This window comes from Prunus persica, chromosome G3 (assembly GCF_000346465.2).
Source record: "Prunus persica cultivar Lovell chromosome G3, Prunus_persica_NCBIv2, whole genome shotgun sequence".
In the NCBI taxonomy this organism is placed as follows: Eukaryota; Viridiplantae; Streptophyta; class Magnoliopsida; order Rosales; family Rosaceae; genus Prunus; species Prunus persica.
In genome coordinates this window covers 24,214,434-24,286,246 of record NC_034011.1, presented here as the reverse complement: position 1 = coordinate 24,286,246, position 71,813 = coordinate 24,214,434, and the positions used below count along the sequence as shown (strand labels likewise).

The window sequence follows — 71,813 nt, the reverse complement described above, 5'->3', positions numbered from 1 at the left end:
CGTTGCATGATCTCTCTCTCTCTCTCTCTCTCTCTCTAAAATGTTCAACTTTTTTGTTTTAGTTAGGGTTTTGATGCAAATTACAGTAGAGTAGGGGTAGGGTTATTGGGTTATTTTGTAAATAATTTGGGGGATTTAAGAAGTCCAGTAGTCCAAGCAATTACTTTGCCCATGATTTTGACCTCTGCCCACAAAGATCTCATTGCTCAGGCTTACAATGGTCATTGATGAAGTTAGGGGTGAGGGAGGTCATGGGAGAGATGGAGAAGAAAGACTTTCATTTTTTATTTTTTTAAATTAAACAAGTAATTACAATATTTTATTCTAATAAAATGAAAAAAAAGTGGGTCTTTTTTACATGACACAACATCACTTGTGATAAAAAGACTAAAATAATCATGTTACGTTATGAAAACTGACAGAGTTATTAATGGAGATGACGATGGGGGGTAAAGTGGAACACAAAACTACTGTCAAGGGGGTTAAGTAAGCCACTTTGACTTTTTTTTTTTGAGTAAAATGAAATTTGACCGAAGTTTCAAGGAATACTACAGTAAATAAGTCAATAAAAAAATGAGAATTGGGAGAGAAAATAGAAAGAAGCCATTATGCCAAAGAGAAGAAAATTATCTGAAATTGTTCTTTGCTTTATATTTTGATTTTCCCTTCCTATTGTGATTTGTATGAGCTTAAGTTATTTGAGTATTTGGAAAATTGAGTGATAAATACTACTTGTATGTTATCATTGATTATAGTGGAATATTCCATATCAACTAGCACTTAGACGGACTCCATATCAACTAGCAGTGACAAAAGGATCACAACAACCTCAACTTTCTAACTTCCATCTTCAATTGGCAATGGCAAACCCAAGCTCAGTTAAAGTGGTTGAAGTTTGCAGGGTGGCACCTCCTCCTGCAAACTGCAACTACTTCTTGCTATTTTCTCTCCCAATTCTCCCTTTTTTATTTTGCTGGGCTGCCACTCCTTTCAAAACCAAAGGATCAGTGGCTCTTCAAAGAAGCCAACGGGTGGAGGCATCCAATCAAGTCAGAAGAACAGCCATCTTTGCCAGCCTTTGTACCACACGCGATGGTGCCAATTTCCCTTGCAATTTATCTGCCAATCAACCAAATATAAAGCTGCCGACAGCAAGGCAACTATGCATGGGGTGCATTATTGAGTCAAATAGTCAACAGAGAATATTTAAATCAAGATTGTTTAAATAGCATTAAAGAGCGGTCACGCAGGCCACATGCTGACAAACTCCTCCATTGAAAATTTTGCCCGTCTCATATGCTAAATAGTTTATTATTTATAGTTGGTGCTAATTGAATCTCTAGTGTTATCCAAAGTTTTCATGGCAGCCCATCTTTTCTCTCTCTTCCTTTTGTTCCGGCTTCTTCTCTATTTCTTCAATACTAGAAACAATTATCTCAAGGCATGAGAATCACAACTTCTTTTGTTCAAAATAATAAACCTGAACAATGCGTGCGACATTGGTTTGTAATAAAACTTGGCTCTTCCTTTTGTAGTTGTAATTTGGCCCAACAAAATGAGAGAAACAGACCATTGCAAACAAACATCCCGAAAGAAGAAAAAAATTGAACATCGATCAAATTATTCATCCCCCAAAAAACAAAGCGAAAACATTACACCAATTTCATGCGTGGATTCAAAGGTCTTGAAGCCCTTTAGCAAACACAGAAGCAATAGCTTGCATATGATTTTAACAAAGTGAACTCCGAAATTATTACTCCCCAAAATATAAAGTGGAGAAAGAAAATGCTGTTGAAACGAGGCTTCAAGCTTCAAGGGTTTTGAAGACCTTTAGCAAATAGAGAAGCAAAAACCTGCATGCTATGTTTGTCTAAGACCAACCCAACATCAACAACCCCAGCATCAGTCTTGGCATCTGAAAAGGAGATAGCTCTGGTTCTATCTATGGAAACAATCTCAACCTTCTTTGGTCTTCCCCATCCAAAATCAGTCTCATAAACACCAAACCGATGTGAACCGGCAAGCGTAAGCATTCTCTCACTAGTCACAGCAAACAACCTTGAAACCCAATTCTCTGCCCCATCCAACACCCCCTTCTCCAAACTCTTTATAGCTTCACTGATTGCGTTCACAGCCACAACCAACCCATCTTCTCCAAACAAGGCTTTTGTTTCGGCAACTGCTGTACGTCCCGCTATGCAGTTCCCAAAATAGTTTGGAGATATAGGAGGATCCAAGCGAGACCTGCAGTCCACGTTAAAAGCCAGACGTGTTTGGTCACTGTTTATTTCCTCTGCCTTGACTATGCAAACCCATGTATAGGCACAAGCTAGAGTGAAAGTTGACACATGAACTGAACGAATATCTTCTTGTTTCTGCTCTGCCAATTTAGCCTTTAACAATTGCCTCAGTGTTTCTATATCTGCTCTTGTGAATTCAAAGGTGCCTCGGATAGAGCCCGGCGGGGGTTTCCTCTCCCAAAACATTAAGCTTCTATTGTTGGGACCGTCCTTATTTCGATAGGAGTTCGAGTAGAGTACTCCGAGCTGAGCTGGATCTTGAATGACCCTTCTGTCATATAATTGTTTCAGCTGATCAGGTAGCACTGAATTAGATTGATCATCATGTTTGCAAATGTGAGCCCAAGATTTCACAAACAAAGTTGAAGTCTTGCCATCTAGAATTGCGTGGTGCATGGAAGTTCCAATGGAAAAGCCACAGTTGGGAAAGACAGTGATTTGCAATGCCACCACTGCAGCTTGTTCATGAGAAGCTCCCAACTCGGGTACAAGAGGATGGTACTCTGTGGCTTCAACTAAGTCACCACTTGAAAGATGGTAGAAGTCAGCATTAGACTCTGCTATCGTGAGTGAAATGGCGTCGCCTTGGACATAGCTAAGAACGGGCTTTTGGGAGTCTTGAGGCCAAGTGAGGTTTCCTGCTAGAGGTAGAAAGTGCTGGAGGGTGTTAGAGAGTGAGGTTTTGAGTCTGGGGATAAGTACGGAATCAAAGAAGAGTGGTGTTGCAGAGGAAGTAGGCATTTGGTAGAAATAAAGGCGCTGGACCGGCCCAAACCTTAACCAACGGATGTCGAAGAAGGTAAGGGGAAGGGAGCTCGGGGAAGCGAATGCCCCGGGTGAGGACGGAGGAGGAGGAGCCACCCTGCAAACTTCAACTACTTTAACTGAGCTTGGGTTTGCCATTGCCAATCGGAGATGGAAGTTAGAAGGTTGAGGCTGTTGTGATCCTTTTGTCACTGCTAGTTGATATGGAGTCTGTCCAAGTGCCTAGTTTTAAATCATTTTCATATTTCAAAAAGTGTGCGATCACCAAATCTTGCATCCTTTTCCATAAAAATTCATATGATTTCTTCTTGTAATTAAATGACATAAAATAAAAGCTTGCATGATATGCGCGGGAACATTATATATTTAGGATGAGAACATTCCACTATGCTACATGCAGTTTGAAAATGACGGAATACTTCACCATAACCAATGAGATACATACAAGTAGTATTTATCACTTAATTTTTTAAAGATTCAAGAATGTTAATAACCTTATTTCTAATCTTGTTTTTTTTTTGGACATTCTCCCTTCTCTTCATAATATGTGTCAATTTTCTTACACTTAAAATAATACCATTAATGCATCATAGAAGATATTTTTTTTCTTTCTTCCAAGTTTACCCTTACTAAACATATTAACTTTTTGGATAAACCGCCAAAAACCTTCTTGAATTATTTTAACCTTCAAACTTCACACCTTAAATAATTTATTCAGCCGATTTAGCCCTTGGACTAATTTAAATGGTCAATTTTGCACATATTGTTAAGTTTTTAGACTTTCATCCAATTTTCTGTTAATTATAAAGGTAAATTTGTCATTTTATAAGGACAATATCAAAAATATATATATATATATATAAGATCATGATTTCTTCTCTCTCTTTTCTTTATTCTTTTTCCTTTTCCTTCTTCTTCCTCTCTTTCTCTGTTCTTTCTTCTCTCCCTGTCTGCTTCATCTCTCCATATATATCTATCTCTCTCTCTCTCTCATATATTTCCCTCTTATTCTTCTCTCCCTCTCTCTTTCTTTCAAGAATCCGATTCAAAGTAGGCGTTGCCTTCTTCCCAAAGTGCACAATGCCTTCTCTGCAACACAGATGCACAGATATGAAAATCCATTCCAACACCGCCGCTCTCCCTTTCCTCGTCTGCTGGTAACAAAAATCAGCAAAAGAAATTGATAGCCAAACCAAATAAATGGACACTTAGCCAACACCAACGGTCAAATAAAAACAACCCAATCACCCATAAAAATCATCCAGTCTATGAATACCCAAACACTCTGAATGCAATCCCTAAATCCCATTAACCCAATCAAGAACAAGTAGGTGGCAATGAAGATGAAAACATATCTTGATTCTGATTATATGTTTATTTACAGAGACCAATCATTGGCATTCACTGGAAAATCCTGGTGGATGTGGGATTGCAGACAGAGAGTCTTAGGAGGAAGGAGCTGGGGAAGATGTTGATCGCCTTCCTCCCTTTTTTTTTCCCCCCAGTTTTGTAGTTTTAACAATTTAATTATTTTAAACTTTAATTTTTTTTTATAAGTTAAACAGTGAATTATGTGCTTAACATGAGACATTTAGACGAAAAATTGGATGAAAACTAACAAGGACTAGATTGACTGAAAAAATAATTAAGAGTTCTAAGTTCGACAGTTGAAACAGTTCAAAGAGAATATTCGACAATTTATCCTAATTTTTTTATTTTAATTTACAACAAGCTAGTCTTTTTATAATTTTTTTCTTTTACAACAACCTTGTTAAAAAATTAAATAAATAAAATACATCAGTTTTTTTGTTGTTGAAAGAAAACGTCTTTTTTTCTTCTCTAGACCAATGAAACTCCAATCTCTTTGTTTTTATTGGTCATTGATAATGGCTATGTAAACATCACATGTGCAGCTTCCGCCTTTAGACAAGTTTGACTTTTTTAGTGCAAAAGAATCATCCTTAACTATCGATTAATAATGGTCTAAATTCTTTTATGTTTAAAAAATAGACGTTCTCTCTTTGAAAAGGAAAACATATATTTTATATATATATAAAAACTGACGTTTGGTCTTATTTAATTTTTTAACATACATTTTTTATATATAAAAAAAGACCAGCCATCTTTACCAGCCTTTGACCCCACGTGACGGTGCCAATTTCCCTTGCACTTTATCTGGCAATCAACAAAATATAAAGCTGGCAAAAGTAACTTCGTATGTGCGTGCATTATTGAGTCAAATAGTCAACAGAGAATATTTAAATCAAGATTGTTTAAATAGCAATACAGAGCGGTCACGCACGCCACATGCTACCAACTCCACCATTGAAAATGGTTCCCGTCCTCATCTGCTAAATAGTTTATTATTTATAGTTGGTGCTAATTGAATCTCGTTATCCAAAAGTTTTCATGGCACCCCATCTTTTTTCTCTCATCCTTTTGTTCCAGTTCCCCCTCCATTTCTTCAATACTAGAAACAATTATCTCTAGGCATGAGAATCACAACGTCTTTGGCTCAAAATAATAAACCTGAACAATACGTGCAACTCGGATTCGCTCAACAAAATGAGAGACAGTTGTTCAAATTATTGATCAACAAAATGAGAGAGAAAAAATGAACATTGATCAAATTATTCATCCCCCAAAAACAAAGCGAAAACATTACACCAATTTCATGCGTGGATTCAAAGGTCTTGAAGCCCTTTAGCAAACACAGAAGCAAAAGCTTGCATATGATGTTTTTCCAAAACCAAACCAACCTCAACATCTCCAGCAATACCATCCCTAGACTCTGCCAGGGACATTGCTCCTGTCACTTCGATCGAAACCACCTCCACCTTGCTTGGCCTTCCCCATCCAAAATCTGTATCATAAATCCCAAACCTTGGTGAACCAGCAACACCCATAAATCTCTCTTCACTGCTCACAGCAGTGTAAAGTTTTGGAACCCAAGTCTCTGCCCCATTCAAAATCCCATCACTGTCCGCGCTTTTTATAGCTTCACTGATTTCGTTGACCGCCACAGTCAACCCATCTTCTCCTAGAACCCCTTTTCTATCTGCAACTACTGCACGGCCCGCTATGCAGTTCCCAAAGTAGTTTGCAGGTAGGGGAGGGTCAAAACGAGACCTGCAGTCCAGACTGAAGGCCATCAAAACTGGCTTATCGCTCTGCTTTTCCTCTGCCTTGGCTAAGCAAACCCATGTATAAGCACATGTTACCGAAAATGTTGACAAATGAGGATGATGATCAGATTGTTTTTCATTCTTGATCATCTCTGCCATTTTGGTCGAAGCCCATTGCTTCATTGCTTCTATTTCCGGTCGTGTGATTACAAAGATGCCACGAACCGCGTCTGCTGGTGGAGATTTAAACTGGGTAACCATCAAGCTCCTGTTGTTGGGTCCGTCCAGATTCTGAAGCTGGTTCAAGAAGATTGGTTCGAGCCCGGCCGGGTCTTGGACCACCCTTCTGTCAAAAAATGGTTTCAGCTGATCTGGTAGAGCTGTACCAGATGGATCAACACCAAGATGTCTGCAAATGTGAGCCCATGATTTCACAAACATGGTTGAAGACTTGCCGTCTAGGATGGCATGGTGCATGGATGTTCCAATGGAGAAGCCGTTGCCGTTGGGGAAGACGGTGACTTGGAACGCCACGGCTGCGGCCTTTTCGTGAGATATTGGCAATTGGGATACGAGAGGATGGTACTCTTTGGCCTCAACAAAGTTGCTACGATTTGAAAGGTGATGGAAATCAGCATGAGACTCGGCAATGGTGAGCGAAACGGCGTCCCCTTGGACATAAGTGAGAACTGGTTTTGGGGAGTGTTGGGGCCAAGTGATGTTTCCTGCTAGAGGTCGGAAGTGTTGGAGGGCGATGGAGAGCGAGGCTTTGAGTTTTGAAACTAGTGTGGTGGTTTCAAAGGAGTTTGAGATTTGATAGAAGAAAAGGCGTTGGACGGGTGCAAATCTGAGCCAGAGTAAATCAAACAAGGTTAGAGGAAGGGCGTCAGGTGTGACTGAGTAATCTTCTGGTGAGCTTGGCTGTGGAGCAACCTTGCAAACCTCAATCACTCTGACTGAGTTTAGGTCTGCCATTGGGGATGGATCATGGAAGCGAAGTAATATAATGGTTTTTTAGATCTATGTCCAAAACAATTCTAAAATGATTAGCTATTATTGTGTTGAGTCCGCATGTTTTTTATTTTTATTAAAATTTAAATTTAATACATTATTTTATTATGATTGAATTTCTTAATATAAATTTTGAATTTTTTTCTTCATAATATTTATCTAATATATAGATAAAATACAATTTAATCACTGAAAAGTAAAGACCCACATATTATATCAATCGACATATAAACAAGCACTCACATAAAATTATGTACCTGACATACAAATAAATAGTGTTATTATTAGCAACGGAAAAAACTAAGTGATAAATAATGTTACTTATAAGTTAGGAACCTAAACTAAAAGACTGCATATAAGTTAGGAACATAAATTAGAAGACTACCTATAAGTTAGATACAAAAATAGACAAATGAAAATTGTATGTTACCTATAAAAAAAAATATTGTCGAAAATATGAAAAAACATATATATACATATGCAACAGGCAATAGAACTATATACTTATACTATAGGATTTCTACTATATATACCTACAAGAGTATGTAATATACCTCTAACACAGGGTGAACAAAAATAAAAATTGTTACCTATAACTCATGTACTAAACGATGTGTGTTGCAAACTGATCTGGATTTTCCTTGCATGCTTCAAATGATTTGATTTTTCGTTGCATGTTGAAGTAGTCAAGGATTTCTGTTTGCAAACTGATCCAGTTTTTCCTTGGATGCTTCAATTGGAAACCGTAGAAATGCGTAGGTACTTGTTTTAGAGGGAAATGTCATTTTGGATCATTATTGATCCTTCTAGCTGCAAGTAGATCAAGTTCTCTCCCTCAAGTTGAACCTTTTGTGTCTTACATTATAAATTTAGCAAATGAATGTCATCATCCATCACTACCTCTCTTTGATCTGCTGTTGTGTGTGATGTATATAAAGGTACTGAAAGTTCCACAATCAAATGCTTTGGTCGACAATGTATAATAGTTTGTAACAACGTGATTTTTGGGATATGTTTGCCATTTTTTTCTTTTTCTATTCAATGACAAACATTATAAATGACTAATTATAAATGACAAACGTGATTTTTGGGATATGTTTGCTTTTCTGAATGGTGTACTTAAGGAAGAAGTATATGTGGACCAACCAGATGGTTTTGTGATTAAGAACTCTGAAGACAAAGTGTACAAACTAAAGAAAGCTTTGTATGGTCTAAAACAGGCGCGAAAAGCATGGTATGAGGAAATAAACTCGTATCTTATTGACTGCGGTTATACAAGGAGCTCTAGTGAAGCAACTCTCTACTGCAAGACCAAGGAAAACTCTGGAACATTCATTGTATCGATTTATGTTGATGATATAGTGTATACATGAAGCAGTGAAGAATTGATTGCAGAGTTTAAGTCTAAGATGATGAGAAGGTATGAAATGACTGACTGAGGTCTTTTGTACCATTTCCTTGGTATAGCTGTGATTCAAACTGAAAAGAGTATTTTCATAAGTCAAAAGAAATATGCTTTGACACTGTTAAGCAAGTTTGGCTTAAAGCAATGCAAGTCTATTAGCATTCCCTTGGTGGCAAGTGAAAAACTATGCAAAGATGATGGCAGTGAACCTACTGATGAGAATGAATACAAGCAGATTATGGGGAGCTTGCTGTACCTAACAGCCACAAGGCCAAATATAATGTTTGTAGCTAGCTTACTAGTTAGATTTATGCATTGTCCTACCAAGAAGCATTATGGAACAGCTAAGAGGGTATTGAGGTACATACAAGGAACTATTGATTATGTCATTGAATATCAGAAGGGAAAAGAGGCTGTGTTAATTGGATATTGTGATAGTGACTGGAGTGGGAGTCAAGATGACATGAAGAGGACTTCTAGATATGCTTTCTCATTTGGAAGTGAAGTGTTCTCTTGGGCATCTGTCAAGCAACACAGTGTTGCTCTCTCCACGACTGAAGCTGAATATGTTAGTGCAAGTGAAGCTCCTACTCAAGCTATATGGTTGAGGTTTGTGCTTGAAGACTTTGGAGAATTGCAGACAAAAGCAACTCCATTAATGGTAGATAATATCTCTGCCATTGCAATGGCAAGGAATCCAATTTTTCATCAAAAGACTAAACATATCAATCACAGATACCACTTCATTCGTGAAGCTTTGCAAGAAGGAGTTGTAGACTTGAGATACTACAAATCTGAGAAGCAGGTAGCTGATATATTCACAAAGGCACTACCAAAGGATCGATTCAACCATTTGAGAGGATTGCTAGGAGTTAAACCAGTTCACAATTTAGAAGGGAATGTTGAAATGTAAATTCTTTACTGGTTTACTCTCTAGCTAGACAAGTGTAAGGCTTAGATTAGATCTCATGGTGTATGACTCATGTCTTAGATTTAGGCCAAGTGTCAAGCTTATATTGCTGGCACATTTTGTATGGCTGAGATAACATTCTCTGCCTTGTAAAAGAGAATGTGTTTGTTAGAATGAATCAGCGTGCATAGCTATGTTTTGTGCAGGTTAACAAACTCTCTCTCTCCCCCCCCCCCCCCCCCTCTCAAGTTTTCTTTTCAACTCTTTAACCTTTCTTTTCCCCCCTATTTTCCTCTTCTTCCCAAAATCATAACCTGATATAAAAATCTCAACAAAGACCGTGATCTACAATGCCATAAATGCAGCTTGTTCATGAGATGGTTCCAACTAGGATACAAGAGGATGGTACTCCGTGGCTTCTGTTGAAGGAAAATGTGATCCTCCTAATATAATTTCACCACCACTAATTAAATAACGGGGTTTTATTATTTTAGGTTCGACCCATTCGAGACGCAAGTCTCTTAATTACAATCCCTTGCTTCAAGGGAACACCCTTTGATTCCATCATAAAGAAACAGAACGTTTGTGTTTGATTTTGCAACTGCTCCTAAGTCCAACCTCAGGATGCCTACGTATCCCTTGCGGGAATCAAGCCACTTGTAGTTTAAAGAATCGCAATGAATAAATGACTCATTGCGAGGGAAATTTGATTTGAATTGTATTGAGAAGTGTTTGAGTGAATTTAGCTGCATAAACCAGGGATTCGATATGGGATTGCATTTGGGATGGTTGCATCTAGATTGAATCTCCAGACTGCCTACGTACCCTTTCAAAAGGATCAAACCAACGTAGTTCGGAATTTGAAAATTAACGGGTAAGTGTGGCCCACTAATTGAGAATTTCTGTCTGAGAGACTTGGATTTAATCTCATTAGAGTTTTCATGGGTAGATGACCCATGGAAAATTGGATGGTTTTGTACCACTTTCGTTGTTGTCAATGTCCAAGAAAAATAATGAGTAATTTTAATTATCCCATTAATTTTTCCTAAACATTGACAATTGCGTTTGGGGGTTTTCATAGGTAGATGACCTATGAGAAAAATTGGAAATTAATGGATAAGTGTGGCCCACTAATTAAGAATTTGTATTTGAGAGATTTAGAATTAATCTCAATGAAATTTGCATGGGTAGATGACCCATGGGAAATATTGGAAATTAATGGGTAAGTGTAGCCCACTAATTGAGAACTTGAATTTGAGAGATTTGAATTTAATCTCATTGAAATTTGCATGGGTAGATGACCCATGAAAAATTGAATGGTTTTGTACCACTTTTCTGGTTGTCAATGTCCAAGAAAAATAATGAGTAATTTTGATTATCCCATTAATTTTCCCAAAAAAAATTGACAATTGCACTTGGGAAAGTGTTTTGGCGAAATCTGGTTAAGATGAACCAGAGATTTATACTTGATTGCGGTTGCGTCTATTGGGATGTTAGACTGCCTACGTACCCTTGACGGGATCAAACCGACGTAGTTCCAAATTTAGAAATTAACGGGTAAGTGTGGCCCACTAATTGAGAATTTGTGTCTTTGGGACAATTTGGAGATTTTCATAGGTAGATGACCTATGGGAAAAATTGGAAATTAACGGGTAAGTGTAGCCCACTAATTAAGAATTTGTGTTTGAGATATTTGAATTTAATCTCATTTGGAATTTGCATGGGTAGATGACCCATGAAAAATTGGATGGTTTTGTACCACTTTCGTTGTTGTCCATGTCCAAGAAAAATAATGAGTAATTTTAATTATCCCATTAATTCTCTACAATTGACATTTGCATTTGTATCCATGCATGATTTGGAGGATTTGAGATTAATGGGCTTTTTTGATCAACAAGACCCATTAATCCATATTGATGCTCCTTTAAAATCTTTTGGGAGTTGAGCTTAATGCTCCGCGCATGACCAATAATTTATTTGGACTGGAGTCACCGTCACAGCATGGTTGAGTCACTTGGCACTCTTTTCTGAATAGCTTCTTTGCCACAATGGTTGATTCCCACATTTCTTAGTGTGGCTTTTGAAGTGGTTTTGTACCCCTTGACATCTGGTGTGGTTTTGTACTACTTGAGTCTTCACTTGACGATTTGAGAATTAATGGGCATTTTTGGAATTTAAGCCCATAATCCATCATTTACGGACCTCAGGAATTGGAGACTCAAAAGAAATCTCAAACAAAGTGGCTGACGCCATTTGACTTTTCTTCCCTTATTTCGGTGCGAGTCTTCCTCTTCGTTTATTTGTTGTTGCCATGTGCAGCACCAAGCCAATCCCTCTTTCGTCTTTCTTTGGTTTTGACTTGTTTTTTTTTCCTTTGTTTTTGGTTTGCTGCACAACACCAAGCTGCCAACAAAACGTGGCTATCCTTTTTTTTTCATTTTGTTTGTTTGTTGTTGCTATGTGCAACAACACCAAGCTGCCAAAACGTGGCTGTCTTCAACAACTTTTTTTTTTTTAGTTCATCGTGTCTGTATGCACAAATGCTGTTTCGTTTCTCCTTTTTTTTTTTTGCTGTAACAAACCTTCGTCGCTATACAAAATGTAAAGCCTCTCCTCCAAGCTTTTTGTTTGCTGACTTCCCATTTCCAAATGGGTCTGAAGCCAATGGTTCTGTTTAACTCAGGATTCCATGGCTGTGCTCCTTCTTTTGTTTTGACAGAGAGGGAGAAAATTGATGAGATTCTCCAAAGGCAGAGGTAGAATCCATTTTTATTTGCTGTGAAATTAAGTTTCCCCCATGGTTTTGTTTGTGGGTTTTGTACCCAGATTGGATCGGTCACAGAGTGTTTGATTGAGGGTTACACACCCATGATGGATTTTGTATCCAAGATTTGTTTTGTGGGTTTGGATGCTCAAGGCATCTGTGAGAGAAATCTCACGGTCCTGCTGCATTTAAGAACAACGAACGAAGAACTTCGTGTTTGTTATTCTCGGTAGAAATCTATCAGCAAATTCATTTGCTCTTGTATGCTCTCCTCCCCTTCCCAGCGGCTGTTCTTCCCCTGCCTTTGTGGCCTTCCAGTCTCTTTTTCAGCCTCCTGTTTTTGTGGCCTTGCACCACCGTTTTTTTATCCTTGTGCAGCCTGCCGGCTGCCCCCCTTTGTTCCTAGGCGTCATGCCTCTTATAGAGGCTATATTATGACGAGTTTGAATTCAAGCTGATGACCACTTCTCAACCGAGATACTTATTTCTTGGTGTTTCAAAACCACTGAAATACATCTATTTTATTTTTATATGTTTTTCCTGATAAGATTGCAGGGACAAAACAAATTCAATTCTAACCCAAGTCAAATTCTTGGTTAATTGCTTTTGTGAAAATTTTCCGTTCAACAGATGCCTTCTCAAGCGTTGTGCATGAAATGACTTTTTATGTGCAACGCTTGATAGCTTTCCCTTTGAACTGCGCATCCCCTGACTTTTCTTGTATTAATTATTATTATTATTATTATTATTATTATTTTGTTGCTCTAACTTTTGCTTGGACCGCCCTTTTGGGTTTTTAGTCCAACGAGCTTTTTTTCTCACCATCAGGCATAAAACTTCTTGACGAATTTCCCATTCACACAAGAGTATACGCACTTGCCTTCGGCGTTTGACAACTCATAGGCACCCCTGGAGAAAACCTTAGTAATGACGTAGGGCCCCTCCCACTTGGGTTCAAACTTACCGTGCATTTTCCTGGTAATGACAAATGGTCTTCGGACAGTTAAAACCAAATCTCCAATTGAGAAAGATCTGAACTTAACTTTTCTATTGAATGCCCCTGCAACCTGGGCTTGATATATTTCGAGCTTTTGTTGAGCTGCCAGTCTTTTCTCATCGAGGGCTTCCAGCTCTGCCAGTCTCACATATGCGTTTTCGTCGGGGTTTGTCAGCTGTAGAGCTACCCTTAACGATGGCAATTGGACTTCTAACGGTAGAATAGCCTCAGAGCCAAACACCAAATTGTAGGGTGTACATCCTGTTGAATTGCGTATGGTCGTCCTATAAGCCCATAATGCTTCAGGGAGGCGCTCATGCCAGTCTCTTTTATTTCCTGAGACCGTCTTCTTTAGGATGTTGCACAGTACCTTATTGAAAGCTTCAGCTTGACCGTTTGACGACGGATTGTAACTCGCGGAAAACGAGTGTTGAAATCTATACTTCTCGCACAACTTGGTCATGGACTTGCACTTGAAATATAATGCATTGTCGGATATTATCTTCGATGGAACCCCATAACGGTAGATGATATGATTCCTTATGAAGTTTGTAACATCTTCTGCTCGTACCTCCTTTAAAGGAATCGCTTCAGCCCATTTAGAGAAGTAATCGGTCGCGGCCAAGATGTACTGATGTTGACGTGATGACTTAGGCTTTATCATGCCAATAACATCTAATCCCCAAGCTTCAAATGGCCAAGACAAAGTAGTCGGATGTAATTGTTGGGGTGGCTGGTGAATAAAGTCTCCATGTAACTGGCAATCTTTGCATGTGGTTGCAAATTTCATTAAGTCTTGGACCATTGTTGGCCAGTAATAACCCAATCTCTTCAGTTGGTTTGGGAGTTTTGGACCAGCTTGATGAGCACCGCGAGTGCCAGCATGAGTATCATGAAGGGCCCTAGTTGAGTCTTGTTTCGACAGACACCTTAACAACATACCATCAAATGATCTTTTGTACAAGGTGTCATTTAGGTACAGAAATCGAGTGACTCTGCGTCGGACTTCAGCCTTTTTCCTTGAGTCATTTGGCAACTTGCCTTGTCGGAGATACTCGATTATGGGATGGCGCCAATCAAGATCATCTGGTTCCCCCTCACATTCGGAAGCCGTAATGACGTTTGAATCAACAACTTCTTCAATTCTCTCTATAGCTGGGAGTAGTAAGTAACGTTCCCCAACAGTGATTTGGATATCCCTTTCGTCAGGTAGTGTTAACGATGCAGCCAAATTAGCTAGTGCATCAGCTTTATCATTTTCCGACCTCGGGATGTGGCTAACATGGATGTCTTGAAACTGTGACATGAGATACTTTGCCCTTTCATAGTATGGGACGAGAGTAGTATTTCTGACTGCGTATTAGCCATTCAACTGTCTAACGACTAACTGTGAATCACCATATGCTTGCAAATAATCAATATGCATCTCGAGAGCAATTTCAAGGCCAATGATGAGTGCCTCGTATTCTGCCACATTATTGGAACATAAAGCTAGTAAAGAGAATGAGTATGAGATTAAGCCCCTAGACGGCGTGATGAATACTACTCCTGCCCCAGCTCCTTTTCCTCTTGCTGCCCCATCAAAATATAACTGCCATATAAGTGCTTCTGTCGTGAACACCTCTTCGTCAAGCAAATCATTAGATAACTCCATGTTGTCGGGAGTAGGATGAGCAGCCAAGAAATCAGCAAGAGCCTGCCCTTTGATTGCCCTTTGTGGCACAAACTTTATTTCGAACTCGAAGAGAAGGAGAGACCACTTGGCTATTCGCCCAGAGAGCACAGGCTTGGACATTAAATATCGGAGTGGATCTACCTTGGAAATCAAAATGACTCTATGAGAGAGAATGTAGTGTCGTAGTTTCTGTACAGCGAACACCAAAGCGAGGCAGACCTTTTCGATCGGGGTATAATTTTTTTCTGCCCCTACGAGAGTTCTACTCAAGTAATATAATGCATTTTCCTTTCCATCCTCGTTGTGTTGGGCGAGCAATGCACCTAATGAGCGTTCTAATGCCGCAATGTATAGGATTAGAGGTTTCCCTTTGATTGGCGCCATTAGAACTGGCGGATTTAACAGGTATCGTTTAATGCTTTCCAAAGCATTTTGGCATGCTTGATCCCATATAAACGGAACATCCTTCTTCATTAGCTTTGAGAATGGTTGACACCTTCCAGAGAGATTTGAGATGAATCGTCGTATGTAAGCTAGTCTTCCTTGCAGCCCTCGCAGCTCCCTTAAATTTCGAGGGGGAGGCATTTCACGGATTGCCTTGATTTTTGAAGGATCAATTTCAATTCCACGATGTCGGACGATAAAGCCAAGGAAGCTACCAGAAGTTACCCTAAATGCACACTTTAAGGGGTTCATTTTCAACTGGTGCTTTCGAAGTCTATCAAAAACTCGTTTTAAGTCCCTCAAATGATGTTCTCTTTTTCTGGTTTTGACAACCAACTCATCAACGTAGCATTCAATGGTATTGTGAAGCATGTCATTGAAAATTACCGTCATGGCTCTTTGGTAAGTCGCCCCTGCATTTTTCAACCCAAAAGGCATCACAGTGTAGCAATATATTCCTTTTGGAGTGCGGAAGGCAATTTTCTCTTGATCCTCTGGAGCCATTTTTATTTGGTTGTAACCCGAGAATCCATCCATAAATGATAGAGCACCGAAACCGGTTGTTGCGTCTACCAATAATTCTGTAATTGGGAGTGGAAACTCATCTTTTGGGCATGCATCATTGACGTCTCTATAGTCCACACATATACGTAGTGCCCCAGTTTTTTTGAGGACCGGGACGATATTGGACAACCAGGTGGGATATTGGACCTCTCTGATAAAACCCGCGGCAATAAGCTTGTCAATCTCGATTTCTATTTGGATTGTTAGCTCTGGCCGAAAACGGCGTGGCGCTTGCTTCACCCATCGAGCCTCATCAGGTATCCCAAGTTTGTGAACTGCAACGTTTGGGTCTAAACCTGGCATGTCTTGATAACCCCATGCAAATACATCTCGGTACTCTTGCAACAGTTGTGTGTATTCTTCTAACTCTTGCGGTGTTAACAAAGCACTGACAAAGATAGGCTTTGGGTTGTCAACTGTACCGAGATTAATTTCTTGCAGATCATCAATTGTGGCTTGACCTCCCTCCTCCATTTGTGGTGGAGCTGGTTGGACTATGTCGATGAATTCCTCAATATCTTGAGGACTATCATCTTGGTCCACTGTTTCTTTGCAAGAGGTGCAATTGACCTGGACAAGGTCATCCTTTATTTTCACCCTTTTGATCATTTCGATCACCGCTTTCTCTTGACTCTTAACTTTCCATTTCCTTTTATTATGGACCTTCCCTTGTTGAGAACTGGAAGGGTTCTCCAGGCGTTGAAAGACTGAGATGCGGGGTGGTTGTCTGCCCCCTAGGCGTTTGAACACGGAGATGCGAATCGGCTTTATATTCACCTCATCTTCTCTAAACATAGCTTGTTCCATATTAGTGAGTATCTCAGGCTCGGCGGCTTCTAGATGTGGCCTTCGAAGAGACACTTTGAGTCCACCACTCTCATTTTGAACTGTGAGGACAGCATTGCTTTTCTTTGCTTTTCGGCCTTTAAGTTCTATCTTTAATAGAGCAGATGTTGTTTCTGACAATGATGCCTTTTTGTGAAAAACTACACGTTTACTTGGGCCATCGTTTTTGCCAAAAGTAGTCGAAATGACCAAACTGCCCCCTGGGATAGATTGATTAATCTTACGAAGAGGATGAGTGTAACTTGCTGTCATCAGTGACTCCATTGTTTGTTTCAATGAGCTTGTTTCCTTTTCACTAGGCTCCTTTTTTGAAGTCTTGACAATTATCTTTGGCTTGGGAGCCTTTGCAGTCGGGACTTCTCCCACTTTTGAGGATGACGCACCACGAGGTTTTAGCTTCACTTGGATTACTTTTGAAGGTTTGGATACTTCATCATTTTGGGCTTTTCCTGTTTCAACAGTCGCTCTTTTCTCCTTATCAACCTTTGATGGCTGTGTAAATGAGAGACCAAGTGGGCTGTAAAACTTCGCATCAGAGTAATTTACCTCTTCACCTTTGAACGGGTCCATGTCAGCTGAAACACTCTTGACTTCCCCATCCACCAAGTATTTAAAGCACTGGTGAAGTGTAGAAGGGACTACGCCATATGTATGGAGCCATGGACGTCCTAACAGGACGTTGTATGAAGTATCAGCCTCGATCACATGGAATAGGGCGTCTGAATATAAGTCTCCTATTTCCATTTGCAATGCGATAGAGCCCATGGCCTTTTGCCCAAGTTGATTGAACCCTTGAATAGTCAGCATAGAGGGAGACAACTGTCGGGCACTCATCCCTATAGCATGGAGCGTCTTTAATGGGATAATATTCACGGCCGAACCACAATCTAACAAGATTCGATTAATGGTTGTGCCTCCAACTTCGCCAGTGACATACAGAGGTCGATTATGGAATTTGGACCCAAGTAAAAAGTCATCTTCACCAAAGGTAATTGCTGCCAGACATGATGCACAAAACTTCGAGGTTTCAGTTGTGTGGACCTCTGCTGATTTGAAACATGACTTATACAAATCTGGGTTCATTAAAGCCATTACAAGTGCCTCCCTAAGTTCCCTCGACATTTGTAAAGCGTCATAGACACTTAGAGGAGCGGGAATGCGCTTAAGATGAGCTAGAATATCGTACTTAACTTTATGTGATTGTGATGGCTCCTTTGCTTTACTAGTATCGGGCTTAGAATCCTTTGCTTTTGGAGAGGAAGGTGGAACTTCCCCTGCAACAGTTTTTTCTGACAAGAAGACCTTAATCTCTTTTGCCTTTGGCTTCTTCTCGGTTTTAGAGGGATCAGCTTCCTCATTTTGTTGTGCTTTATCAGCAGATGGGATGCTTCGACCGGAGCGGAGATTAATCTCATCAACTTCTGTGTCGACCTCATATTCCTCCAAAGAAACCATGTTGCATTGAATGACTTCTTCCTCAACTTCAGATTCACTCGAGAAAAACTCAACTGGCAAAAACTCAGTGAGTGTGACAGGGACCCTTGCGGGTTGCTCATATTCATCTTCTTGGGTGATTTGAACTTTCTTTTGCACTCTCTTCTTCCTCCTCTTACTTTTCAAGGGTGGCATGCCTCGAATCTTGACAGCCGGACGAGTCGTAAATCTATGATTGGGTGGGAGATATTTAGCCATGTGCTTGGCCCTTTTAACAAATGTCGTCCACCCCTCAGCAAATTCGTCGGTTGAAGAATCTTCCCATATTTCTAGACTGGGTGCAGCCATGAGCTCATGAAGAGTAGGGATTTGAAGATCATTAGACCATGGTGCCTTCGGACAAGCATGTACGATTGTACCCCGATTGTCGGTATTAATACTTGCAATTTTCGCTCCATCTAGTAATGCAGTGATGGGTGTGAGCTTTTTTTCTATCATATTTGCCGTAGCTGAATGATGTCGGGAAGAGGAGTCTATCTCCAAGCCGCCCTTGTTGAGGAGCTCTTGGATTTTGTCCTTCAGGATATAACAATCCTTGAGCGTATGACTGACAAGGCGATGATATCGACAATACCTAGGGTCATTTGTCTTGTTGGCCTCAGCAGGACGTTTTGATTCTGGGAGAGCAATAGCATTGGAGGCCAGAAGTTGGTCAAAGATTTCTTCTACATCATCATCATCAAAAGAATATTTGACCTCTTTGCGTTCTTTAAGAGTGAGCCTTTTAGGTGGGTCCTTGTTTTGGCCTTTGTCATTTTTCTTTTCAGTTTTGACGAAAGTGGCCAACGACTCTCCTTTTATGGACTTCTTGTCATTTTTCTTTTCCCCAAATTGAATTTTTTGGGACGCGGACTTTTGGCGAGCAATTTATCTTTCAACATTGCTCGCCTTTGACACCAAAGCGTCAAATGATTGGGGTTCAGCAGTGGCGACAAAAGTCGCAATGTCTGGCATGAGGTTATTGTAGCACATTTGCACTGCTGATTGCTCAGTAATTTTCTCCGGGCATTGAAGATTGAGACTCCTCCATCTCATTATAAAGTCATTAGCACTTTCCCCTGGCTTTTGGGTAGTTTGAGCTAGGTCCATGATCGAGACCTTCTTTTTAGAACTGACAAATTGTGCCAAAAATGCTTTTGCATGTCGTCCCACGTCAAGATAGAGCCTGGCGGTAGCTGTGTATACCAAGTGAAAGCTGATCCTTTTAGGGATTGGACAAATTGACGCACCAGGAGAGCGTCTGACTGAGATGTCTCGCCACATGCTGAGTAAAAATGTGCCAGATGTTCATGGGGTGAGCTATTTATGCCATCAAATTTATCAAATATGGGCCGTTGATAACCCTTCGGGAATGGTATGGCGTCATAGTGAGAAGGGAAGGGTTTTCGATACCCTTGAACAGGAGGTGCTATGGACAATTGGAACTCACGAATCCCCTCAGCAATTAATGCCTTTATGTCGTTTGAGGAAATTGTGCTTGTAGAGCTCTCTGCTTTTTCCTCTTTTGTTTGTTGTTCATGGGTCATCGATTCATTTGTTTTGCCCCTGTCTTGCTCTCTTATGACGGCTTTCCCTTTTAACTTAGCTGATAGTAACGCTATTTTCGCGTCTTTCTCTGCTAACTTCTGCTGCATTTCCCTTCGCAAGTCTTGCATCATCTCTTGGATTAAGGGCAACTGGTCCTCAGTATTAGAAGTACCAGTCATCATGACTTGCATGCTTTCCACCTCGTCATGAAGTTTGACCCCTTGGGATACTACACAATCATTCTCTTGATTTTGAGATACGGGATCATCATAAAGAGGATTCCATTGCAAATAATCGTCCCAACGGGTTGAGTTTGGAGCGGATAACTCGGGAATAGTCATCCCCATCATGTCTCGGGATTTGGAACGAGTCAATGGACCCATGTAGGACCTTGACAGCTCTTGAGATTTCGGGACTGCCCCTCGTGATACGGGATTTTGATCCCTTGAAGCATCAGTTGTCGTCACCTTTTGCACATGCCTTCTTTGTGGATGAGGTATGTTCACCACCTTCTTCTCCATGATGATGGCTTTGTTTTTACCCTTAGAGGAGCACGGGTAAACCTCTTCTGATGCGGATTCCACAGCATGGGTTTTTGGACTTGACGGAGGTTCGGCCCCTTGGACCTCAGCGTTCTCCACAGAGTCGTCCTTTTGACCTTCCTCACTAGTTTCATTGGTGGAAGTCATCAGAACAGAATCTGTAGGATATAGGTCGACCGGGATTGATCCAATCATGATTTGGACCAATTGGGTAGGATTTGTCCTCTTGGAAGTCGGCACAGCCAGGGTGCTCGAGGTGTTCTTGCCTTCAGTCACAAATGGGCTTGTCCCCGAAAGCTCGGCCAAAACTGCCTCAATAGACTCCCTCTTTGCTTCTTTCTTTCTTAAAGCACGCGCAGCCCTCTTTCTTGCATTTCGGAGAGCGTTCTTGGAAGGTGCTTTCTTCAATTGGGTCTTGACAACCTTAGGAGTGACCTGAGGCTTGACCCTCTGAATGGGCTTTGGAACGGCGCACTTGATGAGGCCCTCACCAACAATGAAAGTCTTTTTGAACCCCACTCGTTTGGTGCACGCATTCCAGGTAGCTTCGATCTTGTGGAAGAAAATTGTAACTTGTGGTGCCATCGAATATGGTTTTGTTAACCTGAGGCATACACAAAAATAAAAACATTAGTCACTTTATGATTGGAGATGAAAAGGTAAATGGATCCCACCGGGCGTGCCAAAAATTATGTTGAAGGAAAATGTGATCCTCCTAATATAATTTCACCACCACTAATTAAATAACGGGGTTTTATTATTTTAGGTTCGACCCATTCGAGACGCAAGTCTCTTAATTACAATCCCTTGCTTCAAGGGAACACCCTTTGATTCCATCATAAAGAAACAGAACGTTTGTGTTTGATTTTGCAACTGCTCCTAAGTCCAACCTCAGGATGCCTACGTATCCCTTGCGGGAATCAAGCCACTTGTAGTTTAAAGAATCGCAATGAATAAATGACTCATTGCGAGGGAAATTTGATTTGAATTGTATTGAGAAGTGTTTGAGTGAATTTAGCTGCATAAACCAGGGATTCGATATGGGATTGCATTTGGGATGGTTGCATCTAGATTGAATCTCCAGACTGCCTACGTACCCTTTCAAAAGGATCAAACCAACGTAGTTCGGAATTTGAAAATTAACGGGTAAGTGTGGCCCACTAATTGAGAATTTCTGTCTGAGAGACTTGGATTTAATCTCATTAGAGTTTTCATGGGTAGATGACCCATGGAAAATTGGATGGTTTTGTACCACTTTCGTTGTTGTCAATGTCCAAGAAAAATAATGAGTAATTTTAATTATCCCATTAATTTTTCCTAAACATTGACAATTGCGTTTGGGGGTTTTCATAGGTAGATGACCTATGAGAAAAATTGGAAATTAATGGATAAGTGTGGCCCACTAATTAAGAATTTGTATTTGAGAGATTTAGAATTAATCTCAATGAAATTTGCATGGGTAGATGACCCATGGGAAATATTGGAAATTAATGGGTAAGTGTAGCCCACTAATTGAGAACTTGAATTTGAGAGATTTGAATTTAATCTCATTGAAATTTGCATGGGTAGATGACCCATGAAAAATTGAATGGTTTTGTACCACTTTTCTGGTTGTCAATGTCCAAGAAAAATAATGAGTAATTTTGATTATCCCATTAATTTTCCCAAAAAAAATTGACAATTGCACTTGGGAAAGTGTTTTGGCGAAATCTGGTTAAGATGAACCAGAGATTTATACTTGATTGCGGTTGCGTCTATTGGGATGTTAGACTGCCTACGTACCCTTGACGGGATCAAACCGACGTAGTTCCAAATTTAGAAATTAACGGGTAAGTGTGGCCCACTAATTGAGAATTTGTGTCTTTGGGACAATTTGGAGATTTTCATAGGTAGATGACCTATGGGAAAAATTGGAAATTAACGGGTAAGTGTAGCCCACTAATTAAGAATTTGTGTTTGAGATATTTGAATTTAATCTCATTTGGAATTTGCATGGGTAGATGACCCATGAAAAATTGGATGGTTTTGTACCACTTTCGTTGTTGTCCATGTCCAAGAAAAATAATGAGTAATTTTAATTATCCCATTAATTCTCTACAATTGACATTTGCATTTGTATCCATGCATGATTTGGAGGATTTGAGATTAATGGGCTTTTTTGATCAACAAGACCCATTAATCCATATTGATGCTCCTTTAAAATCTTTTGGGAGTTGAGCTTAATGCTCCGCGCATGACCAATAATTTATTTGGACTGGAGTCACCGTCACAGCATGGTTGAGTCACTTGGCACTCTTTTCTGAATAGCTTCTTTGCCACAATGGTTGATTCCCACATTTCTTAGTGTGGCTTTTGAAGTGGTTTTGTACCCCTTGACATCTGGTGTGGTTTTGTACTACTTGAGTCTTCACTTGACGATTTGAGAATTAATGGGCATTTTTGGAATTTAAGCCCATAATCCATCATTTACGGACCTCAGGAATTGGAGACTCAAAAGAAATCTCAAACAAAGTGGCTGACGCCATTTGACTTTTCTTCCCTTATTTCGGTGCGAGTCTTCCTCTTCGTTTATTTGTTGTTGCCATGTGCAGCACCAAGCCAATCCCTCTTTCGTCTTTCTTTGGTTTTGACTTGTTTTTTTTTCCTTTGTTTTTGGTTTGCTGCACAACACCAAGCTGCCAACAAAACGTGGCTATCCTTTTTTTTCATTTTGTTTGTTTGTTGTTGCTATGTGCAACAACACCAAGCTGCCAAAACGTGGCTGTCTTCAACAACTTTTTTTTTTTTAGTTCATCGTGTCTGTATGCACAAATGCTGTTTCGTTTCTCCTTTTTTTTTTGCTGTAACAAACCTTCGTCGCTATACAAAATGTAAAGCCTCTCCTCCAAGCTTTTTGTTTGTTGACTTCCCATTTCCAAATGGGTCTGAAGCCAATGGTTCTGTTTAACTCAGGATTCCATGGCTGTGCTCCTTCTTTTGTTTTGACAGAGAGGGAGAAAATTGATGAGATTCTCCAAAGACAGAGGTAGAATCCATTTTTATTTGCTGTGAAATTAAGTTTCCCCCATGGTTTTGTTTGTGGGTTTTGTACCCAGATTGGATCGGTCACAGAGTGTTTGATTGAGGGTTACACACCCATGATGGATTTTGTATCCAAGATTTGTTTTGTGGGTTTGGATGCTCAAGGCATTTGTGAGAGAAATCTCACGGTCCTGCTGCATTTAAGAACAACGAACGAAGAACTTCGTGTTTGTTATTCTCGGTAGAAATCTATCAGCAAATTCATTTGCTCTTGTATGCTCTCCTCCCCTTCCCAGCGGCTGTTCTTCCCCTGCCTTTGTGGCCTTCCAGTCTCTTTTTCAGCCTCCTGTTTTTGTGGCCTTGCACCACCGTTTTTTATCCTTGTGCAGCCTGCCGGCTGCCCCCCTTTGTTCCTAGGCGTCATGCCTCTTATAGAGGCTATATTATGACGAGTTTGAATTCAAGCTGATGACCACTTCTCAACCGAGATACTTATCTCTTGGTGTTTCAAAACCACTGAAATACATCTATTTTATTTTTATATGTTTTTCCTGATAAGATTGCAGGAACAAAACAAATTCAATTCTAACCCAAGTCAAATTCTTGGTTAATTGCTTTTGTGAAAATTTTCCGTTCAACAGCTTCAATAAAGCCATCACCTGAAATCTGGTAGAAGTCAACACTAGACTCTGCTATTGTGAGCGAAAAGGTGTCGCCTTGGACATAACTAAGAACGGGTTTTAGGAGTTTTGAGGCCAAGTGAGGTGTCCTGCTAGAGGTAGATAGTGTTGGAGGGTGTTAAAGAGTGAGGTTTTGAGTTTTGGGGCCAGTATAGTATCAAAGAAGAGTTGTATTGCAGAGGAAGTAGGCATTTCGTGGAAATAAAGGCACTAGACCGGCGCAAACCTTAACCAACAGATGTTGAAGAAGGTAAGAGGAAAGGAACTTGGGGATGCAAATGACCTAGGTGAGGGTGGAGGAGGAAGAGCCACCTTGCAAACTTCAACTACTTTAACTGAGCTTGTTGGGTCTACCATTGCCAAATAGAAATGGAAGTTAGAAGCTTGAGAACATTATATATTTAGAATTGGGAAATGCTAGCAACCTTCTCTCTAATCTTATCTTTTGGACATTTTCCTTTTTTAGCATGACATATGTCACTTACTTACCCTTAAAACAATATCATTAATAAACCAAACAATTTAGTTTTTATTTTCCAAATTTACCCTTATTAAATGTATTAATAAAATAATAATATATTTAATTACACATAATACATTAAGTCTCTGTATACCTCCTTCCCCATCAACTCCCTCTCACTTTAATCATCAACCGCCTTCTTCCCACCCCACCCTAAACCAAACCATCCTCTTACCACCTTAGCCACACACACCCACTGCACCTCTTCCCTTCTCCAACCTGTCTCATCCCAAACCTACCCATCCACGACGCAGTGGAGGTGCAGCCCCATTTTGGTTCTCTATTACTACTGAAATCAATTCCAATATTTATCGAAGGAATGTATCAGCAAATATTTTTACAATTGAAATCCAATTTTACTGTTCCAAATAATCTTTGGAATTTGGATGAAAAAATAGTCCTTTTGCCTCTCCACACTCACCTAGTAACAGTTGATTTACTTGGTGCAATTTGTTTTTATGATATGAAATTTAGGATTTGGATTTGTTCTTTTCTTCATTATATGGTAGCTTTGGCCGCATGAGATGGGTGTCTCTGTTTTTTTTCTTTTCCGACAATAGTTTTGGGGTGGTGGGGTGGGGGTTTAAAGTGGAAGAGGAAGACGAAGAGAGAAATACTTAGGTTTTTTTAAATAATTTTAAATAATTAATTAATTGGTTTTTAATTATGGAAAAAGGCCATGGCATTACCCTTTTTTTATTTAATTTTTTTAAAAGGTGATAAGAAAGCTGTAAACAAAAATTTGGATTAATTGAAAGAAACATGGAAGCCAAATAAGGGAAAACAAAATATATATTTAATAAGGGTAAACTAGAAAAACAAAATCTATGCATTCATTACATTGTTTTAAGTGTAAGGAATGTAACACATGTCATGTAAAAAAATGAGAAGGTCCAAAAGAAAAGATTGGAGAGAAGGTTGCTAGCATTCCCCTTTAAATTAGATTACTTTTTGTTTTTTTTTTGGGATGAAGATTACTTTTTGTTTAAATAGCATTAGAGAGCTGTGATGTGAGGCCACAATACAAGTTACAACTCCTCGATTGAAAATTAAAACCTTTCATGCCCCATTCAAAACCAGCCCATCTTTTCTTTCTTTTCTTCCGGGTTCACGTTCACCCCCATTTCTTCAATACTACAAACAATTATCTCAAGCCATGACCCGTTCAATCAATAAAAAGTAAAAAGAGTTGATTTCCCCACTCCCATTGATCATTGACAATGACTATGTAAACATCAAATGTTCAGCTTCCGCCTTTAGTGCAAAAGAATCATCCTTCGAACATGGTTAACTATCAATCAATAGTGTTCTAAATTCTTTTGTGTTTAAAAAATAGACGCTCTCTCTTTGAAAAGAAAAACATATATTTTATATATATAAAAAACTGACATTTGTTCTTATTTAATTTTTTAACAAGGTGGTATAATAGTTACTTTAAAAAAAAAGATAAATGAAGAAAATAAAAATGTTAATATATTTAATAAGGGTAAAATTGAAAAACAAAAAGTAGCTAGTGTGATGCATTAATGACATTGTTTTAAGTGTAAAGAAATCGATACATGTCATAAGAAGAAAAAAGAAAATTCAAAAGAGAATATTAAAAAGAAGGTTGCTAGCATTCCAAGACGCAAATAACCTAAGCTTACACACAATAAGAGAAAAAAAAAACAAAGCAAATGAACAATTTCAGAGAATTTTCTTCTCTCTGAATGACTTCTTCCAATTTTCTCTCTTAATTCTTTTTTTTATTTATTTTGCTGAGCTGCTACTCCTTTCAAAGCCAAAGGATAAGTGGCTCTTCAAAGAAGCCAACGCCGAACAAGTCAGAAGACCACCCATCTTGCCTTTGACCCCACGTGACAGTGCCAATTTGCCTGACACTTTATCTGGCAATCAACAAAATATAAATAAAGCTGGCGAAAGCAACTTTGCATGGGGCGCATTATTGAGTGAAATATTCAACAGATAATATTTAAATCAAGATTGTTTAAATAGCAATACAAAGCTGTCACGCACGCCACATGCTACCAACTCAAAATGATTCCCGTCCTCATCTGCTAAATAATAGTTGTGTTATAAAATGAACTGAGATATGTGTGAATATTGAGTTGCACATAAAGTAGATGAGACATAGTATTTAACGAGGTTCGGCTATGCCTACGTCCTCGAAGAGCAACAGCAGTAACTTTTCCACTATGTAAAATAATAGGGCTACAACTTTAGTGTTTACAATATGTATGGCTCACTCAATTTTCTCTCTTGGAGAATTTCTCTCTTGCTCTCTTTCCTCTCAACTCACTCACCCTCATTCTTCCTTCTCTTCCTCTTCTCTATGTGTGAACTTCTCTTGATGGAAGTATCTATTTATAGGCCTAAGACATTGGTTGTTCACCTCACAATATAAGTGGTAGACAACATCATTAATATTCTTCAATCAACAACATCATTAATATTCTTCAATCAACAACATCATTAATATTCTTCAATCAATTGGGTAGTGATTTAGTTTGGTGGGTGTGTGGTTAGGTTTAGTGGATGTTAGTTGGCTATGTGGGCTTCACCTATTCTTCTTTACTTATTCTTCTTTTACAACAAGTTGGTGCTAATTGAATCTCAAGTGTTATCCAAAGTTTTCATGGCAGCCCATCTTTTTTCTGTTTTCCTTTTGGTCCGGCTTCTCCTCCATTTCTTCAATACTAGAAACAATTATCTCAAGGCATGACAATCACAACTTCTTTTGCTCAAAATAATAAACCTGAAGAATACGTGGGACATTGGTTTGTAATAAAGCTTGGCATAATCAGAGCCGGTCTTGAGATTTTGAAGGTCTTGTGCAAACCTTAAATTGGGGCCTCACATAAGCTAACACAAACTTACACCATTATGTAATGCCATACAATAAATGTTTTTTTTCTTCAAGTGATCAAAGTACCCCTACTCCCAAGGACAAAATTGAAATTTCACAAAAGAATTAAATTGGATTAAATCGATTACATTGGGTCAGAGATGTTACACCTTTTAAATAATCACCATGATTGTGACGATGAGTCTTTGTCATCGTAGGTCATACTCAGATATTAAATATTTTTTAACACATAATTTATTTTGTATCAATATTCCAAGAACATCATTAATTTGATGCAATTATTTTGGTTGACTTAGTTGGATGCATTATTTTTGCGAAACTGAATATCTGAGCATAATTATTGACTAATTCATTGTGATCGGGTATTTATTATTTCAGTTTGTAGTTGTGAAAGTAGATGAGATATTGAATGTTGGTGTTAATGAGTCGTCAATTACTCCTTTATTCATTGAGAATTGGATACGGAGACGAGCGAACCGGAGTTGCATATGTCGTTGCAGCTTGTTCTTCGCTAAATTGACTTGCACTCAAGTTCGAGTTCCTTTTTCATAGATTAGATAAATTTATAATCATTTATACTATCGTCTGTATCAAAGAAATAAAAAATGAGAAACAGTTGTTCTAATGAGAGAAACAGGAAAAAAAAGAAAGAACATTGATCAAATTATTCATCCCCCAAAACACAAAGCGAAAACATTACACCAATTTCATGCGTGGATTCAAAGGTTTTGAAGCCCTTTAGCAAACACAGAAGCAAAAGCTTGCATATGATGTTTTTCCAAAACCAAACCGACCTCAACATCTCCAGCAATACCACCCCTAGACTCTGCCAGGGACATGGCTCCTGTCTCTTCGATCGAAACCACCTCCACCTTGCTTGGCCTTCCCCATCCAAAATCTGTATCATAAATCCCAAACCTTGGTGAACCAGCAACACCCATAAATCTCTCTTCACTGCTCACAGCAGGGTAAAGTATTTGAACCCAAGTCTCTGCCCCTTTCAAAATCCCATCACTGTCCACACGTTTTATAGTTTCACTGATTTCGTTGACGGCCACGGTCAACCCATCTTCTCCTAGAACCCCTTTTCTATCTGCAACAACTGCACGGCCCGCTATGCAGTTCCCGAAGTAGTTTGCAGGCATGGGAGGGTCAAAGCGAGACCTGCAGTCCAGACTGAAGGCCATCAAAACTGGCTTATCGCTCTGCTTTTCCTCTGCCTTGGCTAAGCAAACACATGTGTAAGCATATGTTACAGAAAATGCTGACAAATGAGGACGATCAGATTGTTTTTCATTCTTGATCATCTCTGTCATTTTGGTCGAAACCCATTGCTTCATTGCTTCTATTTCCGGTCGTGTGATTACAAAGATGCCACGAACCGCGTCTGGTGGTGGAGATTTAAACTGGGTAACCATCAAGCTCCTGTTGTTGGGTCCGTCCAGATTCTGAAGCTGGTTCAAGAAGATTGGTTCGAGCCCGGCCGGGTCTTGGACGACCCTTCTGTCAAAAAATGGTTTCAGCTGATCTGGTAGAGCTGAACCGGATGGATCATCACCAAGATGTTTGCAAATGTGAGCCCATGATTTCACAAACATGGTTGAAGACTTGCCGTCTAGGATGGCATGGTGCATGGATGTTCCAATGGAGAAGCCGTTGCCGTTGGGGAAGACGGTGACTTGGAACGCCACGGCTGCGGCCTTTTCGTGAGATATTGGCAATTGGGGTACGAGAGGATGGTACTCTTTGGCCTCAACAAAGTTGCTACGACTTGAAAGATGGTGGAAATCAGCATGAGACTCGGCAATGGTGAGCGAAACGGCGTCCCCTTGGACATAAGTGAGAACTGGTTTAGGGGAGTGTCGGGGCCAAGTGATGTTTCCTGCTAGAGGTCGGAAGTGTTGGAGGGCGATGGAGAGCGAGGCTTTGAGTTTTGAAACGAGTATGGTGGTTTCAAAGGAGTTTGAGATTTGATAGAAGAAAAGGCGTTGGACGGGTGCAAATCTGAGCCAGAGTAAATCAAACAAGGTTAAAGGAAGGGCGTCAGGTGTGGCTGAGTGATCTTCTGGCGAGGTTGGCTGTGGAGCAACCTTGCAAACCTCAACCGCTCTGACTGAGTTTAGGTCTGCCATTGGGGATGGATCATGGAAGCAAGCAAAGTTGAATGAAGGGTTTAATATAATTGATGAACAGACCAAATGAATGTTCCTTAATTTTAAACGGCCAAGTGGTAAGTATTCTATAATTTCTCATGTCATTTAATTTATGTTGCGCCCAATAAGTTTGAACAAATGTCGCTGTTACGAATTTCAGAGATAATTTCTCCCAATACAGGTCTAACAAAAAAAGATTCTAAAAATTTACAAAAAAAGATGTTATAGGCTGTTCTGCAGTCTTATAAAATTCCAATAGCCTCAAAATTAACAAAATGTGGCACAATAGCCTCCCAAGTCAACACTTGGTGGTAGTCATTTTCAAGTTCCAAAAAGTGGGGAATCACGTAGGGCCAGTTTGGCATTGCTGTGCTGTGAAAATAATCGTTGTCAAATTTGCTGTGAGAGAAATCAGCTGTAAGAGAAAGTAGTTTGGCGTTTGGTAAAATTTTTGTTAAAAATGTTGTTGGTATTGATTTTACTCATAATCAGAAAATAATTGCCGATTAATCATTAAACCCAGCTCCTCTTCGAAACTGATTCCTGTATAATCAGAAAATGAAAGCACCTCATTAGCTGCTTTCCTTTATAGCTTTCTCTCACAGCAATTTTTAACAATAAGTGATTTTCTCACAGTTTACCAAACGGGTTGGGCTTCCCAAAATTTTAAAAAAATCACTTATCACTCCAAATAAGCAATGTGAAATGGGCACGTAATCTTGTGTCTTTAATCTGGCATGCCAGCATTTAACAACAGAATCAATGAAAACAAACTAGATAATTGTGATTCAAATACTAGATGCAGCAACAGAGGAGGAAAAAAAAACAGAGCTACATGGTCCATGGAAGAACATGTTCACAAAGAAAATGCTGTTGAAACCAAGTATACTAGTATAGTGAGAAGGCTTCAAGCGTCAAGGGTTTTCAAGACCTTTAGCAAATAGAGAAGCAGAAACCTGCATGTTATGTTTGTCTAAGACCAAACCAACATCAACAACCCCAGCATCAGTTTCGGGATCTGAAAAGGAGATAGCTCTGGCTCTATCTATGGAAACAATCTCAACCTTCTTTGGTCTTCCCCGTCCAAAATCAGACTCATAAACCCCAGACCGATGTGAACCGGCAAGCATAAGCATTTTCTCACTGCTCACAGCAAACACTCTTGAAACCCAATTCTCTGCCCCATCCAAAACCCCCTTCTCCAAACGTCTTATAGCTTCACTATTTGCATTCACAGCCACAACCAACCCATCATCTCCAAACAAGGCTTTTGTTTCGGCAATGCAGTTCCCAAAATAGTTTTTGAGTTACAGGAGGATCCAAGCTAGACCTGCAGTCCTCTGCCTTGATTATGCAAACCCATGTCTAGGCACATGCTAGAGTGAAAGTTGGCACATGAACTAAACGAATATCTTGTTGTTTCTGCTCTGCTAATTTAGCCTTCAACAATTGCCTCGGTGTTTCTATATCTGCTGTTGTGATTGGAAAGGTGCCTCTGATGGAGCCTGGTGGGGCTTTCTTCTCCCAAAACATTAAGCTTCTATTGTTGGGACCGTCCTTATTTCGATACAGGTTCGAGTAGATTGCTCTCAGCTCTCAGCTCAGCTGAATAACTCTTATATCATAAAATTGTTTCAAATGATCAAGTAGCATTGAAGTAGATTGTTCACCATGTTTGCAATTGTGAGCCCAAGATTTCGCAAACAACGTTGAAGTCTTGCCATATAGGATTGCGTGGTGCATGGAGGTCCCAATCAAAAGGCCACAGTTGGGAAAGACAGTGATCTACAATGCCATCACTGCAGCTTGTTCATGAGGTAGAAGTCAACACCAGACTCTGCTATTGTGAGCGAAAAGGTGTCGCCTTGGACATAGCTAAGAACGGGTTTCTGGGAGTTTTGAGGCCAAGTCAGGTGTCCTGCTAGAGGTAGATAGTGTTGGAGGGTGTTAAAGAGTGAGGTTTTGAGTTTTGGGGCCAGTACAGTATCAAAGAATAGTTGTGTTGCAGAGGAAGTAGGCATTTCGTAGAAATAAAGGCACTGGACCGGCGCAAACCTTAACCAACGGATGTCGAAGAAGGTAAGAGGAAAGGAACTTGGGGATGCGAATGACCTAGGTGAGGGTGGAGGTGGAAGAGCCACCTGACAAACTTCAACGACTTTAACTGAGCTTGTTGGGTCTGCCATTGCCAAATAGAAATGGAAGTTAGAAGCTTGAGAACATTATATATTTAGAATTACATTACTTTTTGTTTTTTTTTTTGGACGAAGATTACTTTTTGTTTAAATTGCATTAAGAGCTGTGATGTGAGGCCGCTGAAAATTATTCCCGTGTCGTCTGCTAAATACTTTATAGCTCGTGTTAAATCAAAACCTTTCATGCCCCATTCAAAAGCCCATTATCCAAAGCTTTCTTTCCTTCACTAATTACATTTATAGCCAAAACCAGCCCATCTTTTCTTTCTTTTCTTCCGGCTTCACGTTCACCCCCATTTCTTCAATACTGCAAACAACTATCTCAAGCCATGACCCGTTTAACCAATAAAACGTCAAAGCTCATGAGTATACATAAAACTTCAATATTAGTGGATTAATTTTCTTTTAAAATTTATTGAGCCTCCCTCTTATTTACAGCAAACACTTGCGCTTCTTAAATTTTAGAGAGATGGATTAATGGCCCGTTACTAACAACACCAATATTGTCCACAACTTAACTACTTACAAAGCTCACTAAGTGTGGGGTTTTAACACAAAAGGCATCGGTGATATTAGTGGTTGAATCATTTATTATATATTTTATTTTATTTAGTCAAATTTCCGATGTGGGACTCATATTCTTCAACACGCCCCCTCATGTGAGACTATCACATAATGGACTACACGCGGCGCCAAGTCCACATTGAAGTCAATCATTCAAACTCAACATGTGAACACCGTGTATTAGATAAGGAGTAGGAGTAAACATTTAAGTCCAACATGTGAACACCTTATATTAGGTAAGGGTAAATGCCCAATTCAGGCCCGGTTAATCAACTCGCTTTGATACCATGAATATTTTATCCATTGGTTAGATTCCGAGCCTCTTCTTTTAGCATTCATGTATTTACACGCATTTGCAAAGAGCATTCATGCGTTTACATGTATAAAAGAATATTGACCATCAGATATTCTTTTAAATGCATGTAAATACACGGATGCTCAATGCAGAGGCTCGAGATCTATTATAGCACTCTTTATATTTATAGGAGCTTTTGTATTTTGTTTTTTTTTTTGTTGGATCTTGTCTATTATAGGCTCCTTGCAAAGGGATTGTGTTTGTGATCCTTTTTCATTGGACTTTCTTCCATAATTTCTTTATCTAATGAAATTCAAGTTGACTAAATAAAAAAATAAAAAATGAACTTCTTGTATGCAAGTTATTTTCCTTTTCAAGATGAGTAGTCGAGTTCCCATATTTATCTCTTTCGAACTTTTTAGTTCTCATTGATGTCATCATATCCTCTTCTTTTCTTTTTTTTTTTCATCTAACAAATAGAAATTATTATACTCAAATCGAAACGTTTTACATCAAAAGGAGACTCAGAGATTTTAGGGACATACAAAATGAGTAATAAGATCTCCTAAAACGAAGTCTTCAACAAAAAAACTATAAAAGGAATTGGACCACATATATTTACAGAAAATTTAAAAATACTTATAAATATTTTTAAAAAATATTATAAACGATTATTAAACAAATAATTCAACAAGTTTCATAAAATCAAAACCCTATGACGGGGTTTTATATTGATCAAGAGCTCATATTATATGAAATTTTAATGTATTAATATATATATTAATATATTATGTTAGAGTCAATATATGACACATAATATATATATATATATATATATGTTGAAACAAGGAAAAAAAACTTGGGACATTTTGTAAAAGGTCAAAGGAGAGAGAAATATTTTTAAAAGAAGTTAAAATGGACAAAAATGTCCTTATTTATTTTTGGATTTCCTAAGGAATCCTTTACATTTGCATGTCTTTGGTTTGAAAGTTGAAAAGTTTTTCTGTCTTTTTTGAAAAAGCTTTGACTTTTTTCAAAAGTGAAAGTTTTTTGTGGCCAAAACCTAAATTTACTAAAAAAAATTTGAGGGCCTTCTTAAAATTGGGGCCATATGCAATGGCCGATCTTGCACACCCCAAAGCCACCCATGACCAGAAGCTAAACCATTGAATGACCATATATGGGTGACACCATATTCCAACAATGAAGGCTATGTTGTGAAATTCAGGATTATCAAATTAATCAAATTTTAGTGCTCTCAAGTATACAAATCAGAAAATAGTATAGCTAAATACATATATTGTCCCACATAGATTTATTTAATTTTTAATATTTCTACCAATTAAACTGAGACTAATTTTAAATTGAGAAAATTTAATGGATGAAATTAATTTGAATTTGTAATTGAAAAACTAAAATTAAAGAAAGCAAAAATTAAAGACAGAAAACACACGACATGAGAGTAAGAAAACCAAGAGAGAAAGACACTAGAGTATCCAATTTCATAGTATCCAATCCTACCCAATCCCTTATTACATATACCAATTCCAAGTAATTTCCCTAAACTATTCAATAACTAGCATCTGGTTACATCAAAAGTATATTTACATGCAATCCTCTTTGGCATCTAGATGAATTCAACACATAAGCTCTATGAAAATTATGTAACAATCACACAAACCCTAATTGCATGGCATCTACAATTAGTCATTCATGATATCAATTGCAAGAAACAAAACTCAAGTTAGGTTTAGCATGTACTCTAACCACTAATTCAACTTAGATGGTGGCCAAACATCCAAACCAAATTAAACATTAAGTGCAGCAAAATATACTCTCTCTTTTTTTTTTTAAAAAAAGGAAAACTTGAAATTAATATTAACTAACCCTAACAAAGAAAATTAGTTCCTCATAATCATATTTGAAATCATGATGAAAAATAGCATAAGTTTAGAAAAACCTCTAATTTATCTTCCCCTTCTCTTGCCATCCTCTCCTTTCTCCTCTCTCTCCCCCTCCCCCCCCCCCCCCCAACCAAAAAAAAACAGCAAAGCACTCTTATGTAACTCATAGCGAGCAAGTTCAAAAAGGGAAAGGAATTCTAATCCTACTTGGACTACAAGCCCTTTTAAAAAAATTAATTAAAACTCCCAAAGCCACTTTCCCTACACATCACTTGCATCTTCAACTCATCCCATGCCTCACGTCACCAAGCTCATACAAAATTTCCTTATTTTGCTACAGCACAACCACGTCACGTTTGGTATGGATTGTTGTTATTCTAATTTGTGAAAATTGACTACTTGATTGATAATTGTCAAACAACCTCTACCATTTGATTCTTCTCAATTTTGCATGATTTAATTACCTAAAAGTAAAAACAATGAATTGTAGTGCACTTAACCATTCTAATCACACAAATGTAATAGAAATATCATTAATTATATATATAAATATTAACATATCAAAGACCTTCATGTGGAGACACAAAATTGAGTTACTCACAACTTCTTTAGTTAAAAATAATAAACTTGAACATCATGGGCAATGGTGCGACGTCGGTTTGTAATAAAAGTTGGCATGATGAGTTGTCAAAGTTGTTTTATGAATACGTGTCACATAATGGTTTGTCAACTAGTCCTTTGTTCATTGTGAATTGGATATGGAGACAAGTGAATCCGAGTAGGGCTCACGTTATTGGAGGCTTGCAGCTTTAGCCAAATCAAGGGTGCAGTCATTGTGCGAGTGGCGTCCCATCATCGTGGTAATGAGTAGGTGTTTGGCCCAGACGCCTGGGGTTCGAACCCCACCTCAAAAAAGAAAGGGTGCAGTCATTTTAGATGGTCCCATAGCCTCCTCCCTCTCTGATCCACTAAATTGAGTTGCACCGAGTTTGAGTTCTCTTTCTATAAATTAGATTAATTTTTCATAATTTAAAATATTATTTGTATATAAATAATAAAAATAAAAATAAATGAGAAGTGTGTTGTAAAGTCTTGAATGGAGCTCACACATTTGATAATAATGAAGAACGTCATGATGAAAGTGCTGTGGGAAGACATCATTACACATTCACAGGAAGCCAAGAGACTTTGCCTATAAGTGGACTTCCTCCCTTCATTGTAATGGACAGAACAAAACATTCAATGAAAATATCAGATGTCTATGCTCTCTATACCTCAATTCTCTCTACAATCTTTTAGTTTTATAACACGTTATCAATAACACGTTATTAGCACGAATTCGCTTTAACAATACTAGCTGAATTCTCTGATGAAACCCAAATCTTTTATCATTTTCTCCTTTGTCTTTCCCGTTCTTCATAATCATAGCAGAGAAGAATGCAATCAAACCCACTGCACGTCTCTAGAGCAAGCATGAGTCCTGGTCCCTGAGACCATTATCTCCCTCTCTCTGTCTCTCTCTAAGCATTCTTCAAGCTTCAACCTTCTTGGTCTATCAAATTTCTTGGCTATGGTATCGGACAATAGACAGCAGCCAAGAAGAGAATGTACAATCTAGTTGATGCTCTTACCAGACATACTGCTCAGGTGTATCCAAACTCTTGGACCACAATTTTGGTATCCCTAGACAACCAAGCCTCTAGAAGATGTCCCACGTTGATTTAGAATAAGGATCTCACCGCTATGACGTAAGGGCCGACGGCAGCGTCTGCTTTTCCGACGTAGACAACGGTGTCGCCGCAACTCTCGTTCCCAAAGAAAAAGAAGATGCATGCAGGGCAGCTTTGCTTGGGCCTTGCTTGCAATCTGAAAAAAAATAAATAATAATAATAATAAAAAACAACACCAAAAGGGAGATAAGTTCTCTGCATCTCACTTTATCTCCTTCCATTAATTATATTATTATAATATCTGCCCACAATTTAATACTCATCTAACATTCAAAGCTAGTGCGGATTACAGGTGGAAAGAATTTGATTTAGAGAGACAAGCGTGATGTCTTTCACAAATGATAATAATAAAATAAAAATCATGCTATTGATAAGATTCCAACGAAAGAAAAAAAAAAAAAAAGGGTGGAAAAGCTTCCTGCAACTTTTAGCATTATTGCCATAGTTTTTCTGACCATACTAATATATATATGAAAAGTTGATGGTAATATAATATTATATTATTTGATCGTAGTGTTAATAAGAACCCACAAATAATTGTCTTTATTTTATGCATATATATGATAATTTTATGGATATGCATATATATGGTAATTCTATGGACGGTTTCACCTTCTATATTTTTAGTGGTGGTTTTATTCACACATTTACTTTAATAAAATAGACGGTTTCACCTCTTATATTTTTTAGTGGTGGTTTTATCTCCACATTTATTTTATTTACTGTATGGTGTAGGTTCATTATCCATACAATTTATTTACTGTATGGTGTAGGTTTATTACCCATATGACACTATTTATTTAAAAGTGTGGCGCGGGTTTATCGTTCACACAACTGCCTTTACTTTTATTTAAAAGTATGGAGCAATATTAGTGCCCATACAAGCACATTTACTTTATTATTGTATGGTGCAGAATTAACTCCCATGCAGCAAACAATTTATTTTACCGCACATTTAATTTTATTTAAGGTATGGTGCGGGATTAACGTCCATACATGAGACAATTTAATTTATGAATTCACTTTATCGCACATTTACTTTATTATTTAAAGTATGGTGCGGGTTTATCGTCCATACCAGCGATTTATTTACCAGCAATTTATTTACAAGCAATTTATTTTATGGATTAATTGTGCAGTATGATGAGTTCTTATAGTATACAGATCAGGACTAGAAGTTCTTTGATCCTCATCATACAACTACATCAAGACTTGAAGATCCTTGATGATGATATTGATATGAGAGCTGGCAGTCTCTCCGGTACTATACTTGTAAACAAGAGATCGGATTTGAAGATCCTTGATTCTTGACATGTAAATAAGGACCTAGAGTTCCTTGATGTAACAGTACCGTATTGGTTAAAAGTGGCGTACACATGAATAATAACTGTACTGGCAATGTACTATACACATGAATAGATACATATTCATAACTTGATGAATAGTATCGTATACATGAATAGTGACGTATGCATAAATATTAACTATTTTGGGTAAACCGTCATTATATACAAAAGGGAACATGCAGTTCCTTAAACTCATGGATGAGCAATTAAATGAGATACCAGAAGTTCCTCAAAATATGGACAATTATGTAAGGGCTTGAAGTCCCGAAATATGTACAGAAAATTGTAAAAATGTCCATACCATGAGAATATGTGATTTTGGCTTGAAGTTCAAAATCTAATAGTGTTGAGAACCTGAAGTTCCAACAATTAAATGGACAACCCTTGAGGTATTATTGCAAATTGTGGTACGCCACATATTTCTTTGGCATAAGAAGATGATGAATTTAATAAAGTTCGATTCTGTTATAATCGACACCTTAAGGAAGAAATATATTTTGTGAATTCTGGTTGTTAAGAATACACCGTAAAAAGGATAATATCAGGATAAACTTCAAATGATGAATTGAGGCTCCCCATATATTTTGTTATATCATATGATCTGAGCCGGAAACCCATGGATCCCAATATATGAAAAGTCATGAACCTGAAGTTTTGAGTATATAGTAGTTAATGCTCTTCACTACTATATTACAATATTATCATGACTCTTCCTCAATTCATATTTCATGCCTATTTGAAAAAAGCAAATAAATTCTGAAGCCGTGTTTAGCCCGGGTTAGAAGTTCCGGACTCACATGCATTGAAATATGTAATTTGAGAGATTTGATGTGGTTATTTGAACCTATAAGGCACAATATTCCAAACCATCATTTTAAAAAGACGTGAAAACAACAGGTGCAAGTTTAAGAATTTGCCTAATTATTATAACAGGAAAGTCTTAGAAAAGCTGAATTTTTAGAAAATGGAGAAGTTGAGTTGAAATGAAGTTACTTCAATCAGGTCTTGCAAAGGCAATGTCTATAGACGGAAATGTGGCAACGTTTCCAAGATCCCAATATCTTCTCGGATCCTCATATTCTCTTTTTCTTTCCCAGATTTCAAAACTTCACGCGGTCTTCATTAATGTTTGTCGGCACTTTCGGCATTCTCAAGAATTATTTTCGTCAAGCCGATCTTGCTTTGCGGATTTTACGGAACTACTTTTTCAAAAGCACCCCGAGAACCTCGCAAATTTCTGTGGTTAATTTGAAATTCATTGGATCTACCTATTCCTCTTATTTGTGTATAAATGTATTACTAACGAAATTTTCTTTGTAGAAGACACCCAGTTTTCTCCATATCTAGTGATGCAATATCCACCTGTTTTTCCTGTCAGTGAGCACTCAATGTGCTTGAGAAGCGAGACTATCTCTGATCATTCATTTAGGAAGCGAGACTATCTCTGATCACGTTTTAGCTAGATCAGGGAATTGTAAGGACGACCACGTACTCTAATCTCATGAGGTTCTTCTAAACTAGGAGAAATGAGAGTTTGTTGTCTGCTCTCATCAGCTTCCTCACCTGATTGCTTACTTTACCTTGCAATCAATATCACAATTTTTTGTATCTTTTTCTCTTTTTATAACTCTCTATTCATAAGGGGTTTGATTTCTTTAGAACGAATATCCGAAGAAAGAATCCATGAAGTGATCCTAACTCTAGGGGTTATTTGTTTTTGACAGAGAGAAGAATTGTTATTTTTGCTCTTGCAGGATATAACTAGATCATCAAGCGCAACATTATATTTACTGGGCCTATACGAGCTTGAATGATACTTGAGAAAAGTTTCTCCCACCTAAGGATGTAAGCAATACTTGTGTTATTTTATGCTTATACACTTATTTTGATATTTTGTAAAACATCTTGAAAGGTAACTAAATGGGGAGATAAGGTCGTTCCAGAAGAACGTCATGCAAATGATCATTCCAGAAGAATGGTTTGTATCATTCCGATATGTATCCATGAATTATTAATGCAAATTTTACAGATTGCAAGTTGGATACATTGATAATACACTGCACATATTAAAGTCCCATAAGAACAGAATATGGGTATAGCAGTGATTAATATGATGCATGCTTGTTGCGTAGCAACTGATATGGATTGAAGTCTCGAAAGGACAATCCTTTAACATGTCAATATTGATACGGTGCACGCCTAATGCGTAACAGACATGTTTGTATTAATCTGTGGCATGCATGCAGCATGACATATATATGGGTTCTAAATGTTCCAACTCCCAAAATAGAGATTATCCGCACCCTACTGTAAAATAACGCTCCATTGGAGGTTATGATCCACATTCTCACATAATTCATCTTATAAGGGATGTCTGTCTGGAAAGAGACAATAAAAGCCCCCTAAAGTGGCTTGGGTACCCAAAAGCAAAGAAATGCTTATAATTGATACATGCGCATGCACATGAGAATGATGGGATCACGAAGTGATGAATGAAAATTTTTGATTTTGGAGTAGCTACTCAAATCATCAATGGGCTGTATTGATTGGAACCACGTTCAACTATTAAATGTCAACAATATCATTGGCCAAAATGGAATGAGGCAATTCCATTACAAATGAGAATGAACGTGAAAGAACAAACCCATAGTACGAACCCCAAAAGATGTTAATACTGAAAGTTATACTTAGGTGTTCGGAATAAAAGGGAATATACCCACTTTGTAGACACAATGTTTCTGGCAGAAACAAGGAATGTTGGGTTTCCCCATATTTACAGATTCAATTGTGCCCCCCTTACTGCACATTTACGGAGACCAACATGTTATCTTTAAGGGTTATTAAATGCACAGAGCATATCGTTAGAAGCGATTCCCTAAGGATGTATAAATAGCTGGGTTAAATTTATATAATGTGTCATAAAGTATAATCCCTTTGTAACAAAATCTTTGAAAGGATTGCAATTGCATGAAGCAAGTCCTTGAATAACATGTGCCTGAAGCACAAAATCTATACTCAATACTAATATGCATAAATTGCCTCAGTGAGTACATTAATTATAATATGTTTACAACACATTAAAACTCTTGAAGAGTTCAAGAAATACTTGTCTCAGCCTGAAGATCGAGCTTTATGCCAACGAGATTTTTGCTTATACTAAGAAAGCATTGAAGCATTTTTATGTGGATTATCCGTTGGAAACTTAAATAATTTTTCAGAAGTATACTGGACCGGATATTATATTTTCTAGATAGAGCTCACTTCCATCATCACCACTTTGGGATGATGTGAGGCATATTTGATGCTATATCTGCATAACACCATATACGGGCATATTCTTTTCAAGTAAACTTACAAATAGCCTAGATTTTGTTGGATACGTGGACTCTGAAAATTTCAATGGCCGCTTACTGGAGAAAGTTAGTCATGAAGATTTCAGGAGGAGATATTCTTCTGGGGGAGTACCCAACAATATTACAAGATTGACTCACAGAAGCAGTGCCAGCTATGATATTCAAAAAGATGATCAACAATATATTTTGCCAAGCATCAGGGGGAGCATGCTGTCAATAAAGACATTCACACACTGTACTCTTTTTCCTTCGTCCATGTTTTTATCCCACTGGGTTTTTCCTGGCAAAGTTTTAACGAGGCAATGTCGCATGCGTGTTAATATACACAGAATTTTATGTTACACATGGTTATGTACTTTTGTTCCCTTCGATCAGTTTTTTGTCCCACTGGATTTTTACTGGCAAGGTTTTTAACGAGGCATATTCCATACATGGGGAATGCTAGCAACCTTCTCTCTAACCTTCTCCTTTTACCTTCTCTATTTTTTGCTTGACATGTGTCATTCTCATTACACTTAAAACAATGTCATTAAAATATTATACAAGTTAACTTTTGCTTTCCAACTTTACCCTTATTAAATGTATTCAAAAAAAATTCACAACTTTCTTACCATCTTATTAATTTTTTTCTAACATCAATTATTTTTTCTAAAGAAAATGTATGCTTTTAAGAGGAAATGTCTGGTTTTTTATTTTTAACACAAAGGGTTTAGATAGAAAAAAAAAATGTCCTTTGTGTTTTAAAAAAAAAAAAACGGGCATTTCCTCTTTTTTGAAAAAAAAATCATATATTTTCTTTTAAAAATAATTGATGTTAAAAAAAATGAATAAGATGGTAAGAAAGTTGTGAAATTTTTTTGGATAAATTGAATACATTTAATAAGGGTAAACTTGGAAAGCAAAAGTTAGCTTGTATAATATACTAATGACATGGTTTTAAGTGTAAGGAGAATGATACATGTCAAGCAAAAAATGGAGAAAGTTCAAAGGAGAAGGTTAAAGAGAAGGTTACTAGTATTCCTCTTCCATATATAGTGGTTTCCAATGGGGAGTGTTGTAAAGTCTTGAATGGAGCCCACACATTTGGAAATAATAAAGAACATCATGATGAAAGTGATGTGGGAAGACATCATTACACATTCACAGGAAGTCAAAAGACTTTGCCTATAAGTGGACTTCCTCCCTTCATTGTAATGGACAGAACAAAACATTCAATGAAAATATCAGAATTCTATGCTCTCTATACCGTAATTCTCTCTACAATCTTTTAGTTTTATAACAAAGCAGTTGTTTTAAGACTCTTTAATTTTGTTGAGAGTTTATTATGACATTTATGTGCACAAATGATTCTTGTAATTTGGCCCAACAAAATGAGAGAAGCACAGGACAATTGCAAACAAACATAACCAAAATCCAAAACAAAGTGAAAACATTAGAACTCTGCAACAAATTAACACCAATTTCATAAGTGGATTCAAAGGTCTTGAAGCCCTTTAGCAAACAGAGAAGCAAAAGCTTGCATATGATGTTTTTCCAAAACTAAACCGACCTCAACATCTCCAGCAATACCATCCCTAGACTCTGCCAGGGACATTGCTCCTGTTACTTCGATCGAAACCACCTCCACCTTGCTTGGCCTTCCCCATCCAAAATCTGTATCATAAATCCCAAACCTTGGTGAACCAGCAACACCCATAAATCTCTTTTCACTCCTCTCAGCAGAATAAACTATTGGAACCAAAGTCTCTGCCCCTTTCAAAATCCCATCACTCTCCGCTCTTTTTATAGCTTCACTGATTTCGTTGACCGCCACGGTCAACCCATCTTCCCCAAGAAGCCCTTTTCTCTCTGCAACTATTACACGGCCGGCTATGCAGTTCCCAAAATAGTTTACAGGTATCGGAGGGTCAAAGCGAGGCCTGCAGTCCAGAGTGAAGCCCATCATAACTGGCTTATCGGTCTTTTTTTCCTCTGCCTTGAGTAAGCAAACCCATGTATAAGCACATGTTACAGAAAATGTTGACAAATGAGGACGATCAGATTGTTTTTCATTCTTGATCATCTCTGCCATTTTGGTCGAAACCCATTGCTTCATTGCTTCTATTTCGGGTCGTGTGATTACAAAGATCCCACGAACCGCGTCTGGTGGTGGAGATTTAAACTGGGTAACCATCAAGCTCCTGTTGTTGGGTCCGTCCAGATTCTGAATTTGGTTCAAGAAGATTGGTTCGAGCCCGGCCGGGTCTTGGACGACCCTTCTGTCAAAAAATGGTTTCTGCTGATCTGGTAGAGATGAACCAGATGGATCATCACCAAGATGTTCGCAAATGTGAGCCCATGATTTCACAAACATGGTTGAAGACTTGCCGTCCAGGATGGCATGGTGCATGGATGTGCCAATGGAGAAGCCATTTCCGTTGGGAAAGATGGTGACTTGGAACGCCACGGCTGCGGCCTTTTCGTGAGAGGTTGTCAATTGGGGTACGAGAGAATGGTACTCTTTGGCCTCAACAAAGTTGCTACGACTTGAAAGATGGTGGAAATCGGCATCAGACTCGGCTATGGTGAGTGAAACGGCGTCGCCTTGGACATAACTGAGAATGGGCTTGGGGGAGTCTTGGGGCCATTTGAGGTACCCTGCTAGTGGTAGGAATTGTTGGAGGGCGACAGAGAGGGAGGCTTTGAGTTTTGAAACGAGTATGGTGGTGTCAAAGGAGTTGGAGATTTCATAGAAGAAAAGGCGTTGGACAGGTGCAAATCTGAGCCAGGGCAAATCAAACAAGCTTAGAGGAAGGGCCTTAGGCGGAGGTGTGGCTGAGCCAGCAGGTGAGCTTGGCTGTGGAGCAACATTGCAAACCTCAAGCACTCTGACTGAGTTTAGCTCTGCCATTGGGGATGGATAACGGAAGCAATTTTTTTTTTTTCGATTGATCGAAATGGATGGAAGCAAAGTTGAATGAAAGGTTTGATATAAGTGTTGAATGAAAGGATTGATATAAGTGGTGGACGTGGGTGCCGAGTAGAAACTGACATTGACTTGTATACAGTGATATTACGTTCGAATATTAGTAGTGTGTGAAAAAAATATCATTCCTAGGGCATGCCTAAATAATATTCCTTAATTCTTCAGAGGCCATGCCGCAAACGGTTGTAAAGATAAGAAGCAATGTGGCAAATCTAGTGTCTGGTTGTAATTTGTGTCTGTGGGACAGTCCTGAAATCTCTTTCTGTTTTGTGGTTATCCAAAATGAGTATCACCAGCCTCAGTGAGAAGTCCAGGAATTGTTTCTTCATATATTGTTTCACAGAAGACCTTGAGCAAACAGAGCAGCAAAAGCATCCATATATTGTTTCTTCAAAACCAACCCAATCTCAACACCTCCACCACCATTCTTGCTATCTGACAAAGAGATCGCCCCCGTTTTATCTATAGAAACCACTTCTGTTCTCCTTGGTCTTCCCCATCCAAAATCAGTGTCATAAATCTTGTGTCCCAAATCTTGTGTCTTTAATCTGGCATGCCAGCATTTAACAACAGAATCAATGAAAACAAACGAAAACAAACTAGATAATTGTGATTCAAATACTAGATGCAGCACAGAGGAGGAAAAAAAAACAGAGCTACATGGAAGAACATGTTCACAAAGAAAATGCTGTTGAAACCGAGTATACTAGTATAGTGAGAAGGCTTCAAGCGTCAAGGGTTTTCAAGACCTTTAGCAAATAGAGAAGCAGAAACCTGCATGTTATGTGTGTCTAAGACCAAACCAACATCAACAACCCCAGCATCAGTTTCGGGATCTGAAAAGGAGATAGCTCTGGTTCTATCTATGGAAACAAACTCAACCTTCTTTGGTCTTCCCCGTCCAAAATTAAACCCCAAACCGATGTGAACCGGCAAGCATAAGCATTTTCTCACTGCTCACAGCAAACACTCTTGAAACCCAATTCTCTGCCCCATCCAAAACCCCCTTCTCCAAACTTCTTATAGCTTCACTATTTGCATTCACAGCCACAACCAACCCGTTATCTCCAAACAAGGCTTTTGTTTCGACAATGCAGTTCCCAAAATAGTTTTTGAGTTACAGGAGGATCCAAGCTAGACCTGCAGTCCTCTGCCTTGATTATGCAAACCCATGTCTAGGCACATGCTAGAGTGAAAGTTGACACATGAACTAAACGAATATCTTGTTGTTTCTGCTCTGCCAATTTAGCCTTCAACAATTGCCTCGGTGTTTCTATATCTGCTGTTGTGATTTGAAAGGTGCCTCTGATGGAGCCTGGTGGGGCTTTCCTCTCCCAAAACATTAAGCTTCTATTGTTGGGACCGTCCTTATTTCGATACAGGTTCTAGTAGATTGCTCTTAGCTCTCAGCTCAGCTGGATCCTGAATAACTCTTGTATCATAAAATTGTTTCAAATGATCAAGTAGCAATGAATTAGATTGATCACCATGTTTGCAAATGTGAGCCCAAGATTTCGCAAACAACGTTGAAGTCTTGCCATATAGGATTGTGTGGTGCATGGAGGTCCCAATCGAAAGGCCACAGTTGGGAAAGACAGTGATCTACAATGCCATCACTGCAGCTTGTTCATGAGGTAGAAGTCAAAACCAGACTCTGCTATTGTGAGTGAAAAGGTGTCGCCTTGGACATAGCTAAGAACGGGTTTTTGGGAGTTTTGAGGCCAAGTCAGGTGTCTTGCTAGAGGTAGATAGTGTTGGAGGGTGTTAAAGAGTAAGGTTTTGAGTTGTGGGGCCAGTACAGTATCAAAGAAGAGTTGTGTTGCAGAGGAAGTAGGCATTTCGCATAAATAGAGGCACTGGACCGGCGCAAACCTTAACCAACGGATGTCGAAGAAGGTAAGAGGAAAGGAACTTGGGGATGCGAATGACCTAGGTGAGGGTGGAGGAGGAAGAGCCACCTTGCAAACTTCAACTACTTTAACTGAGCTTGTTGGGTCTGCCATTGCCAAATAGAGATCGAAGTTAGAAGCTTTAGAACATTATATATTTAGAATTAGATTACTTTCTTCTTTTTTTTTTTGGACGAAGATTACTTTTTGTTTAAATAGCATTAGAGAGTTGTGATGTGAGGCCACATTACAAGTTACAACTCCTCCACTGAAAATTACTCCTCGTGTTAAATCAAAACCTTTCATGCCCCATTCAAAACCAGCCCATCTTTTCTTTCTTTTCTTCCGGGTTCACGTTCACCCCCAATACTACAAACAATTATCTCAAGCCATGACCCGTTCAATCAATAAAAAGTAAAAGCTCATGAGTATACATAAAACTTCAATATTAATAGATTAATTTTCTTTTAAAATTTATTGAGCCTCCCTCTTATTTACAGCAAAAACTTGCGTTTCTTAAATTTCAATACTAAAAACAATAATCTCAAGCCATGAGAATCACGACTTCTTTTGTTCAAAACAATAAACCTGAACAATGCGTGCGACATTGGTTTGTAATAAAACTTGGCTCTTCCTTTTGTAGTTGTAATTTGGCCCAACAAAATGAAAGAAACAGACCATTGCAAAAAAACATCCCAAAAAAACAAAAAATTTGAACATCGATCAAATTATTCATCCCCCAAAAACAACGCGAAAACATTAAAACTCTGCAACAAATTAACAATTTCATGCGTGGATTCAAAGGTCTTGAAGTCCTTTAGCAAACAGAGAAGCAAAAGCTTGCATATGATGTTTTTCCAAAACCAAACCAACCTCAAAATCTCCAGCAATACCATCCCTAGACTCTGCCAGGGACATGGCTCCTGTCTCTTCGATCGAAACCACCTCCACCTTGCTTGGCCTTCCCCATCCAAAATCTGTATCATAAATCCCAAACCTAGGTGAACCAGCAACACCCATAACTCTCTCTTCACTCCTCATAGCAGGATAAAGTACTGGAACCAAAGTCTCTGCCCCTTTCAAAATCCTATCACTGTCCGCGCTTTTTATGGCTTCACTGATTTCGTTGACCGCCACGGTCAACCCATCTTCTCCAAGAAGCCCTTTTCTCTCTGCAACTATTGCACGGCCGGCTATGCAGTTCCCAAAATAGTTTGCAGGTATCGGAGGGTCAAAGCGAGGCCTGCAGTCCAGAGTGAAGCCCATCATAACTGGCTTATCGGTCTGTTTTTCCTCTGCCTTGAGTAAGCAAACCCATGTATAAGCACATGTTACAGAAAATGTTGACAAATGAGGACGATCAGATTGTTTTTCATTCTTGATCATCTCTGCCATTTTGGTCGAAACCCATTGCTTCATTGCTTCTATTTCGGGTCGTGTGATTACAAAGATGCCACGAACCGCGTCTGGTGGTGGAGATTTAAACTGGGTAACCATCAAGCTCTTGTTGTTGGGTCCGTCCAGATTCTGAAGCTGGTTCAAGAAAATTGGTTCGAGCCCGGCCGGGTCTTGGACGACCCTTCTGTCAAAAAATGGTTTCAGCTGATCTGGTAGAGCTGAACCAGATGGATCATCACCAAGATGTTTACAAATGTGAGCCCATGATTTCACAAACATGGTTGAAGACTTGCCGTCCAGGATGGCATGGTGCATGGATGTGCCAATGGAGAAGCCATTGCCGTTGGAAAAGATGGTGACTTGGAACGCCACGGCTGCCGCCTTTTCGTGAGAGGTTGTCAATTGGGGTACGAGAGAATGGTACTCTTTGGCCTCAACAAAGTTGCTACGGCTTGAAAGATGATGGAAATCGGCATCAGACTCGGCTATGGTGAGTGAAACGGCGTCGCCTTGGACATAACTGAGAATGGGCTTGGGGGAGTCTTGGGGCCATTTGAGGTTCCCTGCTAGTGGTAGGAATTGTTGGAGGGCGACAGAGAGGGAGGCTTTGAGTTTTGAAACGAGTATGGCGGTGTCAAAGGAGTTGGAGATTTCATAGAAGAAAAGGCGTTGGACGGGTGCAAATCTGAGCCAGGGCAAATCAAACAAGGTTAGAGGAAGGGCCTCAGGCGGAGGTGTGGCTGAGCCAGCAGGTGAGCTTGGCTGTGGAGCAACATTGCAAACCTCAAGCACTCTGACTGAATTTAGCTCTGCCATTGGGGATGGATAACGGAAGCAATTTTTTTTTATTTTTTTGGTTGATCGAAATGGATGGAAGCAAAGTTGAATGAAAGGTTTGATATAAGTGGTGGACGTGGGTGCCGAGTAGAAACTGACATTGACTTGTAGATAGTGATATTACGTTCGAATATTAGTAGTGTGTGAAAAAAATATCATCCCTAGGACATGCCTAAATAATATTCCTTCATTCTTCGGAGGCCATGCCGCAAACGGTTGTAAGATAAGAAGCAATGTGGCAAATCTAGTGTCTGGTTGTAATTTGTGTCTGTGGGACAGTCTTGAAATCTCTCTCTGTTTTGTGGTTATCCAAAATGAGCATCACCAGCCTCAAACAGTGAGACGTCCAAGAATTTAGAAACCCAAAACTATGCCCCTTCCAAAAGTCCATCCTCAAAAAAAAATTTGTGAAATTCTGTAGTGAGTGCGCCACGCCATATATGAAGGTTTCACAGAAGACCTTGAGCAAACAGAGCAGCAAAAGCATCCATATATTGTTTCTTCAAAACCAACCCAATCTCAACACCTCCACCACCGTTCTTGCTATCTGACAAAGAGATCGCCCCCGTTTTATCTATAGAAACCACTTCTGTTCTCCTTGGTTTTCCCCATCCAAAATCAGTGTCATAAATCTGAAACCGATTTGAACCGGCAACGGATGTCAATATAAAATAACTGGTCTGCGCATCGCTGCTGTACAAAGTTGAAACCCAATTCTCTGCCCCTTATTATCCAAACCTTTTATGGCTTCCCTAATTGCATTTACAGCCAAAACCAACCCATTTTCTCCTAACAGGCCTTTTGTCTCTGCAACTACTCTACCGCCCGCTATGCAGTTGCCAAAATGGCTTGCGGGGAGAGGAGGGTCCAGGCGGGACATGCAGTCAATGCTAAAGATCATGGCTATTTTCTCGCTTCTGATTTCCATTGCCTTTGACTTGGCCAAGCAAACCCATGCATAGGCACGTGAGAGAAAACGTTGAAAAGTGAAACGATTGATATTGTTGTTGTTGTTGTTGCTTCTTCATCACCAAGTGCCTTGACGCTTGTATATTTGTGCTTGTGAATGCAAAGGTGCCTCGAACCGAGTCTGGTGGCACTGGAGCTTCCTAAAGCGTACACATCAAGGTTCGATTTTCGGGTCGGTCCAAATTCAGAAAGTGGTTCAAGTAGATAGATTCCAGCCCAGCAGGGTCCGTGATGACTTTGCCATAAAATGGTTTTAGCTGATCCGGTAACAATAATCCTCCATGTTTACAGAGGTGAGCCCATGATTTGAACTTTTTCCATCTAGGATTGCGTGGTGCATGCATGTTCCGATTGAAAATCCACGGCTAGGAAAGAGGGTGATTTGCAAGGCCATTGCTGCGGCTTTTTCATGAGACATTGCCAACTTGGGCACGAGAGGATGGTATTTTATGGCTTCAACAAATTCATTGCAACTTGAAAGATGATCGAAATAATCAGCACGATGATCATCAGAGTCGTGGGCTATTGTGAGTGAAACGGCGTCGCCTTGGACATAATTGAGAATGGGTTTGTGGGAAGTTTGAGGCCAAGTGAGGCTTCCTGCCAGAGGTAGAAAGTGTTGGATGGTGAGAGAGAGCGAGGCTGTGAGTTTTGGAAGTATGGAATCAAAGAAGAGTGGTGTTGGGGCAGAGGAAGGAGGCAATTCGTAGAAGAATATGCGTTGAAAAGGTGGAAATCTTAGCCAGAATAGGTCAAAGAAAGCTCAGGAAGGAACCATGGTGTGGCTGGGGGCAATGGAACTTCTTGTGGTTCTGGAGCCACCCTGCAAATCTCAATTACTTTCACTACTGAGTTTGGCCCTGCCATTGCAGATGGAACCAAGTTATATGAAAATTCTTATAAATCGAGAGACCCTATTAAGCAACTGCATATAATGTTATAGCTTATTAGAAGCAACACAATTCAATAGTATTTCAAGTGTCATGATAAGATGCCACGTGGCCAACACGAACATAATCAGGAGCACTGACCCGATCACAAGTGGCATGGATCACGAAGTTCTGGCCAGCATAGCATGGTCAAAGGGTGCGATCAGTCGGTCTCACCCGACCCGAGGCATTACGACACACCGAATGCTTCTGGACAGTCTTACTGGTCGGCTCGATGACATGAGTGAGGCTATGCTGTACCTTTGGGACTAAGCTAGTCGGTTCTAGTAGGCATGTATGATGTATTCCTTTGGACTAAGCTGGTGGGTTCTGTCATCACTTTTGTTGATGGCTCATACCTGACGGGTTTGGGATTCCTTATTAGTATAGGATTCTCAGATATTTAGGTTTGTTTTCTGTTTCAAATAAGTCCCTATTATGTAGGGAGACTTGTTTACTGTTTTCCTTATGCACGTTACCACGTTTCTGTTAGTGTGAATCGTGGGCTGTATTTCAGCTGTTTGTTAGTTTATGTAAGGCTATATAATAGCCAAAGGTTGCTGTTCAATAATAAGTCATTCAATCCAGTTCTTGCGTTTGAGTTATTTGCTTTCTTGTTCCCATTCTCAACAAACTGGTATCAGAGCCCTCACTGGGCCTGAGAAAAGAAGCCGCAGCTTTTGAGTGATTTCCAAACACACAGAGAGAGAGAGAAGAAGATGACCTCCGAAGGAAATTTTGTGATGGTCATTTTGATGGTCATTTTGACCATTGGAGCATGCTTATGGAAAATTTTCTTCGAAGCAAAGAGTATTGGAGTCTGATTGAAACCGGTTATGAAGAGCCGATGACAGGAGCACGACCTCTATCAGAAGGGCAGCAGAAAGAGTTAGAAGCATTGAAGCTCAAGGACCTAAAGGCCAAGAACTATCTTTTCCAAGCGATAGATAGAACTATTCTAGAGACGATCTTGGAGAAGGATACATCAAAGAAGATCTGGGAGTCCATGAAAAAGAAATATGAAGGCAATGCTAGAGTGAAGCACTCGACTCTTCAAGCCTTGAGAAGAGACTTTGAAACTCTCGAAATGAAGGTTGGTGAAACAATTGCTGATTATTTTGCTAGAGTCATGTCAGTAGCAAACAAGATGAGAGTGTATGGGGAGGCTATAACTGATGTTACAATTTGTGAGAAGATTCTTAGATCCCTCACCGAAAAATTTAATTATATAGTCTGTTCGATTGAGGAGTCTAGGGATATGGATGCACTCACTATTGATGAGCTTCAAAGCTCGCTCATTGTGCATGAGCAAAAGTTTCACAGGAGCAGTGGCGTTGAGCAAGCTCTGAAGGTGACAACTGATGAAAGAGTTGAGCTGAGGTGGAATGTTTCAAGTGTCACAATCTTGGACATTTCCAGTATGAGTGTCCAAAGTGGGATAAGGAAGCCAATTACACAGAAGTGAATGAAGAGGATGAGATGCTTTTGATGTCATATGTTGAATCACATGAGGTGAAACTGAATGATGCATGGTTCCTTGACTCGGGGTGTTCCAATCATATGTGTGGAAATCGAGGTATGTTCACCAATCTAGATGAGAGCTTTCTACACTCAGTTAAATTGGGAAACAATAGTAGAATGAATGTGGTTGGAAAGGGAAATGTGAAGCTGCTGTTGAATGGAGTTAACCATGTTGTCCATGAAGTGTACTATGTTCCAGAGCTCAAAAATAATCTCTTGAGCATAGGACAACTTCAAGAAAGAGGCTTGGCAATATTGATTAAAGGGGGAGTCTGTAAAATCTATCATCCGATGAAGGGCTTGATTATTCAGACTGAGATGAGTGTAAATAGAATGTTTATACTGCTAGCTCAGACTCCAGTCCCTACAAATGCTCAGCCAGAAAGATGTCTTCATACAAGCTCTCAAGATCTCTCTTCCCTTTGGCATCGACGATATGGCCACTTGAGTCACAAAGGTTTGAGAACCTTGCAAAACAAGAAGATGGTTCATGGACTTCCTCAGTTTCAAGCTTCAAACACAACATGCATGGATTGCATTAATGGCAAACAGCACCGAGATGACATACCAAAGATAAGTACGTGGAGAGCAAGTCAGCCATTGGAGCTCATTCATGCAGACATTTGCGGGCCTATTTCCCCTATATCCAACAGTGGCAAGAGGTACACACTATGTTTTATTGATGATTATAGTCGTAAATCATGGGTATATCTGTTGACAGCAAAGTGTGAGGCACTGAATTGCTTCAAGTTTTTCAAAAAGATGGTGGAGAAAGAGAAAGGATTGTTTGTCAAGTGTTTGCGGACAGATAGAGGGGGTGAATTCACTTCAAATGACTTCAATGATTTTTGCAAACAAAGTGGAATCAAAAGACAATTAACCACTGCATATACACCACAACAAAACGGCGTAGCTGAGAGGAAAAATCGAACCGTGATGAATATGGTCCGTTCCGTGTTGTCTGATAAGAGGATTCCGAAAACATTTTGGCCGGAGGCTGTGAATTGGACTTTCTATGTTCTGAATAGGTGCCCGACATTGGTAGTGAAGAATGTCACACCACAAGAGGCATGGAGTGGAGTAAAACCCTCAGTTGAGCATTTTCGGGTCTTTGGATGCCTAGCTCATGTTCACATTCCAGATGCAAGAAGAGGTAAATTAGATAATAAAAGTTTTTCTTGTGTCTTACTGGGAGTTAGTGAGGAGTCCAAGGGGTATAGATTGTTTGATCCTATAGCTAGAAAAATTGTTGTGAGTAGAGATGTTATTTTTGAGGAAGAAAAAGAGTGGGATTGGGGAGTGAATTATGAGGCGCAAATCTTGTTAGACTTGGAGTGGGGAGAGAATGAAGAAAACAATGAGGGTGAAGAGAGGGTGAGTGAAAATGGAGATGAAGATGGCAATGGTGATAGAGGGGAAAGAAGTGAGAGTGAGGGCAGTGAAGAAGCACAGGGTAGAGAAGTAGGAAATTCAAATGGGCCTGATGAGAATGAAGGGAGAGTGAGACGTGCTCCTCCTTATTTGAATGATTATGTTAGTGGAGAAGGTTTGAGTGAAGATGAGGCACACGTGGCACAAGTTGTGGCAACTGAAGATCCTTTTCATTTTGAAGAAGCAGTGAGGAATGTAAAGTGGAGACAAGCTATGGACAGTGAGATCAACTCCATTGAAAAGAACAAGACATGGACATTAACTGAGTTGCCTGCTGGAGCTAAAAAGATCGATGTCAAGTGGGTTTACAAGACCAAGTACAATGAGCATGGGGAGATTGACAAGCATAAGGCACGCTTAGTAGCCAAAGGCTACTCACAGAAGCATGGCATAGACTACACAGAGGTCTTTGCACCAGTGGCAAGGATGGACACGGTGAGAACGATCATTGCTTTGGCAGCACAAAATGGTTGGAAGATTTTTCAGTTGGATGTCAAGTCAGCATTCCTTCATGGAGAGCTAAGTGAAAATGTTTACGTTGAGCAACCAAGAGGTTACGAGAAGAAAGGCAAGGAGCATTTGGTCTACAAGCTACACAAGGCTTTGTATGGATTAAAACAAGCTCCACGAGCTTGGTTTAGTCGGATCGAAGCACATTTCATCAATGAAGGCTTCCAGAGGTGTGACAGTGAGCAAACTTTGTTTACAAAGAGGAACAGAGAAGGAAAGATTATCATTGTAAGTATCTATGTTGATGATTTAATTTTTACTGGTGATGATGAGGATATGATGTCTGAGTTCAAGAGTTCTATGTTAAGAGAATTTGATATGTCTGATTTGGGAAGCATGAGATTTTTTCTTGGCATCGAAGTACTTCAAAGAGCAGATGGTATCTTTATATGTCAAAAAAGGTATGCACTGGAAATTCTGAAAAGATTTGGGATGTTGGAAAGCAATGAGGTGAATAGTCCGATTATTCCAGGCTTTAAGATTAGTAAGGATGAAGATGGAATCACTGTGGATGAGACGTACTTCAAGCAAATGGTGGGAAGCTTGATGTACCTTACTGCCACAAGACCAGACATGATGTTTGTCACCAGTCTCATAAGCAGGTATATGGCAAAACCAACTGAGCTTTATCTACAAGCTGCGAAGAGAGCTCTTCGATATCTAAAGGGGACTGTGAATTATGGCATCCATTACAAGAGAAGTGGAGATGGTAAATTGCTTGCTTTCACGGATAGTGATTATGCAGGAGATATGGAAGATAGGAAGAGTACAAGTGGCTATGTGTTCTTGCTAAGTTCTGGTGCTGTGTCATGGAGTTCGAAAAAACAGCCAATTGTTACGCTATCTACTACGGAAGCAGAGTTTGTAGCAGCTGCAGTGTGTGCGTGTCAAGCAATTTGGATGAAAAGGGTATTGAAGGAGCTCGGGCATGGTGATGAGGTCTGTACTCATATCAAGTGTGATAATAGCTCAACCATTAAGCTTTCAAAGAATCCTGTGATGCATGGTCGCAGCAAACATATCGATGTAAGGTACCACTTCTTGAGGAATCTTACAAAGGAGGGTTCGATTGCTTTGGTTCATTGTGGGAGTGATGATCAAGTGGCAGATGTAATGACCAAACCACTGAAGGTTGATGCATTTCAGAAGCTTCGGAGTATGTTGGGAGTTTGTGAAATTGCTGATGTAAACTAAATGCTTGATGGCAGTTAGTTTAAGGGAGGGAATGACGGGTTTGGGATTCCTTATTAGTATAGGATTCTCAGATATTTAGGTTTGTTTTCTGTTTCAAATAAGTCCCTATTATGTAGGGAGACTTGTTTACTGTTTTCCTTATGCACGTTACCACGTTTCTGTTAGTGTGAATCGTGGGCTGTATTTCAGCTGTTTGTTAGTTTATGTAAGGCTATATAATAGCCAAAGGTTGCTGTTCAATAATAAGTCATTCAATCCAGTTCTTGCGTTTGAGTTATTTGCTTTCTTGTTCCCATTCTCAACAATACCATCATTGTGAGCCGAGCCTCTCAGAAGGTACCATGCGATGCGAAATGCTGACATCTTCATACAAATGCCGAGCCGAGCATGTACAAATACCCTCTATCTCAACAAGCAAGCCTCACAGGAGAAGTATGGCGAATCAAGGGCTAGACCTATGATCGGGTGGTCAGGAACTGATCCGACCACTATGGCACCATGGTCAACTAAAGATGCATTAAATGGAACAGCTTGGCAAACAAGAAAGGTCGATTGTTACACATCCCATCTTTAAACAGGTGTTGCCTTACTCTTTGGTCTCCGAATGAACAGGCTAGCGATGGAGAGGGATCATTTAATACACCTCTCATCCTTGTTCACCTGTCACTTCGCCACCTGATTCCTGTCAGAAAGTAGGATGATCAGAAACAGAACAATAAAAGTAACTCAACTCAGGGGGATATGAAGAAAGATCTCTTCCATCAAATATCTTAGTTCCTCCTTCCCCCCTTATAAATACTCCCCACCTATCTCTGGACAAAAGTAATAACTATTTTTAAAAAGTAAACCCTACATATATTCTCCTTACCCTACTGTTTTACCTAACTTCACCATCAGAGGGGATTAAACGATCATCCCCAGTATGCTCCTATTCTAATAGTTGTTCTTCGTGTGCAGGTCCTCCATGAAATACATCCCAATCAAGGGGGAAACGACACGTCATCTAGGGAAGGACACTTGGTTTACAACTTTCTTCCACCGATTCCTAACCACATCCACATGTGCATTTGACTGTTTGTAGCCCAGATTTGATCACAAGTAGTATTATTAAGGTCAGACGAATATGTCACATGCATGAATTTCCAATTGTAGTTTAATTTGACATGTAAATTTGTATGAGCATAACTTGGGTTGTATTTCACATGCATGACCTACAAGAGTATGATACTTTTAGCCTCTTATCGGCCGAATCTCATCAATTTATAACCAATAAACAACTGTAATGTTATAGCTGATTAGAAGCAACACAATTCAATGGTATTTCAAGTATCATAATAAGATGCCATGTGGCCAACACGAACATTATCAGGAGCACCGACCCGATCACAAGTGGCATGGATCACGAAGTTCTGGCCAGCATAGCTGCATAGCATGGTCAAAGGGTGCGATCAGTAGGTCTCACCCGACCCGACTCATTACGACAGCCCTCCCTGTTTACTCCGATATTCGAGTACTTTTTTATAAATTAGATTAATTTTTAAATTATCACTCATACTTTTTTATATATATAAAAACAAAAAACAGAGAGCCATTTTCTCAAAAAAAAAAAAAAAAAAAAAAAAAAAAAAAAGAAAAGAAAGAGACAAAGTGCCATTGTAAACCAACACAACAAAATCCATAGGAGAACAATGGATTTTTTTTATTTTATACAATCGATATTTTATTTTAATTTCATTTAAATTATGGAAAAGTAATCGACCTCGACTGCAGAGTTGAGTACATAAGCTCTAACCATGTTTGAGGAGAAGAATGGATTTAAAAGACTTGTTGCAAAGGTTTCACTAGTCTTTGGCAAGCAGAGCAGCAAAAGCATCCATATATTGTTTTTTCAAAACCAACCCAATCTCAACACCTCCACCACCAGTCTTGCTATCTGATAAAGAGATCGGCCCCGATTTATCTATAGACGCGACTTCTGTTCTCTTTGGTCTTCCCCATCCAAAATCAGTATCATAAAGCTGAAACCGATTTGAGCCAACAATGGTAAGCACTCTAACATCTGTGCTTTGCATATCACGGTACAAAGTTGGAATCCAATTCTCTGCACCATTCAACAGCCCCTCATCCAAACCTTTTATGACTTCAGTGATTGCATTTACAGCCAAAACCAACCCATCTTCTCCTAATAGGCCTTTTCTCTCTGCAACTACTGCACGGCCCGCTAGGCAGTTCCCAAAATAGTTTGAAGGTAGAGGAGGGTCCAAGCGGGACCTACAGTCAACACTAAAGATCATAACTATTTTGTCACCTTCTATTTCCTCTGTCTTGGCTAAACAAACCCATGCATAGGCACATGTGAGAGAAAACGTTGACAAATGAAGCGATTGATATTGTTGTTGCTTCTTCATCACCAAGTGCCTTAATGCTTTTATCTTTGTGCTTGTAAATTCAAAAGTGCCTCGAACAAAGTCTGGTGGCAATGGAGCTCTGAAAATGGTGCACATCAAGCTTCTGTTGTTGGGCCGGTCCGAATTCAGAAATTGGTTCAAGAAAATTGGCTCGAGCCCAGCTCTGTCGTTTATAACCATTTTCCCATAAAATGGTTTTAGCTGATCCGGCAACTGGTTCGATGAAGATGCTAAAAATCCTCCATGTTTACAGAGGTGAGCCCATGATTTAAAAAACAGGGTTGAACTTTTTCCATCTAGGACTGCATGGTGCATGGATGTTCCGATTGAAAATCCACGGTTAGGAAAGTGGGTGATTTGCACGGCCATTGCTGCGGCTTTTTCATGAGATGTTGCCAATTTGGGCACAAAAGGATGGTATTCTCTGGCCTCAACAAATTTACTACCACTTGAAAGATGGTTGAAATAATCAGCATGATGATTGGAGTACTGGGCTATTGTGAGTGAAACGGTGTCGCCTCGGACATAATTGAGAATGGGTTTGTGGGAACTTTCAGGCCAAGTGAGGTTTCCTGCTAGAGGAAGGAAGTGTTGGAGGGTGAGAGAGAGCGAGGCTTTGAGTTTTGGAAGTATGGAATCAAAGAAGAGTGGTGTGGAGTGATAGGAAGGAGGCAATTCATAGAAGAATATGCGTTGAGAAGGTCGAAATCTTACCCATAATAGGTCAAAGAAAGTTAGCTCATGAACGAACTCTTGTGTGTCTGTATGCGATGGAACTTGTTGGGCCTGTAGTTGTGGAGCTACCCTGCAAATCTCAATTACTTTAACTGAGTTTTGATCTGCCATTGAAGATGGAAACAAGTTTAATGAAAAACCTTATTTTAAGAGGTTAATTGGGAGAATGGTTGGAATCTGGAATTGTGTTTTTTGAACTTACAAAATTGATCTAAGAACGTGATTTATGGAAGCCCACAGTAGATGCTTTTACTTTACTCATCAATATAATATTTGATCCCTCAAGATACTCAGTGGCAATATTTAACCAATTAGACCTAGTGATAGTTGGCAGTGCAATGTGCATATCCAACTAAATAATTTTCAAATCTTAGATTAAAAAAACCCTAGTTGTTAAGAGAGAGAAAGCTTCATATCCGGGAGTTTTCCTCTGATCCGGTCAGATCTTTGGTATTCTTTGATTTTTGGTGAATATCTACTCTTCTTTAACAGATCTATTTCGACATCGCATTTGCAGCAGTTAACAAATACAATTCAATTCCTCAATTCTGTCAATTTGCTTAATTAAAAAATGTTTGGTTTTAAATAATCAAAATAAATAAATAAAAAATTCCAAAGAAAATTATCTCTCTCTCCCTCTCTTCCTTACCCCACCCAGCCCGACTGCCTCCTCCCACACCCCCCCCCACCAACCCAGTCACCCGTTGAAATGTTGAGGTTAATTCTTCTTTTAATGGCTGCCAGCAAAGTGAGTGGTTGGTGATGTCCTTTTCCTTCTCTTTTTCTTTGGGACCAAGCTGGTGGGTTCTAGCATGCGCATATCCAATTAATTAATTAATTAATCAGATTGCGAATCTAAGCTAATTTGTCATCGTTCATCACTGTGGAAAATAATTGGGGGAATATATTTTCTCATTATATGTTGTTTACAAGATTACACAGGTATATATGTATAAGTTAATATCCACTGGCCAGGTTAAGAACCATTGACCAGTCTAAGAGCTGTTGGTCAACACACCACAACCTTAACTTTAACCCCTAATTCTAGGAAAACTTTAAATACAAGCAACAAGATTAAATCTCCTAAATTAAGGACGTGTAAATCAATCACAGCTAGCAGCCACCAAGCCAACCACAGCTATCAGCTACCAATACTTCCAATACTCCCCCTCAAGCTGGATCAAGGGGATTAATTGATCCAAACTTGGAGAGTAAGCGTTGAAACTGAGTGGAAGCAAGAGACTTGGTGAAAACATCAGCAAGTTGATCATGGCTCCGAGTGAATGTGGTTTGAATTACCTTGGACTGAACTTGTTCACGAACATAGTGACAGTCAACTTCAATGTGTTTGGTCCGTTCATGGAACACGGGATTGGAGGCAATATGCACAGCTGCCTGATTGTCACAAAAAAGAGACATAGGTTTGTTGCTCAAAAAACCTAAGTCTGAGATAAGGCTCTTGAGACAAATGAGTTCACATGCAGTGGAAGCCATGGCTCTATACTCAGCTTCGGCACTTGAGCGAGCAATTACATTTTTCTTTTTGCTCTTCCATGTCACGATGTTTCCTCCAACAAATGTGCAGTAGCCAGTAGTGGATTTTCTATCAATAGCATTCCCTGCCCAGTCAGCATCGGTGTATGCCATGATTGAGTATGACCATTGTTCTTCATGATAATTCCCCGACCAATGGTGCCCTTGAGGTATCTTAGAATCCTTTTAACAACATTTAAATGAGCCTCAGTGGGTGCATGCATGAATTGGCTTACAAGACTGACGGCGTAAGTTATATCCGGTCTAGTAATGGTGAGATATATAAGCTTACCCACCAATCTTTGGTAGTAACTTATATCGCTGAGAGGCTCTCCTTCCAAGTCCAACTTCAATTTGCTATCAAGAGGGGTACGGGCCGGTTTGCAATCTATCATCTTCACTTCTTGAAGCAAGTCAATCACATACTTCCGTTGACTTAAAAACAGTCCCCTAGGAGAAGTAGCCATTTCAATCCCAATGAAGTATTTTAACACTCCTAAGTCTTTAATGGCAAATTTCTGATGAAGAGAATGCTTAAGAGTGTTAATCTCATCAATATTATCACCTGTGATGATGATATCATCAACATAGATTAGAACAACTAATTTGCCAATTGATCCAGTTCGAACAAAAACAAGGATGAATCAGCATGACTTCTCTTGAAACCAAACTTTTCAAGTACAGAGCTCAGCTTGGCATACCAGGCACGTGGAGATTGTTTCAATCCATAAATGGATTTGTGAAGCTTGCAAACCATACTTGAATTCTGTGCTTATGGACGACCAGGAGATAATTGCATGTAAACTTCCTCTTCAAGGTCTCCATGCAAAAAGGCATTTTTTACATCCATTTGGTACAACGGCCACTCATGATTAACTGCAACAGATAACAAAAGCCTCACTGTACTCATCTTAGCCACGGGAGCAAATGTCTCCTTATAATCAACTCCAAACGTTTGAGTAAAACCACGAGCCACCAACCTTGCCTTGTGTCTTTCAATTGAACCATCATAATTAAATTTGGTTTTGTAGACCCACCTACTGCCTACCACCCTCTTTCCCATTGGAAGCTGGACTACACTCCAGGTTCTATTTTCATCCAAAGCCTTGAGTTCTTCTTCCATGGCTAGCCTCCAAACATCTTGAAGATTGGCTTCTTGAAAATTCCTTGGTTCACTTTCATTTGACAATTTACTGAGAAAAGCTGCATAGGAGTGAGAGACTTTGGAGTAATTTACAAACTTGTGAATTGGGTACGTTACATTGAACGTTACATAGTCTTGTAGCCTTGATGGTGGATGTCTACCTCGAGTTAGATTCCTCCGAGGTTGAGATGGGATCACAGTAGGTTCAGCTCCACTCTCTTCTATAGATGATGTGTCATTGCCATGAGGAACAACTTGTGCTTCAGAGGCTTCAGTTTCATCTCCAATAATCACGTTGTCAATATTGGTTGCATGAGAGTCACTGTTGTGAGGTACTGAATGAACACAATCACTTGTTTCGGCTGGATTTGGTAATGGAAAGAAATCCAGTAAGTGCTCCTTGAGGTACACGATTAGACTCAGCTAAGAATCTTGCAAACTGCCCAAGGAGAGCAGTTTGATTTCCACCAGTCAATACTTAGCCTGTGCTTCCTTTTTTGGTTTGAAGATAGGCTGAGAATTCATTTATCAAGTCAGCCGGATTGGCTGTGAAGTTCATCAGCCCATCAATTGATGTAGCAGCAGCAGCAACATGGTTTTTGTTTGAATGTGATCTAGTTTGTGAGCCCTTGTAGTCTCTTGAAGGCTTGTTCTCAAACTTTGGCTTCAACTCAGGGTGTAATATCCAGCATCGATCTATTAGATGTCCAATATTATTGCAGTGTAAACACTTCAGAAATGGCCTTTTTCCCTTGTACACTTTATCTCCAAATGACTTGTGGTTTGTCACAAAAGCTCTAGCCTCAGACATACTAGATTTGATGTCAACATTCATGACTTTCCTACGTACTTCTTCTCGCTGGATAGTAGTGCAAACACTTGCAAATGATGGAAGTTCGGGGTTCATTAGAATATGGCTTCTAAGATCTTCATATTCAGACCCCAAACTTGCAAGCAAATGAAAAATTTTGTCTTACTCAGACCTCTTTAATAGTATGGCAGCATCGATAGTATGTGGTCGATACATATCTAGTTCGTTCCACATATTTTTCATGCAACCGAGATGATGAACAAAGGATTTATCACCTTGTTGGAGACTTGCAAGATTCCTCTTAAGTTGGAACACTCGAGCTGCGTTGTTTTGATTGCCATACATATCTTTGACTGCCTTTCAAAGAGAAAGAGAGGATTCTGAAAAATTGAAGATTTCAGACAGCTTAGGATCCATGGAGTTGAGGAGCCACGACATGACCAGTTGGTCTTTGCACAGCCATGCTTTATACTTCGGAGATGAATCGTCAGGTGCCTCAATGGTTCTATTAACAAATCTGAGTTTGGATCTTCCTCCAAGGGCAAGAGTTACTGGTATAGACCATGGAAGATAGTTAAACTCATTTAACAACACAGAGCACAGTCGCTGGTTTGGGTTGACTACAGCTTCTGGAAAACTAGAACGAGGTGCTGTGAAGCTTTCAGCTTCATAGCCAAAAGGATTATCTTCTGCCATTATTGAATAGCATGTACAGAAGAAACAAAGGAAAAAATGGAGACAGGCCGGTTAAGGTTCCAGCTTTGATACCATGTGGAAAATAATAGGGAGAATATATTTTCTCATTATATGTTGTTTACAAGATTACACAAGTATATATGTATAAGTTGGGGAAGGCTAATATCCAATGGCCAGGTTAAGAACCATTGGCCAGTCTAAGAGCAGTTGGCCAACATACCACAACCTTAACTTTAACCCCTAATTATAGGAAAACTCTAAATACAAGCAACAAGATCAATTCCCCTAAATTAAGGACGTGTAAATCAATCACAGCTAGCAGCCACCAAGCCAACCACAGCTATCAGCTACCAATACTTCCAATAATCACTTTCTTTTACAAGCACCAACTTTTAAATTTCAAAGTGGAACAATTAGTTCAACTATTTTAATTTTCCTTTTTTTCGATCAGATAGGGGGACAAACCTTAAAAAGAAAGAAAAATTAGTTATTAGACATAAGTAACTTTACTAATTAGTATTTGAGATATTGGGTATTTTTGTTTGGATTTTAATACCTAGGAAAGAATTGTTATTTTGGATTAAGCCAAAGAAGAGGCCCATATTCGTTGGGCCTGTTTAAATTACAAAGTTAAAATACAATTTTACCTTTTTTTGTTTAAAAACTTGACCAAAATTAGATATCTCTCATCAATCTCTCTCTACCGGAAGTTGAGGTTAACCTCACGGGAGTTTAGGTCCTCGACCTCGCCTACTCCACAGCCTCCTCATCTCTCTTTGGCCTGTCTTTGCAGGAGATCAAGATAAACAATATGGTTGTAGGCAGATTTTTTGTTCCTAACAAGACGTTGGTCTCCTCTCCCAAGTTTCCAAATAGGGGTGGGCACGGTTCGGTTTGGACCGATTTTTACCTCAAATTAGAACCGATTCGGTACTATTCATTCGATTTGGTTCAGTTCGATTTTAATAAAAAAAATTCAAAAACTGTTCGGTTCGGTTTGAACCAGTTTCGGTCCTGTTTCGGTTTGGTTGTGAACCGGATTATAAAAATTATTTTTTAAAATTATTTTTTAATACAATTCTCAACTGAAATATTATTATTTTACTTGAAAATTAACAAATTATTCAATTTCATATAAAAAATAAATATTAAAGTTAGAAAATAGAGATATTTTGACATTGAACTTGGATAAATATTAGGTTTTTTTTAGTGAAATTAAAAATATAGCATTAAATATAAATATATATTGAAATTTTATATATTTTTATTTTGACCGGTTCGGTTCGGCCCGATTTGATTTTTGAAGATATGGAACCGGTCCAAACCGGTCCGGTTCGATTTTTGACTGGTTGTTGACTTTTTGGTCAACTCGATTTTTTTCCAGTTTGGTTCGGTGCAGCTTGACTCGGATTTCCAGTTCGCTGGTTTGAGTGCCCACCCCTATTTCCAACAAGTTATTTTCCTCTCCCAAGTTCCCAACAAACAAGAAGGTGTGCTCTCCTCTCTCAGATAACCAAGGTTCAACATTCCTTTTCCCAAATTGATTATTCTTTTCTTTGCCCAAATTGATTATTTTTTTTTTCTTTGCCCAAATTGTTTCTTCACTCTTTACAACTTATTCTTTCCTTTGCCAAGGCCAAAATGTGTGCTCTCTCTTATCCTCTCCACTCCACGCCACACCATCTCTCTCATATTACAAAGTACTAGGAATTTTTGCAAGAAGAAAAAAAGAAAATCATAAGGTGAATCCCTAATGTCAATGATTTCCACATATTATTTGTTTTTAGTAGAAATTTTCATATATTATTTTTGTACTTATTTTACTAGACTTTTTTGCTAGTTGATGATTGTATTTGCTTGAGTTCTTGATTGCTGCTTATTGATGATTGTACCTGCTTTATTATTTTTTTTATCTTCAATTTTCTTTTGTATGCAACATAGATGTAAGTGATGCCACTAAAGATGATTTTTATTTAATTTATGGATTTTAAAATTTTAAAATTTGTTATTTTACTTGTACATATAAGGCCTCATCAGTTTTCTTTGCACATATGAGAACTTTTGGTTTTTCTAGAAACTGCAGTATATTTTTCAATCTTCTTCTTCTATTGCATTATTCATATTTTGATGTGAAGCTCAATTTTTCTGCTGCTGAGGTATGTCTTTTGAAGTTAATGAAAATTATGTAATTGTTTCATTAGTGGATATTCCTTTGCAACTGTCATTCAATGCTTATTTTCATGAAGTTTTTGGGTTGTTGTTTTGTTAGTGTTGTAGTAGATTGATCAGAAATTGCAAGGCAGTTTTCTGTTCCATATTTCTATTTTAGAATAATTTTTGTAAGTCTATGGGAATATTATGATTGTTCATCGACTTAAATGTGCTTTGAACTTAGTTTTAGTACTTTAATCATGGCTTTGCCATTTGGTTTCTATCCAAATATGAGCAAATATTTTGTCATAAAATGCACTATAGTTCCGTTTGTTGCAATTTTTGATAAGAAACTGAAATGCAGTTTCCTATTCCATATTTTGATTTTAGAATAATTTTTCCAAGTCTATGGGAATGTCACAACTGCTCATCTACTTATATGTGTTTTGAACTTAGTTTTAGTACTTTGATCATGGCTTTGCCTTTTGGTTTCTTTTCATATTTAAGCTTTTTTTTTTTCTTAAACTGCATTGCAATTTCTGTTTGTTGCATTTTTTGATCAGAAACTGAATTGTAGTTTCCTATTCCATATTTCAATTTTAGAATAATTTTTGCAAGTCTATGAGAATATTACAGCTGTTCATCGACTTAAATGTGTTTTGAACTTAGTTTTAGTACTTTGATCATGGCTTTGCCTTTTGGTTTCTTTGCAAATTTGAACAAATGTTGTCATAAACTGCGTTGCAGTTTCAGTTTGTTGCAATTTTTGATAAGAAACTACAATGCAGTTTCCTGTTCCCTATTTCGATTTTAGAATAATTTTTCCAAGTCTATGAGAATATTACAACTGCTCATCTACTTATATGTGTTTTGAACTTAGTTTTAGTACTTTGATCATGGCTTTGCCTTTTGGTTTCTTTTCACTTTTGGGCATATTTTTTTTTCATAAACTACACTGAATTTCTGATTGTTGCATTTTTTTTTATCAGAAACTACAATGCAATTTCATGTTCCATATTTCAATTTTATAATAATTTTTTCAGGTATATGGGAATGCTAGAACTGCTCATCGACTTAAATGTGTTTTGAACTTAGTTTTAGTACTTTGATCATGGCTTTGCCTTTTGGTTTCTTTGCAAATTTGAGCAAATGGTGTCATAAACTGCATTGCAATTTTCGTTTGTCATCAAAAACTGCAGTGCAATTTCCTGTTCAATTTCCGTTTGTTGCATCTTATTATAAGATTATATGGCAATAGAAATATATAAAAAATCTTTTCTTAGATTAGGCTGACCACATCATTGTTGTAATCAACAACCTCATCTTCCTCTTTTTCTTTTCCAGCTTCTTTTTTGGCTTTCCCTTTCTTTGTTTTCTTCTTTTGTTTTGTGTTGGCCTTTTCTTTCTTTGGTTTATTTGCCACGACAATTTTCTTTTGTAATTCTTCTTCTACGAGGCCTTTTGATGGTTTTGTTTGTAGTTTTTGTTTTTGTTTTTATTTTACTTTTTTTTTATACAGTTTTTGCATGAATCTGTGTTGAAATAAATTTTTTTATTATTATTTTTTAATCGATGATTGTTTATGTAAATATTGTGTAATTGAATAGATATCACAAAAACAAGTTTGGTGTAGTGGTTTGTGAGTAAGGCTTCCTCCTTTGAGGGTCAAGGTTCAAGTCCCTTTAATGACACAAATTCTTCTATTTTTTTAGGGTGAATAAAGGGCAATGGAGTTAGTCCCTGGTTGGTCGGAGATGGGCGGTGGCAGGTGGCGGTGGTAGTAGGTGGCGGTGGCTGGTCGGCGGTGGTGGCAGCTGGCCGGAAGTGGGTTGATCGGCTGCGGCTGTAGTGGCTGGTCAATGGCGGCGGTGGTGGCAGTTGGCCTGAAAGAGGTTGGCCGGCAGTAGGTGGTGATGGTTGACCGGTGACGGTGGCAACTAGCCGGAAGGAGGTTGTGGTTGTTGGCCTTAAGCTAATTTTGATTTTAAATGAGTGGCATTGTGTGTAATTTTGATTTTTTTAAAATTCCATTATTGTAAAATTAGTAGTACTTTTTTGTCTTTGGCCTTATGCTAATTAGGTGAAATTGTATTCCTATCTTCCAAATTAGTAAACTATACATTGTCTTAAAATGAAAGCTCCTTAAAAAGAAACGACAACTAACTAGTACAGATCAAGCGAGGCCTAACAATTCCTAAAAAAATCATCCTTCAAGAAAGAGCTAACCCAAGCAGAGGCCTAACAACTCTCTTTTTAATTTTCCTTTTTCATCTTGCTTGGAAGAAAATGTAGCCCACAATTTAGGGAGTGGGACAAAGTAGATCACAAGTATAAAGGTCAGATGCATGCGGCATATGTCAAATATTTTGACAATTTCTATTGTTTAATATGCAAGATGTTTACACCATAGTGAACCGAGCAGACCCAGCATCAAAGCGACTAGCACCAAGGCAGCCACGCCTTCTCCCCTGCCGAAGGAAGACACACTTCTGAGGTGCCAGACACTTGCCGAAGCTCCCAACTGCCAAACCTAATCCCCAGGACACGTGTCGCCACCTCGACGACTTGCACAAAGTCCCACATTGGAATTTTGTGCAAACCTCCTACTTTCATTTTCCTATAAATAGGGAACAGTACCCAAGTAAAAATGGTAACTATTTCTCCCACTTTTACTGTTACTCTGCCAGAATTACCACTTGTAACTGACTTAGGCATCGGAGAGCCTTCGGCCGGCACCACACCGGTGTCCGAAGCTTAACGATTGCTTCTCCCACTTTATCTTCCGCAGGTCTTCCACCAACCTATTTCACCAAGGGCCTCAGCCCTCTTCCCCCGCACATCTCCTCACTAAGTTGGACTCAATATTGACTGGGCCATTTTGAGCATCAACACAAGACAATGAATTTCTAATCTAATTGTAGTTTTAATTACTCTTTTAAAGTGGTGGATGGAGAGCAAAATTCAAACATATCATAGCAGAGAAATTAGCAAGAGCTCAATCCAACCTCTCTTTGATGCCGCCAACTCTGGTGCTGTATCAGGTGAACTCGGCCCCTTCAAACCCCAAATCCTCAAGTACGCAATCAAAGATGACTTGTCGGAAAGCTAGCATTTGCCTGATTGATCTAGATGCTCTCCCTTCCTTTTCTTTACTATGGAGCAGCTCGTTGAATCTCAACTAATTTGTCATCATTCATCACTTTCTTTCACAAGCACCAATTTTTAAATTTCAAAGTGGAATAATTAGTTCAACTATTTTAATTTTCCTTTTCAACTTGTTTGGAAGAAATTGTAACCACATCCACAATTAGGGAGTAGGGCAAAGTTAATCACAAGTAATATTATAATGGTCAGACGCATATGTCAAATTTGACAATTTCTGCTGTTTAATATGCAAGGCATGAATTTCTAATTGTAGTTTAATTTGACATGTAAAATAATTTTTATTTAAGATCAACACATAGGATTTTGAAGTGTACATACATCATTTTTTTTTATTTTTTTTTGGGTTAGATTGGGATGAAATAAAGCAGGGGGGAAGGGGGAGGGCCACAAGCCACTGTGATAAGAAAAAAAATATTATGAAAAGAAAAAAATGATATTGGATAGACGACTAATTAAATTGAATGTGGAAATGAGGAAACAATGCTCAACAATTTAGCTTTCAAAGGTTGGCAAGACCTTCAGCAAACAGAGTAGCAAAAACTTGCATGGAATTTTTTCCCAAAACCAAGCCAACATCCACACCACCAGCACCATCCTTAGATTCAGACATTGACATGGCTCCTGTGCCTTCAATGGAAACGACCTCAACCTTGTTTGGCCTTCCCCATCCAAAATCAGTTTCATAAACCTCAAAGCGGGGTGAGCCAGCAACTGAAAGCACTTTCTCATCACCACCCACAGAGTACAAGGGCTTGATCCAATTCTCTGCCCCACTCAAAACGCCATCGTCCAAGCTTTTCACAGCCTCACAAATTGCTTTGACCGCCACGGTCAACCCATCTTCACCTAAAAGCGCTTTCGTTTCTGCAACCACCAAACGAATCACTAAGCAGTTCCCAAAGTAATTTGAAGAGATAGGAGGATCTAAGCGAGACCTGCAGTCCACGGTAAACCCCATATATGCTTTTCCGCCTTGTATTTCTTCTGCCTTCACTAAGCAAACCCAGGTGTAGGCACATGTTATGCAAAACGTGGACAAATATTTTTGAACCGATTGATATTCATGTTGTTGGTTCTTCTCTTTCACCAAAAGCCTCAGTGCTTCGATCTTTGGGCGTGTGAACACAAAGGTGCCTCGAATCGAATCTGGAGCTGGAGCTCTAAATTTAGAAGGCATCAAGCTTCTATTGTTGGAACGTCCGTCCATACTTAGAAATTCGTCGGAGTAAACCGCCTCTAGCCCGGCCAGGTCTCGGATGACCCTTCTGACAAAAAATGGTTTCAGCTGATCCGGTAACATTAAACTGGATGGATCATCATCAACATGTTTGCAAATGTGAGCCCATGATTTCATGAACATGGTTGAGGTCTTGCCGTCTAGGATTGCATGGTGAGTTGCAATGCCAATAGAGAATCCGCGGTTAGGAAATATAGTGACTTGCAAAGCCATGGCTGCGGCTTTTTCCTGCGAGAAAGCCAACTGGGGTATAAGAGGGTGGTATTCTTTGCTTTCAACATCAAGGTTGTTGCTTGAAATATGGTCGAAATGGTCGGCAGATTGGGCTGTGGCTATGGTAAGTGAAACGGCGTCGCCATGGACATAAGTGAGAATGGGCTTGGGGGAGTCTTGGGGCCATGTGAGGTTCCCTGCTAGTGGTAGGAATTGTTGGAGGGCGATAGAGAGCGAGGCTTTGAGTTTTGAAACGAGTGTGGTGGTGTCAAAGGAATTAGAAGAGATTTGATAGAAGAAAAGGCGTTGGACGGGTGCAAATCTGAGCCAGAGCAAATCAAACACGGTTAGAGGAAGGGCCTCAGGTGGTGATGTGGCTGAGCAAGCTGATGAGCTTGGTGGTGCAGCAACCTTGCAAACCTCAACCACTTTGACTGAGTTTAGCTCTGCCATTGGGGATGGATCATGTAAGCAAAGTTCAAACAAGGGTTTAATATAACTGATGGAGGGAGAAAAATGCCGGCCATTTGTTAACTTGTGTCAGTCCATATCGAATTGAAGAATGGGCAGATCTCATCATCAACCATTCAACACTTTGTGTTCACAAGCACGATGATTAAATTCAAATACACATGTTACACTTCAAATATTATTTAATTGCCAACAATTGAATTTACTTCATTCCATATCTTTGAACAGAAATTAATTAATAATTCTTTTGGAAGGGGAACCACAAACCTGTATGTAAGTTTAGGGAATCGGGCAAGATTGGGCAGACAACGTGCATACCATGGAGATGAAGGTGATCACATGTTGTTACCCCCGGAAAAAAAAAAAAAAAAAAAAAAAGGGTGATCAGATGCATATATATTAAATATTTTTTTTGACAATTATTTTATGTATGGGCACCCACACCCCTAAGTCGCCATTCCCCTACCACTAGCAATCCCACCACAAATATCACATGTGATGGCACCACCACTATTATAAGACGATAAACGTTAAATTATGTGTATTATTTTTTTTTGTCAAAACATTAAATTACGTGTTTAACTTTATTATAGTCAACAATAAACATTACAAATTCTACAACATTAATTTTTATAAATTTTAATTTCATCCTTTATGAATTTCTTAGTATTTTTAAATTTCTTCATCCAAACGCACCGAAGATGATTGAGTCAATTAAAGAAGTTAATTGATTGTAGCAATGAGGAATTAAGGAAGTTAATTAATCACTCAAACATTGGATGTTCAAATTGGCATTTAACGATTTTCGAGCAATAATATATGTGTGTGCACGCCTACGACCTATAAATTTTTTAAAATCAACTTAGGGCCAGTTTAAGATTGCTGTCACTTTTTAAAAAGTTGTTTTTACTGTGCTTTGAAAATAATTAACTGTAAAGTAAAGCAGCTCTATGTTTGGTAAGCAATGTTTTTAAAGTGCTGTAACTACAAATTATATTGTTTTGTAAGGAAACATTACTTCTGTGGATTATGTTGTTGCTCATGACCATTTGAATGTGAATCCTGCATTACATATAGCTTCATGTCAAGCAAATATTTCTAAATAGGCATAAGCTATAAACAATCCTGATTCAATGAATACCTTATTCAAATGTGCCATGAAATCAATACTTTGTAGCATGCTTGTAAAGAAAAATTAGGTTGATATAATATCCATGTAGAATTGGAATCCTTAAAAAAAGAAAAAAAAAAGTGTTACACCATTAAATTTTCTAGGTTTATAAATGAAAACACAAACTTGATTTTTAAATTAACAAATTGCATTACTTCGTTAGATTGAGGCAAATTTCCATGCCCTTCGGTAGGTAACAATCTCATAGTTGGGTAGACCTATATAACAAATAAGAAGAGAATTAAAAGGTCTTAAAAACATACATGATTACTAATATTTGTACTCATTGGAACACCAACTGGATTAAGAAAATTTGAACTGAGTGGTGTATGAGGTGAGTTATATGGAGGGCCTATCTTGCTTGAGGTTACTAGTGGAATGTTGTATGCTCGTGGGACGATTAAGCTTTATGGTATGGTGCAAATGTACAAGACACCTTTCTAATATAAATTGTAAATCATGCCTTGATATTGCAATAATAGAAACTCTAAATCGTCGTAATGGAGGGAGAGTTGTCTGTGCTTCGTATGGGAGTTGTTGATATGAACAGTACAAATTTTAATATCTAGAATTTTGTATCAGGCCTGGTCTCAATCAAGCACAGCCTGTTGGATTTGTGGTTCAAGTCAAAAACCCATCAGGTCTCAAGTAGCCTGTTGGATTTGTATCAGGCCTGGTTTCCTACTCTCAACAGCCCTCTTAGTAGATATTTGGGCTTTTAATTAGGACTGCTAAGCATTACTGATTATGCCCTATCTGTAAAATTAATTAGTTACTGGTGTTTAATTAAGAACATCCATAATGGACTCCTTAAACCACCTCATTAGATAAATTTTAAAGAGAAATTGAAAAAATACAACTCCAATCATGCTCCCTATTTACCTCCTTAAATAAGGAGACCTCTAGGAGCTCCTAAATCTTAGGAGAGAGAAAAGACTCCTAGTGGCTCCTTATAATTTAATAATATTTTATTTAATGAGTATTTCAAACCTTTAATTAATGCTAACTATTTTTTATATTATTTTTTAATAGAAATTGACCAATTAAAAAAGAGTTATAGTATTTACAATTGCCTAAACTAGAGAGCATGATTGGAGTTTAAATTTTATAGAGAGCTTCTAAACTAACTTTTATATGTTTTTAGCTAAAATTTAACTAAAAAAATAGAGAGCATGATTGTGGATACTCTAGTAAACTCATTCGAATTGAAGGGGTACTCTTTTTTCTTTTTTTTTTGGTTGGTTCGAATTGATGCTTTATTAAAAATAATAAGAATTATAAGAGTGTATAAAGGAATAACATTGAAAACGATCAATACTATCCAAAACCCAAACATGAGAAACAAGAACAAATACGTAATCGAAGGGATACTCTTATTCACTACAAAAGTACAAAAAATAGGAAATAGATGCCTTTTATTATGTAACACATTGTTGGAA

General features: G+C 38.8%; 7 protein-coding genes and 4 pseudogenes across 8 annotated transcripts in view; all 11 read right to left on the bottom strand.

Annotated features, from left to right (window-relative positions):
* The window catches only part of LOC18783867 (phenolic glucoside malonyltransferase 1), a 20,045-nt gene extending 16,731 nt beyond the window's left edge, over positions 1-3,314 (bottom strand). The window contains exon 1 of one of the 2 annotated variants that reach the window (XM_020560201.1): positions 2,091-3,314. In XM_020560201.1, the coding sequence (XP_020415790.1) occupies positions 2,091-3,203 (1,113 nt within the window). In that variant the 5' untranslated portion in view covers positions 3,204-3,314. Of the gene's footprint in view, positions 1-1,592 lie in introns of those variants that run through there. The other variant, XM_007217511.2, reaches the window with a different exon arrangement.
* On the bottom strand, positions 5,590-7,276 carry LOC18781605 (phenolic glucoside malonyltransferase 2). The gene has a single exon (XM_020558877.1). It carries the CDS (start codon positions 7,163-7,165, stop codon positions 5,750-5,752), a length of 1,416 nt encoding a protein of 471 aa, XP_020414466.1. The 5' UTR covers positions 7,166-7,276; the 3' UTR covers positions 5,590-5,749.
* LOC18784177 (phenolic glucoside malonyltransferase 1) lies at positions 27,978-29,709 on the bottom strand. The gene has a single exon (XM_007214817.2). It carries the CDS (start codon positions 29,586-29,588, stop codon positions 28,176-28,178), a length of 1,413 nt encoding a protein of 470 aa, XP_007214879.1. The 5' UTR covers positions 29,589-29,709; the 3' UTR covers positions 27,978-28,175.
* LOC18783034 lies at positions 30,435-32,111 on the bottom strand (annotated as a pseudogene).
* Positions 42,268-44,121, bottom strand: LOC18781599 (phenolic glucoside malonyltransferase 2). Its single transcript, XM_007216325.2, has one exon. The coding sequence runs from the start codon at positions 43,884-43,886 to the stop codon at positions 42,471-42,473; it is 1,416 nt and encodes a 471-aa protein (XP_007216387.1). The 5' UTR covers positions 43,887-44,121; the 3' UTR covers positions 42,268-42,470.
* LOC18784022 lies at positions 44,271-45,304 on the bottom strand (annotated as a pseudogene).
* LOC109948278 lies at positions 45,126-46,346 on the bottom strand (annotated as a pseudogene).
* On the bottom strand, positions 46,551-48,321 carry LOC18782035 (phenolic glucoside malonyltransferase 1). Its single transcript, XM_020560771.1, has one exon. The coding sequence runs from the start codon at positions 48,062-48,064 to the stop codon at positions 46,649-46,651; it is 1,416 nt and encodes a 471-aa protein (XP_020416360.1). The 5' UTR covers positions 48,065-48,321; the 3' UTR covers positions 46,551-46,648.
* On the bottom strand, positions 48,489-49,921 carry LOC109948277 (annotated as a pseudogene).
* On the bottom strand, positions 56,271-58,021 carry LOC18784202 (BAHD acyltransferase At3g29680). The gene has a single exon (XM_007215269.2). It carries the CDS (start codon positions 57,891-57,893, stop codon positions 56,481-56,483), a length of 1,413 nt encoding a protein of 470 aa, XP_007215331.1. The 5' UTR covers positions 57,894-58,021; the 3' UTR covers positions 56,271-56,480.
* LOC18782236 (phenolic glucoside malonyltransferase 1) lies at positions 67,719-69,944 on the bottom strand. Its single transcript, XM_007217802.2, has one exon. It carries the CDS (start codon positions 69,183-69,185, stop codon positions 67,782-67,784), a length of 1,404 nt encoding a protein of 467 aa, XP_007217864.1. The 5' UTR covers positions 69,186-69,944; the 3' UTR covers positions 67,719-67,781.

What these genes read in the sequence shown, in the direction of transcription:
- LOC18781605 (XM_020558877.1), bottom strand. Translation starts at nt 7,165, where the DNA reads ATGGCAGACCTAAACTCAGTCAGAGTGATTGAGGTTTGCAAGGTTGCT.
- LOC18781599 (XM_007216325.2), bottom strand. Translation starts at nt 43,886, where the DNA reads ATGGCAGAGCTAAACTCAGTCAGAGTGCTTGAGGTTTGCAATGTTGCT.
- LOC18784177 (XM_007214817.2), bottom strand. Translation starts at nt 29,588, where the DNA reads ATGGCAGACCTAAACTCAGTCAGAGCGGTTGAGGTTTGCAAGGTTGCT.
- LOC18782236 (XM_007217802.2), bottom strand. Translation starts at nt 69,185, where the DNA reads ATGGCAGAGCTAAACTCAGTCAAAGTGGTTGAGGTTTGCAAGGTTGCT.
- LOC18782035 (XM_020560771.1), bottom strand. Translation starts at nt 48,064, where the DNA reads ATGGCAGAGCTAAATTCAGTCAGAGTGCTTGAGGTTTGCAATGTTGCT.
- LOC18784202 (XM_007215269.2), bottom strand. Translation starts at nt 57,893, where the DNA reads ATGGCAGATCAAAACTCAGTTAAAGTAATTGAGATTTGCAGGGTAGCT.